Below are 72,089 nucleotides of genomic sequence, written 5' to 3' on the forward strand. Positions count from 1 at the left end.
ATTCGAACCCGGTACTTGGCTTTCTCTGCGCAAGCACCCAATGCTTCCTCTAGGACCCTGGGTCGTCCAGCATCCCTGAGTCTCTTCCTGTTTGTCCCCAAAGCCGTGCCGGTCTTTTTCCCATCCCAGCTCTTACCCCCCCCCCCCAAACACACACACACCAAGTATCCGTGGGGGCATGGCCTCTTCAGAAATGGGTGTGGCTTCTGTAGAAGTGGCCATGGCCAAATTTGGGGCTGGCCAACACTCATGCAGCCGCAGGTAGATGAGTCATACCAAGAAATCTAGTGTAACATCTCAGTCCCCATACCTCCACACCAACATGAAGAATCAATGCTAATCCCCACCAGTGGGGAGGATGATAAAAATTGTCCAGAAGGCTCAGTAGGTGCTACTCACCTAAAGGACCTCTCTGAGAAAGAATTTTGATATGAAGTAATGAAGATGTTCGATGAACTCAATGAAATAGTCAGACAGATATTCAGTAACGTGAGAGAAACAATCGAGAAATTACGGGAAGAAATCAGAGCAGAAATTAGAAAGCTACACACAGAAATGTCACCAATCAAAGATTCCATAGCTGAAATAAAATACTCAGTCTGTGCCCTCAACAGTATAATGGCCATAGCTGAAGACAAAATCAGTGAACTGGAAGACCAGATGCACCAAGCCAACAGGCAACACAAACAATGGCAATAGACCTCAAAATAGCTCAAGAGAGAATCAGAGTCCTAGGAGATGATTCCCAAGAGGAAAAACATTAGAATCATTGGAGTACCAGAAGCTCAGGGAAACAATCCCAATGAAACAAAACACGGTTAAACAAATCATTGCTGAAAAGTTCCTAGAGCTGGACAATACAACCATTCAGATTTAAGGAGCCCGAAGGGGGCCAGCTAAAAGAGACCCTAACAAAAACAGTCCAAGACATATCATAGTTAGAATGATGGATGCCTCCAATAGAGACACAATACTGCAAGCAGTAAGGTCAAAGAAAGAAATAGCATACAAAGGAGCACCCCTTAGATTCACAGCAGACCTGTCAGAGGAAACCCTCCACGTCCGAAGGCAATGGTGGGATATAGTGAAAAAAAATCGAAATGAACGCTTCACCAAGAATCCGGCTAAATTCTCACTCAAAGTCGAAGGAACGGTACACTATTTTGTGGATAAACAGCAGTTCAGGAACTTCATGGACTCAAAACCAAACCTAAAAGAAGGGTTAAAGGGGCTACTATAAGACAAGACAAACCCTATAAGCACAACAAACCCTTACAGAAAGATGACACAAAACCCCATAACAATAATCTCTCTCAATGCCAACAGTCTAAATTCACCAATTACGAGACACAGAGTGGCAAAATGGATTCTGAGAAAGAACTCAACATTCTGCTGCCTACAAGAAACTCATCTGAACTGTCAGAGCAAACACAGACTCAAAGTTAAAGGATGAAAAATTTTCCTGCACGCAAAATGTTCCCTCAAAAAAGCTGGGGTGGCCATACTAGTATCCGACAACATAAATTTCAAGTTGAAAAAGATTAAAAGGGACAGTGAAGGCTATTTTCTATTCATCAAGGGATACATACAACAGGAAGAAATCACACTCTTAAATGTATATGCACATAATGAGGGAACAGCTAAATATTTAAAACACTGCTAACAGATCCTAAAGAGGACATCGCTAGCAACACAATAGTACTTGGAGACTTCAACCTTGCCTTATCACATCTGGATAGATCAACAAGAACAAAGCTCAGAAAGGAAACATTGGCTTTGAAGGAAGAAATGAAGAGTAAGGGCTTATAGAACTATACAGGGCTTTACACCCCCAAAAGAAAGATTAAACATTCTTCTAAAGTACACACGAAACATTTTCCAAAATAGATCATGTGCTAGGACATAAAACATACCTCAATAGAATCAGGAAGATAGAAATAGTATCAACAATATTTTCAGACCATGGTACACTGAGAATAGAAGTGAATCATACACAGACACGCAGAACCAAATCAAACACCTGTAAATTAAACAACTCAATGTTGAACAATAACTGGGTCAGGAAGGAAGTCAAGGACGAAATCAAAAGATACCTGGAAACAAATGAGATTGAAGACAAGAGCTATCAGAACTTATGGGATGCAGCTAAAACCGTGTTAAGGGGAAAATTTATAGCTCTACAAGCATTTCTCAGGAAAAGGAAGAAAGGGCCTACATAAATAACTTACTTGAATTCACAGCTCAAGAGCTTAGAAAAGGATCAACAAAAGGAGCCCAAATCAGGCAGAAGGAAAGAGATCATAAAACTTAGAGCAGAAATCAACAACATGGAAACCAAAAAAACAATCTGAAAGATCAATGAAACCAAGAGCTCGTTCTTCGAGAAAATAAATAAGATATATAAACCTCTAGCAATACTAACAAAAAGAGAGAGAGGACCCTAATAAACTGAATGAGCAATGAGAAGGGGAACATCACAACAGAAACCAAAGAAATTCATCAGAGACTACATTGAAAGTCTGTATGCCACGAAACAAGAGAACCTGGAAGAAATGGATAAATTCCTGGATTCCTATAATCTCCCAAAGCTGAATCAAGAAGATCTAGAGTACCTGAATAGACCTAAAAACATCAAGGGAATTGAAACTGTAATCAAAAGTCCTCCCAAAAAACAAAGCCCAGGTCCAGATGGATTCACTAGCATATTTTTTCCAAACATTTAAAGAGGACCTATTGCCAGTTCTTCTCAAGATTTTCCATGAAATTGAAGAAACAGAAACTCTCCCAAACAGTTTCTATGAAGCCCATATCTAATACCAAAAGAAACAAAGACACCACAAGAAAAGAAAACTACAGGCCAATATCCCTGATGAACAAGGATGAGAAGATTCTCAACAAAATGCTAGCAAATACAATTCAACAACTCAACCAAAAGGTCATACACAATGACCAAATGTGTTTCATCCGGGGATGCAAGTATGGTTGAACATATGGAAATCAATCAACATAATCCATCATATCAACAGAAGGAAAGATAAAAATCATATGATCATATCAATAGATGCAGAGAAAGCATTTGACAAGATCCAGCACCTGTTTATGATGAAAACCCTTACCAAAATTAGTATACAGGGTACTTTCCTCAATATTGTTAAAGCCATCTACCACAAGCTTACAGCAAACATCATCCTCAATGGGGAAAAACTGAGACCCGTCCCTCTAAGATCAGGGACGAGACAAGGATGCCCACTCTCTCCACTGCTGTTCACTGTAGTACTGGATGTGCTTGCAATAGCGGTTAGCAACAAAAAGATATTAAGACAATTCAGGTAGGAAAGGAAGAAATCAAGCTCTAACTATTCGCAAACGATATGATACTATACTTAGAGAACACTATAACCTCCACCAAGAAACTCCCAGAAACAATAGACTTGTATAGTAATGTTGCAGGCTATAAAATCAATACCCAAAAGTCCATGGCTTTCCTATACGCAAACAGTGAGAGAGACGTAAGAGACATGAAAAAAAAAATCCTGATCACAATTGTTCCCAGAGAATATCAGGTACCTAGGAATCAGCCTAACTAAGGAAGTAAAGGACGTGTACAAAGAAAACTACAAAAAGTACTTCAGGAAATAAAAGAGGACACGAGAATATGGAAAGATATCCCCTGCTCATGGATCGGGAGAATTAACATTGTAAAAATGGCAATACTCCCCAAAGCATTGTACAAATTCAATGCAATCCCTATAAGGATACCCATGATATTCTTCAAAGAAATGGAGCCTACACTCCTGAAATTCGTATGGAATAATAAGCTCCCACGAATAGCTAAATTAATTCTTGGGAAAAAGAAAATGGGAGGAATCAACCTCCCTAACTTCAAACTCTACTACAAAGCAGTAATAATTGAAACAGAATTTTACTGGAACAAAGGCAGAGCTGCAGACCAATGGAACCGGGATGAATACACTGACATCTTACCCCAAACATATGATCATCTAATCTTTGATAAGGGAGCAATAAATGTGAAGAAGAGCAAGGAAAACCTCTTTCACAAATTGTGCTGCCCAAACTGAACAGCTACATGCAAATAAATGGGCTCAGATCTCTGCCTAATACCATGTACAAAAGATCAAAATGCATTCAAGACCTCAATATCAGACCAGAATCCAGAACATACATTGAAGACAAGGTAGTCAAAACTCTCCATGACATTGAAGCTAATGGTATCTTCTGAGATGTCACGCCACTGGTCAAGCAAGTGAAAACAGAGATAGTCAAATGGGACTATCTTAAACTAAGAAGTTTCTGCACCTCAAAAGAAATGGTGACCAAAATACAAAGACAGTCTACATAATGGGAAAGGATATTCACCCAATACCCATCTGACAAAGAGTTGATTTTAATGATATACAAAGTACTGGTTGAACTCCACAAGAAGAAAACATGCAACCCATTCAAAATACGGGATGATTAAAAGAACTGAAACTTTCTCAAAGAAGTAATCTGAATGGCAAAAAGGCACATGAGGCTCTACATTATTAATCATCAGGGAGATCCAGATCAAAACATCAATGAGATATCATTCACACCATAGAGACTTGTCCACATCTAAAAGAACAAAAGCAACTGGTGTTGGCGCAGATATGGTGTGAAAGGGACCCTCTTTCACTGCTGATGGGAATGCAGGCTTGTTCAGCCCTTTTGGAAAACAGTATGGACTATTTTCAAAAACTTAGAAATTGAACTCCCATTTGACCCAGCAATACCACTCTTGGGAATACATCTCAGAGAGGCAAAAAAGTATACTAAGTGACATCTGCACTTGTTTATTCATTGCTGCACTCTTTACAATAGCCAGAATATGGAAAAAACCTGAGTGCTCAAGAAAAAATGACTGGTTAAAGAAACGTTGGCACATCTACACAATGGAGTACTATGTAGCTGTTGGAAAAGATAAAGTCATAAAATTTACATACAAGTGTTACTTCATGGAAAGTATCATGCTAAGTGAAATTAATCAGAAAGAGAGGGACAGATGTGGAAATATTGCATTTATCTGGGGAACATAAAGAAACAAAATAGAAGACTAACACCCAAGAATAGCCAAGATAATTACCAGGAGGTTCACTCCATGGCTTGGAGGCCAGCTGCACATGCTAGGGAAAAAGGAAGCTCAGCTAGAGCACCAAATAAAGGGTGTTGGGAGGATCCTCCCAGGATGGGAGATGCATGCTGAAAGTAGACTATAGACTGAACATGACTGCCACTCAATATCTCTTTTGCAGGCAACAGCACCCAAAACAAGAGAGAGAACAAAAGGGAGTGCCATGCCACAGAGGTAGGGTGGGATGGGGAGGATGGGGGGTTGGAGGGATACTGGAATAAGTGGTGGTGGAAAATGGGCACTGGTAGAGGGATGGGTACTCAATCATTGTATAATTGAAACCTAAGCACAAAAATTTGTAAGTTTACAACTGTACCTCATGGTGTTTCACTAATAAAAATTTGTTAAAAAAGGAAAAAATATTTAGGTGAAGATATAATTGGCTGGAGCAATAGCAGAGTGGGTAAGGCATTTGCCTTGCACATGGCCAACATGGCTCACCTGGGTTCAATACCTCCGCCCCTCTCGGAGAGCCCGGCAAGCTACAGAGAATATCTCGAATGCATGGCAAAGCCTGGCAAGCTACCTGTGATGTATTCAATATGCCAAAAACACTAACAACAAGTCTCACAATTTGTTCTGAGATGTCACTGGTGCTTGCTCAAGCAAATCGATGAACAACGGGAGGACAGTGCTATAGTAGATACAATTAATGAGCTACTACTACAAATTACCTTGGGTCAGAATACTGTCATTCTACCTGGTTAGCTGTTGTGGTAGTTATTGTTTTTTTGATTTTGATATCAAATGCTTCCACTAATGTCTGCTGCTCTACAATTCCATCATTCTTATCAGAGCATGGTTAGCATTTAAGTGATGCCCTCCCACCTGCCATCTTTATTCCACAGAAGAGTGATACCTCATAAGTTTTCAAAGTTCCTCATAGCATTTACGCTAATACCTTAATTGCTTGAAGAAAATTTCTTTTGGGACCTCTTCAATGGTGTGACTATGACATTGTTGTGTGGATTGTACATTATTAATCTACTGCAACGTTATTATTTTAAGCATGTAGATTCCTTCCACTCTATTTGGTAGGAGTGGGCCACATCTCTGGTACTTAAGGGTTACTCCCAGATTTGTGCTCCAGAGTCACTTCTTGTGGTATAGGGGGGACTAGTGATGCTGCTAGGTCTTAAACCTGGGCATCCCATGTTTAAACCATGTACTTCAGTCTGTTGAGCTATCTCTCTGGACTTCTTTCCTACTCATCTTGTGAGAGAAATTGCAATATCTTGCTCTCATTGAATATTGTGGATTTTGAATCACGAATCATGAATCACAACCATCCTGTTATTCGTCGATTGCCTCAAGCAGGCCCCAGTAACGTCTCCTTCATCCTACCCCTGAGATTATATTCAAGGCTCTTTAGGAGAATGAGACTCATCAATGTTACTGGTATTTGGCATATTGGGTATGCCACGGGGAGTTTGCCAGACTCTGCCGTGTGGGCGGGCTACATTCGTTAGCCTGCCAGTTTGTGCAAAGTAGGAATGAGATAATAAGATGTTATAATAAGATGTTGCCCTACCGCGCAGTTTCGGGAGCTGGTTTTTATAGTCTCTGGGTCTTGGCCATTGATGGGATTTCACGGCGCTAGGGGGCCAGTTGGTGGGTGTGACCCCCGCCTACTGGAATTTGGAGGATCTGGGTGGAGGATGCCCGGCCCCAAACCGTGTAGGCTTGGAGATATCGGCCCCGGAACCCACGTGGCTTTGTCCCTCTGCCAGTACCTTCATGTGTTCGGAGAGTTGTCTCAGCATGGTGGTGGCTGGTCCTGGAGGTCTTTGGCTGCCGGAGCCCTGGTCGGGGCAGGGAGGAAAGCTCAACACGCTCCCCTCCAAGGGGCCCCGGCGAGGGCAGCCAGGTGCGGGGGCAGGAGACTGCACTGTTCTCTTCCGGATTTTGTTCTCTTGTGGATTTTGAAGCCTTCAATAATCCCAGCAAGCCATCAATCAGAGCAAATTCCATTTGCTTGATCCAATATTTTAAATCTGAAATTTTGGTATGTTGTCCATAATAAATTAATCCACATTTTAGTCTTATATTGTATCTTCCTCAGTGTAATATTATAAAACATATTCAATATTCTTTCTATGGCCTGGAGCAATAGCACAGCTGTAGGGCGTTTGCCTTGCATGCAGCCAACATGGCCGACCCGAGTTCGATTCCTCCGCCCCTCTCAGAGAGTCTGGCAGGCTACCCAGAGTATCTCGCCCACATGGCAGAGCCTGGCAAGCTCCCCTTACGTATTCGATATGCCAAACACAGTAACAACAAAGTCTCCAATGGAGACGTTACTGGGCCCACTCGAGCAAATCGATGAACAACGGGAGGGCCTTTACCTTTCTATGGCCTGGAGCGATATCACAGTGGGTAGAACATTTGCCTTGCATGAGCCAACCTGGATTCGATTCCTCCATCTCTCTCGGAGAGCCCAGCAAGCTACCAAGAGTATCCTGCCTGCTCGGTAGAACCTGGCAAGCTCTCCATGGCGTATTCTATACGCCAAAAACATTAACAACAAGTCTCACAATGGAGACATTACTGGTGCCCGTTCAAGCAAATAGATGAACAACAGGATGATAGTGCTACAGTGCGTCATTGTATTTTCCTCTTGGGGTCTGCTAGAACCTGCCTATAGTTAGGATGCATTGAATTCTGATATGAGTGAGTCTTGAGGAAAATAAAATTTCTTTAAAATAAGTTACTTCATTTAGATGTTTATTAAGAAAGGGAAGATTGGTTTTGTTAGATAAGGAGAAAGAGGGTTGACTTCCACTCACCAGGAAGCCATTGGTAGACCCTGGGTTAAAAGATTTTATATTTTTGTGGTACGTTCCTCATGTTGCTCTCTTCTGAGAGATTTATTTCTGATTCTCTGAATCATGGCTGTTAATTAGCTTATATGGCAACAGTTTATATGGCAGTTCATGGGTGTGACTGTCAGGCTCCCAGAAGCACAGGGACATGAGCGTATATCACTCTTTCCTGAATCTGTGCCAGGCTGTCTCATCTGGGGCAACTTGGAGGGGGGTGGGTGAGTCCTCCCACACACCCCAATTGAGCCCTTGCAGCCGAAAACTTCCAGAACTTAATCACCGCCATGCTCACATATAGTTTCCTAGAGTGACATCTTATACTCTACACCACTGATGTACCAAGATAAGAGCTTATAGGGTGAAATATAACAATCTTCATACACTTTCCCCTAAGGAAACTATTGGATCATTTTTAGTTGATTATTAATAACAAAAAATAAAAATAAATTTATTTAGATCTGACTTTGAGGGCAGATTTCTGAGGGCAGGGTGGAAATATTCAAAATATGGTGGTAGTAAAGTATAATGGTGGTGGGATTGGAGTTGGAATATTAAATATGATAAATTATTGTGAACAACTTTATAAAAACAAAGTTTTCATATTAAAGACATTCAATTTATCTTAAATTTCAGATTACTTCTCATCAGTTTCCTGTGTTAATCTTTGAAACTGAGTACAGATGTGCACTCTATTTGCATTTAAATTATTCAACCTGCACTTACAGGTTTGAGGCTTATCCTTTAGTCATATGAAACTGGTACTGGGATATAGCTCAACAGTATAGCACCTGCCTTGTGTGTGTGAGACCCTGGTTTGATCTTGGCAATGCAAATATAAGAAACCCTTAAGGCCTTACAGTATCTCTCTCTCTTCTCTTGCCTTGGTATGATAGTGAAGATCTGACAACATTTTTATTTTATTAACTCTCTGGTGCAATCAGAAGCTGTTAGTGAGCCCATAGTTTTCTATAATTATTACCATAATAGACAAAAAACAGTGCGCTCTTGATCTCTAAAAGTATTGTCTTCAACTGGCAATTTATGCAAAACCAACATTTGTGGTAATTCAAATAATCACATTGCTACTGCTTAGAAGAAACACTTGTCTTCTTAAGAGTAGCAATGAAGTCACTAGTGCATTCATGTTTGAGCAAATGAACAACTTAATTCCAGATTCCCATCTTGAGATCCTGTTTCCTTGGATTGCTCAGTCTGAGTTCAAACAGGAAAGAAAGTCTGGTTCAGGAAGTTAGCAAATCGAGTTTAATACAAGGATCTTGTCTCAAAAGTCAGAAGATAGAGGATGGAAGATGTAGCTCACTGGTTAAGTACTTGCCTTGCATTGTGATGCCCTGAGTTCAAACCTTAACATTACACAAATAAACACAACAGTAACAAAATTCCACCAAAGTTAGAAAAAAATGTAATAGGAAGAGAAAGTAGAGTTTGGCAAGTGCAGAACTGGAGCAAATACAGAGGCTGCTGGTAGGCATAGAGAGCAAAAATGAAAAAGCTCTCTAGCAGGAATTGGGCCCATGAAGGAGACAAAGTATTAGTTGCGTATGGTACTCTTAAGTGTGAGCAAATCGATGACTAACGGGAGCAAGTAAAGTGATTAAGTGGTACTCTTAACGGGAAGTTAAGTGATTAAGTGGTACTCTTAAGAAAGAGGATATTCTATGTTCTCCTATATATCCTTCCTTTATTTCACCAGCTCTTTCTTTGCCCAATCTTTAGGAGAAACTAGTTTTCAATGGATACAGGTAAATAAATTTCCAGGAATCAGACCCTTACAATAAAGATCAACACAGGAGAAAAATGGGGATGTGAATAGTCTTGTCAAACAACAGTATCAAACGACACTATTCTGTTCCTCTTAGAAAATCTTTACCGTAAGTATATCATCCTTCTAAAATAATTTTTCTCATTCTAGTTTGTTTGCTCAAATACTCCACCACCATAATTGAACTTTGATGCTGCTTCTCCTGTTTTCTAATTATATATGTTGTGACCCTGCTTATTCTCTGAAATTCCAAAGTTCATTATCTGTGTGTCCATACCCCAATTTCTCTTGCTCGAGTGTCTTTCAATTATAATTAATCTTGAATGAACCCAAATCACTGCTTTCTATTTGTTTCTAACTTTCAAAGAATATTACATGATTTTTCAGTTCTTGATCACTGACCTTCAATATTGTCCTCTAATCCTGCTATATAATTCTGAGCCAATAATTCTCCTACTCTTTACAACATTTTCTATTCTTTTGCAGTATATTTAAATGGCCCGTTTCCACCATTTGCTGTAATATCAGGAGATAATCTCTTCTAATTCACAGAAAAGAAAATAAAAGACATTAGAGGGGGAAATTTCCCCTTAATGAGCATAATAGAGTTACTACATCTGCTTCCATCTTAATCTCCTTTGGTGTTTTAACAGAACAAAAGTCCCATTCCTGCTAAAGACAATTTCCTAAATCTTGCTTTGGATTAAATCACCTTCCAGCTTCTATGAACCCTTTTGTTGTTGATTACCTTCTCTCATCTGGATCTTTTCTATTAGCTTTTAAGCATTCTAACAACTTCCAAATTAGAAACAAAATAATAAAGAAAAAAGGAGAAAAAAATTCAAACTCACCATTTCTCCATTCAACCTTTAATTACCATTATATCTCTTCTTCAAGTCACAGAGTTTTTAGGGGATATTTTTTGTTTGATTTCTGCATTACTCCAACAGTGATCAGATCTTACCCCTGACACTTTATTCAGGGATCACTACTTGCAGTATTTCAGTACTTAAAGGACCATACTTGCTAGGGATTGAATCAGGGTCTACCACCCGCAAAGCAAATGCCCTCCCTGTTGTACAATTTCCCTGACTCTCACAGGTTTCTTTTTGTTAAAGTGTATTGGCATAGAATTACCCTAATATTCTTTAAATTTATATATTTTGAAACTGTCTTTGAAAAACATCTTCATTTATAATTTTGTGAAATTTCCTGCCAGAATAATTCCTGAGTGCAGAGCAAGGAATAACCCTTGAACATTGCGAGATGTGAATCAAAAAACAAATTATAATTGTGGAATTTCAGGAGATTAGCTCTATTCTCTTGTATGTTTTTATATGTTTTTAAGAGGAAAGGAGGGAGGGACAGAGGGAGAGAGGGAGAGAGAGAGAGAGAGAGAGAGAGAGAGAGGGACAGAGATAGAGAAACAGAGACAGAGACAGACAGAGACAGAGAGAACAATTGGACAAAGTCATCAGAACTAAAGTGGGGTTGGGAGAAGATCTTGGGACACTAGTGGAGAAAAATGGGTTCTTTTGTGATGGTTGTGATATTGGAATGATACATAGATGGAAGGTGTGATTAATTGTATTATAAATCTCAGTACCTAAATAAAAATGGTTTAAAAATGATCCTGAGGTATGAAATGATAATCTCCTTGTGATTCTGATTTTTACTTTTTCTATTATTAGTGATGATTACATTTTCATTCCTTTTGGCCATTTGTGTATATTGTAAAAAATATCTATGTAAGTCCTTTGCCCATTTTAACTGAGATGTTACTGGTGTTTGCTAATAGGTTATGGGAGTTCTTATATAATTTGGGAATTAACCCCCTCTTACATATATAATTCTCCCATTTTACAGGTTGCCTTTAGAGATTATTGGCTGTTACTTTGGCTATGTAAAGCTGTTTTAGTTTAGTTCTTTTTGTCTAGTTTTTCTTTTTTGGCATATTTTTTTGCTGTCCTATGCCAAAATTATTGAAATGTCAATGTTAAGAAGCCTTTTCTCAAATGTTTATGCAAATGAGTGGGGGAAATGTAGTGTATACTTATAATGGAATGTAACTCAGCCTTGAAAACTATAAAATCATGCAATTTCTGTCAATATGGATAAACCTGATGGACAAGATGCTAATTAATTTAAAGACAGTCACAGAATGACAAATACTACATGATTTCACTTACATGAAGCTTCTCTTAGGCTCATAGCAGCAGAGTAGAGATGTAGGATTTGCTTCAGTCTTTGAAACTTGATTTCTCTTCACCCTAAACTCCTCTGGTTTTACTGACTTTAGTGCATGTTCTTTCTCCACATTCTTTATAGGTACTCTTATTTCCCCCGTGACATTATTAAAATTTTTCAAAATTAATTAATTGAAAACATGCTTCAAATACCAGCTACATGAAGGTTGGGCATGTATGTATCTTAGCCCTCTAATTTTAAATCTGTATATCTAATTGCTTGTTTAACTTCTTAGTCTGGCCATTGAAAATATATATATATATATATATATATATATATAGAGAGAGAGAGAGAGAGAGAGAGAGAGAGAGAGGAGAGGAGTTGAAGCAATAGTAATTGCATGCAGCCTACCTTGGCTTAATCCCTGACATCCCTTGATACCTTGAGTCCACAAGGAGTGATTTCTGAGCACTTCTTGGTGTGACCACCCCAAACTAAACAAAATAAAGAAAAGATATGATACTTAACATATTTGTGGTGTTTCTAAACTTCTCTTTCTGTCTTCGTGGTAACACATATCCAGTTACTGATGATAACCACCTAGCAAAAATCTTTGGTTTCACTCTGTTATCTTATCTACCATATTCTCCATAATTGCTTCTAATTTACCACTAAATACTTCATTAGTCTTTTCACTGTTTAAGTGTATCAGAACAAATTGTAATTTAAAATGTGAACCAAAGTTTTCCTTCTTGCTTTATCTGGTGTCAATAGTTTTGAGGCAGTAAAATTTACGAAAAAGTTTTGTTATCTTCCCATATACTCTTCTCTTCCTCCAGCCTCCTCTTCCCATTTCAGTTAAATATATAGAACTCCCTAAAATTATTTTCCTAGAGAACTATACTGTCAGTTACTGTCAAGGTACGAAGAAAGAGATTAGAAGGCAATTGGAGGGTTAAAGGTCAATAAGTAAGATGAGCAGTGCTTGCCATTATTCATAGAAACCTTGAAGTGTCCAAAGTCATGGAAGGATATTACACGAGGAAGAGATGTGAAATCCATGAATTAAGCATATCTATCTTACCAAACACTTCAGGAAACATTTATGGGACATGAGCTTCTGATGACCTGGTCTCAGAAGACCAGAGAGAACTCCATAACATCATCCATCATATTACAAAAGTTTTTTTTACAAGTCTGGTTGTAGAATCTACCTCAAGCAATGACAACCTGCTCCATTATTAAATCAAATAATTAATTTTTATTGAAATAAAGTTAAAAAACTATGGGTTTATAACATCAACTCTGTTAACTTTATGAAGATGATTCATAGCTAAATCATGGCAGCTGCCACCAATACTGCCACAAACATTTGATTTGGATAATTTTTATTCACTGAAATAATATGTCTGGAGCGATAGCACAGCGGTAGGGCATTTGCCTTGCGCGCAACCAGCCTGGCTGAGCTGGATTCGATTCCTCTGCCCCTCTCAGAGAGCCCAGCAAGCTACCGAGAGTATCTCACCCGCACGGCAAAGTTACCCGTGACATATTCAATATGCCAAACACAGTAACAACAAGTTTCAAAAACATGCAGACGTTACTGGGCCCGCTCAAGCGAATTGATGAACAACGGGAGAACAGACAGAAATAATATGTGTTTTACAGAAAGATAAAAAATTAGGTTGCAGGCAGATTATTTTATTCTTCAAAGCTTTATATTTTAAAATTAAAGATTCTCATAAGCTTTGACATTTTGTCTCTGGGAGAAAGAAAATATTAGCCTTTTGTTTTTCCCCTCTTTTGATCAAAGACAACAAAGTTGGAGGAATGATCTATAAGGCTGATCTGCCATAGTGGAGGGTGGAGTATAGAGGTTGGTGAGGTAGGGATGGTAGATTGAGGTGGGTGGACACTAATAAATAGTGTGATGTGGGATCATTCTGTGTATGAGACACTGTCATTAGCAGTATTGTAAACCATGGTGCCTAAAGTAAAAAAATGATAAGAGTAAAATTGGTATGAGAAAAGAATGCATACTTGTAGGTATGTGAAAAATTAAAACCTAGAAATTTAGAGATCAATTTCTTTACTCAAAATGAAAGATCTTGGTACTGAGTATACTATTACATCATAGTATAATAGTTAATGTATAATTTATATATGCTTAATTGCCCTCCAAGGAAATTAGTCCAAACATAGATACTTTAGGAGTATAAAATTATGAGCATCTCCATATACAATAAGAGGACAAGTTACTAAAAGTATGTTATGCGGTAACATGTTAAATAAAATATTTTCTAACAATTAGAACATTTTTAATCTTAGTGTTATTTTGTCTGTTACTTTTGGGGTTATACCCACTCAGTATTTTTTGTCTGTTCCATTTGGGGCCACACCTAGCAATATTCCTGGCTTATTCCTGGCTCTGTGCTCAGGAATCACTCTTGATGTGCTTGGGAGGCTCATATAGGGTTTGGGGGAATGGAACCAGGGTCAGCCATGTGTAAAGCAAGTGCCCTCAACCCACTATACGATCTCCCATCTCTGAAATTAGCATTTTAATTAAAAAGTTTAAATTAAAAAAACTATAATATGTGTTAAATTTCTCCACATTTAAAAGGAGTTAAATGGTTAATATTTTTCACAAAAGTATGCTATGCTAGTCAGATCTGAGAATGGCCTCCAGAGGGCGGCCAAGTTGCATCACTGGAAACAACTGCATCAAATTTTAACATGGCCTTCAAATAAAGCATAGACTTTCTGAAGTTAAAATTTTAAACGGCGTAGTAATAATTTACCCATTAAACTAGTCTACCACTCCCAACGCAAAGTTAAATAACTCTGCAAATAATGAGGGAGACCACTATAATATGATGTTGTAAGCAGAGCATGGGTCCTTGATTTGTTTGCCTTGTTGCAACTCCTAAGGGTACTTGAAGGCTACTCTCAGCACTGTCCTCAGAGGTCACTCCAACAGTGCACCAGAGGCCATGTGGTACTGGCCTCAAACCTGAATGCAAATCATAATCTGTTTTTCCTTCCTTAGCAGGCCAAGAGAGATATCACAAAAGTACTAAATTTGAAAGAGTTGTCATTAGTTCATGTATATTCCCATTTTCCTGTTCACAAAAATCTACCTATTCAGAGACCTTTATATTTGCAAATAAGAGCTTGCCATTTTATTACAATATTATCTTAGAAACAGTTTCCTATGAAAAATGGGGTAATGTCTTCCTCAAGTCATATGGTTTTCTGAGAATTTAATGAGATAAACAGATTAAAGCAGTTACAACAGTGACTAGTTGGCATGTTACCTTCTGTCCATTTCTCTTGTGCTTTCTTTTTCCTTTAGACTGAGAAAAAAACATGACCTATATTATTCTCTAAAGGTTTTTATCTTTTTGATTTTGGGCCACAATTGGCAATGCTCAGGGCTTGTTTCTGGTTCTGAGCTCAAGAATCACTCCTGGTGATCCTTGGAGCATCATATGAGTTGTGGGGGATTGAACCTGGGTCAGCTCTTCACTATGCAAACCACCCTACTTGCTATATTATCTCTGTGACCCACACTTTAATATTTTTATTACATATTACTATTAAAAACTCAGTTCACAGAATGTGTTTTTGTTAAATTATCACAGAGATAAAATAGCACTGCATTGTAGACCTGTCCTCCCGTTGTTCATTGATTTGCTCGAGCAGGCACCAGTAACGTCTCCATTGTGAGATTTGTTGTTACTGTTTTTGGCGTTTTTGGCATATCGAATACACCACGGGGAGTTTGCCAGGCTCTGCCATGCAGGTGGGATACTCTTGGTAGCTTGGAATCGAACCCGAGTTGACCACATGCAAGGCCAATGCCCTACCCACTGTGCTATCACTCCAGCCCATCACAGAGATAAAATAGTGATAAAATTGAAGTACTTGATATTTTGCAATTCTCAGTCAGAAATACTTCTAACAAATGTTATTGGTTTGTTAATTCTTGATTAAAAAATGGTTAATGTCAATTTAAAACTTATGTCTGGGCTGTCGAAATTGTATAGTAGTTAGGGCACTTGCCTTGCATGTGGCCAAACTGGATTCTGTCCCTGACACACTTGACCACAGCTAGGTGTGTCCCCAAAACAGCAACAAAGAAGATTAAAAAGTGTTTCTGATTGAATAATTCATGAAGTTGGCACTCAATTTGTGCCTGTGGATTGTAAGTTATCCTTACTTTTATTAAAGCAGCGTCCTCTGAGTTTTAGGGGACTTTATATTGTGAATGCCATTTTTGATTATTCATGATTAGTAAATAATTCAGAAAATTTCTTTTGATTCTTCTAATAAAATATCTTCAGATTTCAGGTCTTTTATTTTGTTTGTTTTAGGGAGTCATACCTGTTTATTATGCTCAATAGCTATTCCTGATATTTTTCTATGGGTGTCAAACCTGGACTTTCTTTATAAAAAGCATTTCTCTGGTCCTTTGAGCTAGCTACACAGTTCATCAAAAACCACTTTTCTTTTTCTCCCATGGATTATGCCTTTTTAAATAATATTTATGATTATATCCTTCAGTTTTAAATATTTTCCTAAATTATGTGTCCAACTTTTGTGTTTAACATTTTTTGGTTATTGAATGGAGAGGATGGATTGGTAAGAGGTACCAGTGTTAGATTCACTTGGTTTCTACAATTTGTGTTATCCTTTCTACATCAGCAATTTAGTTAACAAGATGACCTTAATGTGTCCTTCAACTTGATTAAGCTTTAGACAGATTTTCCCCACCTTGACTTTGAGCCTCTTGCATCACTTTTCTGAAAGCATTTACTCCCCCACCTCAACTCTAGTTGAGGTAATATTGTTAGAGTAATGTTGACATTCATGATTTTAAAGTACAAACTTACTATACACCTACCACCACTAAAGTGCTCAAGGTTCTCTACCACTGTCTTGTCACTTCTAGTTCACCTATTCATTCCTGACCCCAAACTCCTTTTCATTGCCCCTTCACCCCTCCAACCTCCACTGCCTCATTAGGAACCTCAGTTCTGTAGTCTAAGATCAAGGGTCTGTTACTCAAAAAATAAATACTGTCCCTTTCCTTGTTCTGTTTCTTTATAAACCACATGAATCAGATCATCTAGCATTTGTCCTTTTTCCTCTGACTATTTTTGCCTAACACAGCACTCTTAGTTCCATCCAAATTGTAGCAAAAGGCAAGATATGAAAGCATTTACTTTAAAAAAAACTTGAAACTGTGCATTCTTTTTCTCTCTGTTTGATATGTAAATTTTCCTTGCAAATCTGATACTTTTATAACCCAGTAATGTCTTTTCAAGGACCTGGGATTCATCTCTTTGAAATATAATCTTCAGGAAGATAAGCCCCTTATTTCTAGGCTCTGTAGGAGTGTAGGGTCCTAACTTTGATAAGCCAATTACTAATCAAAGATGCTCTAATCATACTGAACAACCCCTTCCTCAACATCTTAAAGTACTTTCCTTATAGCTCAACCCGGTACTTAAAATGTCTCCACACTCATCAAACCTCAGTTCTTTCTTATGCTTTTGCAATAGTATTGACTACTAGTATAATAGTTTTAAATAAAGTCTTCTTAGCCTAATTAACCATTTGATGCAATTTTCTTTTATGTAATTCCACTACCCCTTCCAAACTCTTACCACTTTCACCCCCAAAAAAGCAAAAAAAGGGGGGCTGGAGTAATAGCACAGCGGGTAGGGTGTTTGCCTTGAACGCAGCCGACCTGGGCTCGATTCCCAACATCCCATATGGTCCCCTGAGCACTGCCAGGGATAATTCCTGAGTGCGGAGCCAGGAGTAACCCCTGTGCATCGCTAGGTGTGACCCATTTAAAAAAACCTCTCACTACTTTCAGACTTATTTTTATAGAATGTTGAATCACTTCATAATTCCTCTGATATAAAGGCCACTGTTGAAACTATCCCATAATCTCACACATTCCCAGCTCATTCTTCTTCTAATTCCTGAAATCTCCCCATTTAATAAAATTAGTGTGTGACCTTTCTAAATATGGTTAATATTTCCCCAATTTTAAATCTTTGTTTATATCTTTTCTAACATACAAATATATGCTTTATTCAGGCTATGTGCTCTGGGATAGTGGGGTTTGGGGGACCCTATTAGTTGCCAAGGATTGAACCTAGGTTGGATGTGTGCAAAGTAAACACCATATTCTCTGTACTATCTCTCTGATGCCATCAAAAATATTTTATCTTGCCATGTACAGCAAATAAAGTATAAATTATTTAGAGTCTTTAAATTCAATATAGTTGTTAGCATCAGTGATAATACTCTTGAGAAATAAAGAGCCAAGATTTAGTTATTCCCATATACTAGGAAGGCAAGGTTGGAGAACAGATTGTAAAGGAGCACAGGGCTAGGTTACATACTCAAAGTTAGAAAATACCAGTTCAAATTCTTTAATTTTTAAAAAATTTTTATTAGTGAAACATCATGAGTTACAGTTGTAGACTAACAAATTTTTCTGCTTGGGTTTCAGTTATACAATGATCAAGTACTCATCCCTCCACCAGTGGCCATTTTCCACCACCAGGGGTCCCAGTATCCCTCCCACCCCCAATCCACCACATCCCACCCGGCCTCTGTGGCAGGGCATTCCCTTTTGTTCTCTCTCTCTCTCTCTCTCTCTCTCTCTCTCTCTCTCTCTCTCTCTCTCTCTTTCTATTTGGGTACTGTGGTTTGCAAAAGAGGCATTGAGTGGCAATCATGTTTGGTCTATAGTCTGCTTTCAGCATGCTTCTCCCATCCTGGGAGGATCCTCCCAACATCCTTTCATTGGTGTTCCCTTCTCTATCTGAGCTCCCTTTTCCCCTAGCATGTGTGGCTGGCTCCAAGCCATGGAGCAAAATTCCTGGTACTAATCTCAGGCACTCTTGGGTGTTAGTCTCCTATTTTGTTACTTTATGTTCCCCAAATGAATGCAATCTTTCTATGTCTATCCCTCTCTTTCTCACTCGTTTAGCCTAACATGATACTTTCCATGTAGTACCACTTGTATGTAAATTTAATGACTTCATCTTTTCTAACAGCTACATAGTACTCCATTGTGTAAATGTACCAAAGTTTCTTTAACCAGTCATCTGTTCTTGGGCACTAAGGTTTTTTTCCATATTCTGGCTATTGTAAAGAGTGCTGCAATGAAGAAACAAGTGCAGATGTCACTTCGACTATACATTTTTGCCTCTCTGGGATATATTCCCAGGAGTGGTATTGCTGGGTCAAATGGGAGCTCAATTTCTAATTTTTTGAGAATCGTTCATACTGTTTTCCAAAAGGGCTGAACCAGTCGGCATTCCCACCAACAGTGAAGGAGTGTCCCTTTCTCGTCACATCCGCACCTGCACCCGTTGCTTTTGTCTTGTGGATGTGGGCCAGTCTCTGTGGTGTGAGATTATATCTCATTGTTGTTTTGATCTGCATCTCCCTAATGATTAATGATGTAGAGCGTTTTCTCATGTGCCTTTTATCCATTCTGATTTCTTCTTTGAGAAAGTTTCTGTTCATTTTGTCTCCCCATTTTTTGAGGCGGTTGGAGGTTTTCTTCTTGTGAAGTTCAACCAGTACCTTGTATAGCATTGATATCAACTCCTTCTCGGATGTGTATTCGGCGAATATCCTTTCCCATTCTGTAGACTGTCTTTGTATTTTGGTCACTGTTCTTTTGAGGTGTAGAAGTTTCTTAGTTTAAGATAGTCCCATGTGTCTATCTCTGTTCTCACTTGCTTGGCCAGTGGCGTGACATTTTGAAGATACCATTAGCTTCAATGTCATGGAGGGTTTTGCCAACTTTGTCTTCAATGAACCTTATGGATTCCGATCCGATGTTGAGGTCTTTAATCCCTTTTGATCTTACTTTTTTACATGGCGTTAGGCAGAGATCTGAGCCCACTTTTTTGCATGTAGCCATCCAGTTTAGTCATCACAATTTGTTAAAGAGGCTTTCCCTGCTCCACTTTAATTTTCTTGCCCCCTTATCTAAGATTAGATAATCATATTCTTGGGGGGAGATGTCAGTACATTCAACCCTGTTCCATTGGTTTACAGCTCTGCCTCTGTTCCAGTACCATGCTGTTTTCATTATTAATGCTTTGTAGTAGAGTTTGAAGTTAAGGAGGTTGATTCCTCCCACTTTCTTTTTCCCAAGAATTGCTTTAGCTATTCGTGGGGGCTTATTTCAGTAGTGTTTGCTCCATTTCTTTGAAGAATGTCATGGGTATCATAATAGGGATCACATTGAATTTCTACAATGCTTTGGGTAGTATTGCCATTTTGACAATGTTAGTTCTCCCAATCCATGAGCAGGGGATGACTTTTCGTGTCTTTCCACCTCCTTGTGTCCTCTTTTATTTCCTGAAGTAGCGTTTTGTAGTTTTCTTTGTCCAAGACCTTTACTTCCTTAGGTAAGCTGATTCCTAGGTTCTTGATTTTCTGGGGCACAATTGTGAAAGGGATTGCTTTCTTCATGTCACTTTCTTGTCTCTCACTGAGTATAGGAAAGCCATGGACTTTTGGGTATTGATTTTATAGCCTGCAACTTGACTATGCAAGTCTACTGTTTCTAGGAGTTACTTGGTAGAGGTTTTAGGGTTCTCTAAGTATAGTATCATATCATCTGCGAATAGTGAGAGCTTGATTTCTTCCTTTCCTACCTGAATTCCCTTAAAAACTTTTTCTTGCAAATAGCTATTGCAAGTACTTCCAGTACTATATTGAATAGTAGTGGAGAGAGTGGTCATCCTTGTCTCGTTCTTGATCTTAGGGGGAAGGCTCTCAGTTTTTCCCCATTGAGGATGATGCTTGCTGTAGGCTTGTGGTAGATGGCTTTAACTATATTGAGGAAGGTCCCCTCTATCCCCATTTTGGCAAGAGTTTTCATCATCAACGGGTGCTGGATCTTGTCAAATGCTTTCTCTGCATCTATTGATATGATCATATGATTTTCAACTTTTCTTTTGTTGTTATGAAGGATTATGTTGATTGATTTTTGAATGTTAAACCATCCTTGCATCCCTGGGATGAATCTCACTTGGTAATGCTGTATGATCTTTTTGATGATTTGTTGAATTATATTTGCTAGTATTGTGTTGAGAATCTTTGCATCCATGTTCATCAGGGATATCAGTCTGTACTTTCCTTTTCTTGTGGTATCTTTTTTTCCTTTTCATATTAGAGAAATATGGGCTTCATAGAAACTGTTTGGGAGAGTTTCTGTTTTTTCAATTTACTGGAAAAGCTTGAGAAGAACTGGCAATATGTCCTCTTTAAATGTTTGGAAAAATTCGCCAGTGAATCCATCTGGACGTGGGCATTTGTTTTTGGGAAGAATTTTGATTACAGTTTCAATTTCCTTTATGTTAATACGTCTACTCAGGTACTCTATATCTTCTTGATTCAGCTTTGGGAGATTATAGGAATCCAGGAATTTATCCATTTCTTCTAGGTTGTCTTGTTTTGTGGCAAACAGACTTTCAAGGTAGTCTCTGATGAATTCCTTTAGTTTCTGTGGGGATATCCCCATTCTTATTTCTAATTCGATTTATTAGGGTTCTCTCTCTCTGTTTCTTTGTGAGTGTTGCTAGTGGTTTATCTATCTTATTTATTTTCTTGAAGAACCAGTTCTTGGTTTCATTGATTTTTCAGATTGTTTCTTTGGTTTCCATGTCATTGATTTTTGCTCTAACTTTTTTTTATAATATCCCCCCCCACCCCCATCCCCCCATCCCCCCTGCCTCTGTGGCAGGGCAATCCCCTGTGTTCTCTCTCTCCTTTTGGGTGTTGTGGTCTGCAAAAGAGGCATTGAGTGGCAAACATGTTCAGTCCATAGTCTACTTTCGACAAGCATCTCCCCTCCTGGGAGGATCCTCCAAACACCCTTTATTTGGTGCTCCCTTCTCTATCTGAACTGCCCTTTCCTCTAGGATACCCGGCTGGCCTCTAAGTTATGGAGTAATACTCCTGCTGCTGATCTCAGCTATTCTTGGGTATTAATGTCATATTTTGATACTTTATATCCCCAAGATGAATGCAATCTTTATATGTCTATCCCTCTCTTTCTGACTCATTTCGCTTAGCATGACACTTTCCATATTGTACCACTTGTATGTAAATTTCATGACTTCATCTTTTCTAACAGCTGCATAGTACTCCATTGTGTAGATGTACCAAAGTTTCTTTAACCAGTCATCTGTTCATGGGCACTCAGGTTTCTTCCAGTTTCTTGCTATTGTAAAGAGTGCTGCAATGAACAAACAAGTGCAGATGTCACTTCGACTATACATTTTTGCCTCTCTGGGTTATATTCCCAGGAGTGGTATTGCTGGGTCAAATGGGAGCTCAATTTCTAATTTTTTGAGAATCGTCCATACTGTTTTCCAGAAGGGATGAACCGGTGGACATTCCCACCAACAGTGAAGGAGTGTCCCTTTCTCGCCACATCCACGCCAGCATCGGTTGCTTTTGCTCTGTTGAATGTGGGCCAGTCTCTGAGGTGTGAGATGGTATCTCATTGTGGTTTTGATCTGCATCTCCCTGATGATTAAAGATGTAGAGTATTTTCTCATGTGCTTTTTTGCCATTCGGATTTCTTCTTTGAGAAAGTTTCTGTTCATTTCATTGCCCCATTTTTGGATGGGGTTGGATGTTTTCTTCTTGTGGAGTTTAACCAGTATTTTGTATATCCTGGATATCAACCCCTTGTCAGATGTGTATTCAGTGAATATCCTTTCCCATTCTGTAGACTGTCTTTGTATTTTGGTCACTGTTTCTTTGGAGGTGCAGAAGCTTCTTAGTTTAAGATAGTCCCATTTATCTATCTCTGTTTTCACTTGCTTGGCCAGTGGCGTGGCATCTTTGAAGATACCATTAGCTTCAATGTCATGGAGGGTTTTGCCAACTTTATCTTCAATGTACTTTATGGTTTCTGGTCTGATGTTGAGGTCTTTAATCCATTTTGATCTTACTTTTGTACATGGTGTTAGGCAGAGTTCTGAGCCCATTTTTTGCATGTAGCCATCCAGTGATGCCAGCACAATATATTAAAGAGGCTTTCCTTACTCCACTTCACATTACTTGCACGTTTATCAAAGTTTAGATGAACATATGATTGAGGGGCGATGTCAGTGTATTAAACCCTGTTCCATTGGTCTGCAGTTCTGCCTTTGTTCCAGTACCATGCTGTTTTAATTATGACTGCTTTGTAAGTAGAGTTTGAAGTTCGGGAGGTTGATTCCTCCCATTTTCTTTTTCCCAAGAATTGCTTTAACTATTCGTGGGGGCTTATTGTTCCATATAAATTTCAGGAGTGTTTGCTCCATTTCTTCGAAGAATGCCATGGGTATCCTTAAAGGAATTGCATTGAATTTATACAATGCTTTCGGTAGTATTGCCATTTTGACAATGTTAAGTCTCCCGACCCATGAGCAGGGGATATCTTTCCATTTCCTCATGTCCTCTTTTATTTCCTGAAGTAGCTTTTTGTAGTTTTCTTTGTACAAGTCCTTTATTTCCTTACTTAAGCTGATTCCTAGGTACTTGATTTTCTGGGGCACAATTGTGAACGGGATTGTTTATTTCATGTTGCTTTCTTCTCTCTCACTGTTTGCATATAGGAAAGCCATGGACTTTTGGGTATTGATTTTATAGCCTGCAACTTTACTATACGAGTCTATTGTTTCTAGGAGTTTTTTGGTGGAAGTTATTGGGTTCTCTAAGTAGAGTATCATATCATCTGCGAATAGTGAGAGCTTGATTGCTTCCTTTCCTACCTGAATGCCCTTAATATCTTTTTCCTGCCTAATCGCTATTGCAAGTATTTCCAGTACTATATTGAACAGCAGTGGAGAGAGTGGGCATCCCTGTCTCGTCCCTGATCTTAGAGGGAAGGCTCTCAGTTTTTCCCCATTGAGGATGATGCTTGCTGTAGGCTTGTGATATATGGCTTTAATTATGTTGAGGAAGGTCCCCTCTATACCCATTTTGGCTAGGGTTTTCATCATAAAGGGGTGCTTGATCTTGTCAAATGCTTTCTCTGCATCTATTGATATAACCATATGCTTTTTATCTTTTCTTTTGTTGATATGATGGATTATGTTGATAGATTTTCGAATGTTAAACCATCCTTGCATCCCTGGGATGAATCCTACTTGGTCATGGTGTATGATCTTTTTGATGAGTAGTTGGATTCTATTTGCTAGTAGTTTGTTGAGGATCTTTGCATCTGTGTTCATCAGGGATATCGGTCTGTAATTCTCTTTCTTTGTGGTATCTCTGTCTGCTTTTGATATCACTGTGATATTTGCTTCGTAGAAACTGTTCGGAAGTGTTTTTGATATTTCAATTTCGTGGAAAAGCTTAAAGAGCATTGGGAGTAAGTCCTCTTTAAAGATTTGGAAGAATTCACTAGTGAATCCATCTGGGCCAGGACTTTTGTGCTTGGGGAGACTTTTTATTACCATTTCAATTTCCTTGATGGTGATAGGTCTGTTCAGGTATTCCAGGTCTTCTTGGGTCAGCCTTGGGAGTCTGTAGGAGTCTACGAATTTATCCATTTCCTCGAGGTTTTGATGTTCCTTGGCATAAAGCTTCTCAAAGTACTCCTTGAGGATCCTTTGAATTTCTGTAGTTTCTGTTGTAATGGCCCCCTTTTCATTTCTGTTTCGGTTTATTAGGGTTTTCTCTCTCCCTTTCTTTGTGAGTTTTGCTAGAGGCTTATCGATCTTGTTAATTTTCTCAAAGAACCATCTCTTGATTTCATTGATCTTTCGGATTGTTTTTTTGGGTTTCCATCTCGTTAATCTCTGCTCTGAGTTTTATTATGTCCTTTCTCCTGTTCGGGTTGTGCTGCTATTTTTGGTCCTTCTCCAAGCTCTTAAGCTGTGAGGTTAGGTTACTTATGTGTGCTCGCTCCTCCTTCCTGAGGAATGCTTGTAGAGCTATAAACTTTCCCCTTAACACAGCTTTTGCTGTGTCCCATAAGTTTTGGTAACTCGTGTTCTCATTTTCATTCGTTTCTAGGAATCTTTTGATTTCCTCTTTGATTTCCTGTCTAATCCACTCGTTGTTCAATAGTGCACTGTTTAATTTCCAGGTGTTTGATTTAGTTTTCTGTTTTTGTGTGTGATTTACTTCTAATTTCAGCGCATTATGGTCTGAGAAGATTGTTGATACAATCTCTATCTTCTTAATTTTATGGAGGCATGTTTTGTGGCTCAACATGTGGTCTATCTTGGAGAATGTTCCATGTACGCTTGAGAAGAATGTGTATTCAGCTTTTTGTGGATGAAGTGTCCTGTATATATCTACTAAGTCCCTTTCTTCCATTGTTTCCCTCAAATGAAGTATGTCCTTGCTAAGCTTGAGTCTGGTTGATCTATCAAGAGGTGACAAAGCGGTGTTGAAGTCTCCCACTAGTATTGTGTTGCTATTGATGTCTTTTTCCAAATCTATGAGTAGTTGTTTTAAGTACTTTGCTGGTCTCTCATTAGGTGCATATACATTTATTATTGTAAGTTCTTCCTGTTGTACAGATCCTTTGATCAATAAGAAATGGCCTTCACTGTCTCTTATGACCTTCTTCACTCTGAAATCGATGTGGTCTGATATAAGGATGGCTACCCCAGCTTTTGTATGGGAGCTGTTTGCCTGTAGGATTGTTTCCAGCCTTTGACTCTGAGTCTGTGTTTGCTTTGACTATTGAGATGTGTTTCTTGCAGGCAGCAGAAAGTTGGGTTCAATTTTCGAATCCATCCTGCCACTCAATGTCTTTTAATTGGTGCGTTTAGCCCATTGACATTGAGAGAGATTATTGTTATGGCATTTTGTCCCATTGTTCTGTTGAAATTTGGTGTATTTGAGGGGCCTTTCGTGCTTTAAAGTAGCCCATTTAGTTGTTCTTATAACCATGGCTTTGAGTCTATGAAGTTCCTGAGCTGTTGTTTGTCTGTGAAACTGTGTGTTGTTCCTTCTATTATGAATGAGAGTCTTGCTGGGAAAAGTATTTTTGGGGAGTCATTTATTTCATTGAGTTTTTTCACTATGTCCCACCACTGTTTTCGGGCCATGAGGGTTTCATCAGAAAAATCAGCTGTGAATTTTAAGGATGCTCCTTTGTAAGAGATTTCTTTCTTCGATCTTGCTGCTTTCAGAATTTTGTCTCTGTCTAAGGTTTTGGTCATTTTGATCAGAATGTGTCTTGGGGTATTTTTATTCGGATTTCTTCTAGCTGGTACCCTTCGGGCCTCCTGAATGTGGTCACAAGTTTTCTTCAGCTCTGGAAACGTTGTAGCAATGATGTCTTTAACAGTTTCTTCTTCATCAAGGTTTTCTTCCTGTACGTCTGGGACTCCAATAATTCTTATGTTACCCCTCTTGGCTTCATCACGATCTTCTCTTGCCATCTGTTCCCGAATTGTGAGTCTCTTTTCCATTTTCTGCTCTTTTTTGGAGAGTCTCTGAACTTCATCTTCGAGCTCACTAATTCTGTTCTCAGCAGCTGTTACTCTGCTGCTGAGGCCTTCCACTGAGCTTTACAATTCGCCTACGAGATTTTTCAGGTCTGACATTTCTGATTGCATTTTCCTCATTTCTGCCTTCAAATCCTCTTGTCTTCTATTGGCATTGCTTTCCATTGTTTCTTTTAGTTCCCTAAGCATCCTAAGTAGTTCCCTCTGAATTCCTTGTCAGAGAGGTTGTCTAACACTACAGTACTGTTGGTGTCATCTGGGCTAGACTATTCAATATGAAAATTTGGTGGGCTTTTGCATTGCTTTACCATTGTGAGAGGTGTGGTTTAGTCCTTCACATTCACTGTTACTATTCTGCTTGATATGCAGTGTGAGTTAAGATAGCCTTATGAGTTATTGGCTACTGTGTTTCTAGTGGCTGAGCTAAACTAGAGAAGTTTCCATCTAAGAAGGTAGCTTATGGTTCCTATGGCATACGTAGTGAGAAAATATTTCGCGGCCGCGTTAGCGGCCGTGGCTCCGGAAAGAGTCCCTGGCACTGGGTGAGGAGTTGGGAACGTCTCCTGCTTGGAATGAGGAGCCGTTCAGCTTTTTTGCCCAGAGCTGGGCCTCCGTCCCCGTCCCGTGCAGATCAGGGGAGAAAAGCGGCTTTCTAGGAGCTGGATCTAGCTGCGCATGCCCAGAGAGGGTCCCAGGCCCTTGGGGGCGGGCTGTACCTGTTTGGAATTGGAGCCGTTCACTTTGTTGCCCAGAGCTGGGCCTCCGTGCCCGTCCCCTGTTCTAACTTTTATGATCTCTTTCCTTCTGCCTGATTTGGGCTCCTTCTCTTAATCTTTTTCTAAGATCTTGAGCTGTGAAGTCAAGTTGTTTATGTGCATCCTTTCTTCTGTCCTGAGATGTGCTTGCAGAGCTATAAATTTTCCTATAAATATGGCTTTAGCTGCATCCCATAAGTTCTGGTAGCTTGTGTCTTCATTCTCATTTGTTTCCAAGTATCTTTTGATTTCGTCCTTGACTTCCTTCCTGATCCACTCGTTCCGCATTGAGTTGTTTAATTTCTAGGTGTTTGATTTGGTCCTCCGTGTCTGTGTGTGATTCACTTATATTCTCAGTGCATCATGGTTCTGAAAAGATTGTTGATACTATTTATATCTTCCTGACTCTATTGAGGTACATTTTGTGGCCAGGACAAGGTCTATTTTGGAATATTTATTGTGCACACTGGAGAAGAAGGTGTATTCTTTCTTTTTGGGGTGTAAAGCCCTGTATAGGTCTATAAACCCTTTCTCTTCTATTTCTTCTTTCAAAGCTAATGTTTCCTTACTGAGTTTTGTTCTTGTTGTTTTATCCAGAGGTGATAAGGCAATGTTGAAATCTTCAGCTACTATTGTGTTGCTAGCAATATTCTCCTTAAAATCTTTTAGCAGTTGTTTTAAAAGTTTACCTGTTCCCTCATTAGGTGCGTATAGATTTAAGAGTGTGATTTCTTCCTATTGTACGTATCCCTTGATGAAGAGAAAAATAGTCTTCGCTGTCCCTTCCAATCTTTTTCAACCTGAAGTTAATGTTGTCGGATACTAGTCTGGCCAACCCAGCTTTTTTGAAAGAGCTGTTTACTTGCAGGATTGTTTTCCATCCTTTCACTTTGAGTCTCTATTTGCTCTGACTATTGAGATGAGTTTCTTGTAGGCAGCAGAATGTTGGGTTCTGTCTCTGAATGCATTTTTCCACTCTGTGTCTCTTAATTGGTGAATTTAGACTGTTGGCGTTGAGAGAGATTATTGTTATGGGTTTTTTTTGTCATCTTTCTGTAAGGGTCTGTTGTGCTTGTAGGGTTTGTCTTATCTTATAGTAGCCCCTTTAGTCCTTCTATTAGGTTTGGTTTTGAGTGTAGGAAGTTCCTGAGCTGCTGTTTATCTAGAAAATAGTGTACTGTTCCTTTGATTTTGAGTGAGAGATTAGCTGGACACATTATTCTTGGTGAAGCATTTATTTCAGTGAGTCTTTTCACTATATCCCGCCATTGCCTTCGGGCTTGGAGAGTTTCCTCTGATAGGTCTGCTGTGAATCTAAGGGGTGCTCCTTTGTATGTGATTTCCTTCTTTGACTTTGCTCCTTGCAGTATTGTATCTCTATAGGCAGCATCGATCATTCTAACTATGATATGTCTTGGAGTGTTTTTGTTAGGGATTCTTTTAGCTTGGACCCTTTGGGCTCCTTGAACCTGAATGGCTGCAGTGTTGCGCTCTGGGAATTTTTCAGCAATGATTTGTTTAACCGTGTTTTTTTCATTGGGATTGTTTCCCTGAGCTTCTGGTACTCCAATGATTCTAATGTTGTTCCTCTTGGTATCATCTCCAGTGACTCTGATTCCCTCTAGAGCTATTTTGAGGTCCCTTGCCACTGTTTGTTGTTGCCTGTTGGCTTGGTGCAGCTGATCTTCCAGCTCACTGATTCTCTCTTGAGTTGCGTTCATTCTACTGTTGAGGGCACAGACTGAGTTTTTCTTTTTATCCACGGAATCTTTTATTTGTGACATTTCTGCTTTCACTTCTTCACGTAATTTGTCGATTTTTTTCTGTCATGTTACTGGATATCTGTCTGACTGTCATTGAGTTGATTGAACATCTTCATGACTTCCTATCTGAATTCTTTGTCAGAGAGGTCCCTTAGGTGAGCTGTATCTACAGAGTCTTCTGGATTCTTTTCGTTGTCCTCCCCATGTGGTGGGGATTTGCGTTGTTTCTTCATGTTGGTGTGTAGGTATGGGGACTAGGTTCCTTGGTATGGCTAAACTGCCTGAGGCCACATGAGCGTTGGCCCGCTGAAAATTAGGCTACGCCCACTTCCACAGAAGCCACTCCCACTTTTGAAAAGGCCACGCCCCCACAGGTACCTGGTGTGTGTGGGGGGAGTAAAGACTGGGTACGGGAGACCAGCACAGCTTGGGGGACGAAGAATAAGAGGCAGAGGCTCAGGGCTGCTTTTCTTCCAGTGTCCAAGAGGATGCCTGGGGGGCTTGCAGGGAGAAATACAAGTCCAAGGTTCGAGTACTGGTGGATGAACTGACCTGGGTTTGGGAGATCAGCACAGCTGGGTTTGGGGGAAGATCAGCACAGCTTTGGGGACGAAAAGGAAGAGGCAGAGGCTCAGGGAAGCTTTTCTCCCAGCATTCAAGAGGACATCTGTGAGGCTTGCAGCGAGAAATCCAAGTCCCGGGTTTGAGTACCGGTCGATGAACTGACCTGGGTTTGGGAGAAGATCAACACAGCTTGGGTGACAAAGAGGAAGAGGCATAGGCTCAGGGCTGCCTTTCTCCCAGCGTCCAAGAGGACGCCTGGGGGGCAGGGAGAAATCCAAGTCCCGGGTTCGAGTACCAGCAGATTACCAGTTCTATTTCTTAGAAGTTAGAATCATGGAGAGCTCCCCAAACTAGCTAGAATTTCCTTAAATTCTTATGTATTACTGGTACCTATTATTGGCTGCACCAAAGCCGAGATACTTGTATGTGTCGGCTATCATATGATACAAAACAGAAGCTGTGAAGAAGTAATGAGTGGCTAAAAGCGAAAGTAGGGCAGAGAAAATAAATTTGCTTAAATATTGAACAAAAATTTGTTTTATTTTTCTAGTTTTATTTTATTTGTTGGGTGGAGGTTTGAGGGGCCACACCTGGTGGTGCTCAGGAGTGCACCCAGGTGATACTTCAGGGACCATATTTACTGCCAGGGTTGGAATAGGGCTTGTAGTGTGCAATACAAGTGCCTTACCTCCAACACCTTCTTTTCTAGTTTTATTGAGATATACTTAACTACAAAGCTGGAACAATAGCACAGCGGGTGGGCGTTTGCCTTGCATGTGACAGACCTGGGCCAACCCCGGTTCAATTCCTCCTCCCTTCTCAGAGAGCTTGGCAAGCTACCAAGAGTATCGCGACCGCAAGGCAAAGCCTGGCAAGCTACACGTGACATATTCGATATGCCAAAAACAGTAACAACAAGTATCACAATAGAGACATTACTGGTGCCTGCTCGAGCAAATCGATGAACAATGGGAGGACAGTGCTACAGTGCTACTTAACTACAAAATACTATGTAATTTTAGGGTGTACTATATGCTAATATTATATGCTCTGAGATGATAGCCAGAGTAGGGATAGTTAATGTCACCACCCCCTGACACAATTGTATTTTCTCTTTTTGTGGCTGGAGCGATAGCACAGCGGGTAGGGTGTTTGCCTTACACGCGGCCAGCATGGCCGACCTGAGTTCGATTCCTCCGCCCCTCTCGGAGAGCCCAGCAAGCTACCGAGAGTATTCGATATGCCAGACACAGTAACAACAAAGTCTCCAATGGAGACGTTACTGGGCCCGCTCGAGCAAATCGACGATCAACGGGAGGGCCTTTACCTTTACCTTTACCTTTTTGTGGTAAGAACATTTAAGATTTACTGTCTCAGCAAATATCCCTTTGAATCTTAGCTACATTCTTGTCTTTTATTATAAAGTCCTTTCTATATGAAATTTTAATAGTTTTATTATAAAAATGTGCAACTCTTTAAAATGCTTTTAATAGATTAATATTATCATACAATTTTTTCCTTTCTATTTATGTGGTATATCATGTTTACTTTTTTGCTTGTGGAGAGTGGTATATCAGTGGTATATGTGGTATATCATGTTTACTTTTTGGCATGGTGGCCACCACCATGCTGAGACCACTCTCCACACGCATGAAGACACTGGCAGAGGAACAAAGGGATGCGGGTCCCGGGGCTGAGATCTCCAAGCCTGCTCGGATCAGGGCTGAGCATCCTCCACCCAGATCCTCCATATTCCAGTAGGCAGGAGTCACACCCACCAACTGTCCCCCTGGCGCCGTGTAATCCCATAAACGGCCAAGACCCAGAGACTATAAAACCCAGCTCCCAGAAGCCCGCAGCCGCATTTGCGGCTGGGCAACATCTTATTATCTCATTCATACTTCGGACAAACTGGAAGGCTACTGAATGTAATCTGCCTACACGGCAGAGTCTGGCAAACTTCCCGTGGCATACCCAATATGCCAAATACCAGTAACAATGATGGGTCTCATTCTTCTAACCCTGAAAGAGCCTTGAATATGGCACTTTTTAAAAAATCTCAAGGCTAGGACAAAGGAGACGTTACTGGGGCCTGCTTGAGGCAATCAACGAACAACAGGATGGTCGTGATCGTGACTTTTATGCATATATTGAACTATCCTTGAATCCCAGGAATATGTCGTACTTGATCATGGTATATGATTCCTGGTGGGTTTTTTCTTTTGGCTTTTTGGGTCACACCCATTGATGCTCAGGGGTTTCTCCGGACTCTGCACTCAGGAATCACTCCTGGCAGTGCTCCAGAGACCATATGGGATACTGGGGATCGAACCCAATTCACTGTACTATCCCTGCAGCCCCAATATATGATTCCTTAAAGGTGCTGTCTAATAGTAATTTAGTGTACTAGTATTCTGTAGAGGATTTTTGCATCTTATATTTATTAGGGATATTAGCTTTTATTTTTTGTATATCACAATGTGTTCTTATTTTCCTTTCATAAAAACATATGATACTTTCTTCTTTAAATGAATTTAGGAATGTCCTCTCCAGTTTCTAAAAAGTACTTGGAAAATTTTGGTATTATTTATTTAAATGTTTGATAGGAGTTAAGGAGATGGCTCAAAGCATGTGGCTTGCACGTGAGAGGCCCAGGTTCTATTTTCAGCACCAGTTGGTCCTCTGAAGTATTGCCAGGAGTGACCCCTAATCACAGAACCTGAAGTAGCTCCTGAACACACTGGATGTGATGAAAAAATAGAATTAACTAGGAAATCAGATGGCCCTGTTAGTAGAATTCTCTAGGAAGCCATATGGTCCTATTGGGAGTTTTGGTTTTTTTTTTTTAAATAAATGATTTTTTCTATAAATATTTTATTACGTTCAAAATATTTTCTTCATCATTAAATCTTTATGTCATGTGTTTCTAGAAATTCCATCTATGTGATCCAGTTTATTAATCTATAATTGTTCACATAATCTCTTATAATCTTTTGTTTTTCTCTGTTGTCTGTTGCAAGCTTTTGTCTTTTATTTCTTTTCTTCCAGTTTATTTAGTTAGAATGTTGTAACATTGAAAAGAAAACTGTGTTTTGTTGATTATTTTTCCTTCTGTCTGTTCTGTTTATTTTTTATATTTCCTATTTCCTTCCTGGTGAAAACTTTGAGTTTAATTTTCTTTTTTCTTGTCACTTGTGACTATTTTTGATTGCTATAAATAGAGATATCCATGCTTTAAGTATTTTTAATTTTGTATATATTTTGGCCATACTCAGCTGTATTCCTGACTGTAAATTCAGGGATCACTCCTGTTGTATTCAAGAGACCATATGGGGTGCGAAGGACTGAACCTAGATGTATATCCTGTCAATACTATTGAGAAATCAGCTTATAATTTATGAAGTTCTCATAGTTTATAAGCCATTTCTTGGCTTGCTTGTTCTAAATTTTTCTCTTTGCTTTTGATTTTTGGCAGTTTTATTTTTACTTATTAAAAATAAGTAAAAGCTCTTATTAAAGAGCTATTATTTGATCTGCATCTCCCTGATGATTAATGATGCAGAGCATTTTCTAATGTGCCTTTTAGCCATTCGGATTTCTTCTTTGAGAAACTTTCTGTTCGTTTTGTCGCCCCATATTTTGATGGGGTTGGATGTTTTCTTCTTGTGGAGTTCAACCAGTACATTATATATCCTTGATATCAACCCCTTGTCAGATGTGTATTCGGTGAATATCCTTTCCCACTATGTAGACTGTCTTTGTATTTTTGTCACTGTTTCTTTTAAGGTACAGAAGCTTCTTACTTTAGGATAGTCCCATTTGTCTATCTCTGTTTTCACTTGCGTGGAGAATGGTATGACATCTTTGAAGATACCATTAGCTTCAATGTCAGGGAGGGTTTTTCCAACTTTGTCTTCAATGAACCTTATGGATTCCGGTCTGATGTTGAGGTCTTTAATCCATTTTGATCTTACTTTTGTACATGGTGTTAGGCAGAGATCTGAGCCCATTTTTTTGCACGTAGGCGTCCAGTTTTACCAGCACAGTTTGGTAAAGAGGCTTTCCTTGCACCACTTCACATTTCTTGCTTCTCTATCAAAGATTAGATGATCATATGTTTTGGGGAAGATGACAGTATATTCCACCCTGTTGCATTTGTCTGCAGCTCTGCCTTTGTTCCAGTAAAATTCAGTTTTAATTATTACTGCTTTGTAGTAGAGTTTGATGTTAGGGAGGTTGATTCCTCCCATTTTCTTTTTCCCAAGAATTAATTTAGCTATTCGTGGGGGCTCATTGTTCCATATGATTTCAGGAGTGTTTGCTCCATTTCTTTGAAGAATGTCATGGGTATCGTTATAGGGATCGCATTCAATTTGTACAATGCTTTGGGAAGTATTGCCATTTGACAATGTTAATACTCCCGATCCATGATCAGGGGATATCTTGCCATTTCTTGTGTCCTCTTTTATTTCCTGAGGTACCGTTTTGTAGTTTACTTTCTACAGGTCCTTTACTTCCTTAGTTAAGCTGATTCCTAGGTACTTGATTTTCCGGGGCACAATTGTGAACGGGATTGTTTTTTCATGTCACTTTCTTCTCTCTCACTATTTGCATAAAGGAAAGCCATAGACTTTTGGGTATTGACTTTATGGCCTGCAACGTTTTGTTTCTAGGAGTTTTTTTGGTAGAGGCTTTAGGGTTCTCTAAAAATAGTATCATATCATCTGCGAATAGAGTTTGATTTCTTCCTTTCCTACATGGAGGCCCTTAATATATTTTTCTTACCGAATTGCTATTGCAAGTACTTCTAGTATTATATTGCACAGCAGTGGAAGGAGTGGATGCACAGCAGTGGAAGGAGTGGACAACAATGAGATATCATTTTACACCACATAGACTGGCCCACATCCAAAAGAACAAAAGCAACTGGTGTTGGCGTGGATATGGCAAGAAAGTGACCCTCTTTCATTGATGTTGGGAATGCCGAATTGTTTAGCCCTTTTGGAAAACAGTATGGTTGATTCTAAAAAAATTAGAAATTGACCTCCCATTTACCCCAGCAAAACCACTCCTGGGGATAAATCCCAGAGAGGCAAAAAGGTATAGTCGAAGTGATGTCTGCAATTTTTGTTCATTGCAGCACTGTTTACAACAGCTAGAATCTGGAAAAAACCCGAGAGCCCGAGAACAGGTGACTGGTTAAAGAAACTCTGACATCTACACAGTAGAGTACTATACAGCTGTTAGAAAAGATGAAGTCATGAAATTTACATACAAGTGGTACTACATGAAAAGTATCATGCTAAGCGAAATGAGTCAGAAAGAAAGGGACAGACATAGAAAGATTGAATTCATCTGGGGAACATAAAGTAATGAAATAGGAAGCTAACACACAAGAATAGCCGAGATGAGTACCAGGAGGTTCGTTCCATGGCTTGGAAGCCAGCCGCACATGCTAGGGGAAAAGGCAGCTCAGCTCAGATAGTGAAGGAGCACAAAATAAAGGGTGTTGGGAGGATCCTTCCAGGATGGTAGATGCATGATGAAAGTAGACTATAGATCGAATATGATTGTCACTCAATGTCTCTTTTGCAAACCACAACACCCAAAAGGAGAGAGAGAGAGAACAAAAGGGAATGCCCTTACACACAGGCAGGTTTGCATGGAGGGGATGGGGATTGAGGGAGATACTGGGATCGGTAGTGGTGGAGAATGGGCAGTGGTTGTGGGATGGGTAATCGATCATTGTATAACTGAAACCCATGCACAAAAATTTGTAAGTCTATAATATTACCTCATCATGTTTCACTCATAAAATATTTAAAAAAAGAGCCATGATTTACACAAAGTTACTGGTAGTTTAGATTTAGGCATACAATGATTTAACACCAATCCATCTAAAACTGTTCCCATATTCCCTCCCTATACCAACCTTCGCTCCACCCTTCAGCTCCCAACCATTCCCCATCAACTTGACAGGAAATTACAAAAGTTGAAGTGATTGCCGCTTATATCTCATGTTTTCAGTTTTGTTGAATCTGTGTTTTGGATATGTAACTATACCTGTCAATTACATCACTGGTATAATTGAAGCCTAGATCTTGTTATTCTCATTCTCTTCTTTCACCCCCTCCCCCACTATGATATCTCATTTATTATTAAATTTTATTAGTGAAACACCATGAGGTACAGTTGTAGATTTACAAATTTGTATGCTTGGGTTCCAATTATACAATTTTCAAATACCCATCCCCCCTACAGTGCTCATTTTCCACCACCATGGATCCCAGTATCCCTCCCACAGCCATCCCCCCATCCCACCCTGCCTCTGTGGCAGGGCATTCCCTTTTATTCTCTCTCCTTTTGGGTGTTGTGGTCTGCAAAAGAGGCATTGAGAGGCAATCATGTTCGGTCCATAGTCTACTTTCAACATGCATCTCCTATCCTGGGACGATCCTCCAAACACCCTTTATTTGGTGCTCCCTTCTCTATCTGAGCTTCCCTTTCCCCTAGAATGCCCGGCTGGCCTCTAAATCATGGAGTAATCCTCCTGGTACTGATCTCGGCTATTCTTGGTTATTAATCTCCTATTTTGTTACTTTATGTCCCCCAGATGAATGCAATCTTTCTATGTCTATCCCTCTCTTTCTGACTCATTTCACTTAGCATGATACTTTCCATGTAATACCACTTGTATGTAAATTTAATGATTTCATCTTTTCTAACAGCTACATAGTACTCCATTGTGAAGATGTACCAAAGTTTCTTTAACCAGTAATCTGTTCATGGGCACACAGGTTATTTCCAGATTCTGTCTATTGTAAAGAGTGCTGCAATGAACAAACAAGTGCAGATATCATTTAGACTATACATTTTTGCCTCTCTGGGATATATTCCAGGGAGTGGTACAACTGGGTCAAATGGGAGCTCAATTTATAATATTTTGAGAATCATCCATACTGTTTTCCAAAAGGGCTGAACCAGTCAGTGAAGGAGTGTCCTTTCTCGCCACATCCACGCCAGCATCGGTTGATTTTGTTCTTTTGGATGGTGGCCAGTCTCTGTGGTGTGAGATGTTATCTCATTATGGTTTTGATCTGCATCTCCCTGATGATTAATAATGTAGAGCATTTTCGCAGGTGCTTTATTGCCATTAGGATTTCTTCTTTGAGAAAGTTTCTGTTCATTTCATTGCCCCTTATTTTATGGGATTGGATGTTTTCTTCTTGTGGAGTTCAACTAGCAATTTATATATCCTTGATATCAACCCCTTGTCAGATTTGTATTCGGTGAATATCCTTTCCCATTCTATAGACTGTCTTTGTATTTTGGTCACTGTTTCTATTGAGGTGCAGAAATTCTTAGTTTAAGATAGTCCCATTTATCTATCTCTGTTTTCAATTGCTCGGCCAGTGGCGTGGCATCTTTGAAGATACCGTTAGCTTCAATGTCATGGAGGGTTTGGCCAACATTGTCTTCAATGAACTTTATAGATTCCGGTCTTATGTTGAGTTCTTTAATCCATTTTGATCTTACTTTTGTACATGGTGTTAGGCAGAGTTCTGAGACCATTTTTTGCATGTAGCCGTCCAGTTTTCCCAGCACAATTTGTTAAAGAGGCTTTCCTTACTCCACTTCACATTTCTTGCATATTTATCAAAGATTAGATGATCATATGATTGAGGAGAGATGTCAGTGTATTCAACCCTGTTCCATTGGTCTGCAGCTCTGCCTTTGTTCCAGTACAATACTGTTTTAATTATTACTGCTTTGTAGTAGAGTTTGAAGTAAGGGCGGTTGATTCCTCCCATTTTCTTTTTTCCCAAGAATTGCTTTAGCTAGTCTTGGGGGCTTATTGTTCCATATGAATTTCAGGAGTGTTTGCTCCATTTCGTTGAAAAAGGTCATGGGTATCCTTATAGGGATTGCATTGAATTTGTACAATGCTTTGGGAAGTTTGCGATTTTGACAAAGTTAACTCTCCTGACCCCTGAGCAGAGGATATCTTCTCATTTTCTCATGTCCTCTTTTATTTCCTGAAGTAGCGTTTTGTAGTTTACTTTGTACACGTCCTTTACTTCCATAGTTAGGCTGATTCCTAGGTACCTGATATTCTCTGGGCACAATTGTGATCAGGATTTTTTTTTTCATATCGCTTACGTCTCTCTCACTGTTTGTGTATAGGAAAGCCATGGACTTTTGGGTATTGATTTTATAGCCTGCAACATTGCTATACAAGTCTATTGTTTCTGGGAGTTTCTTGGTGGAGGTTATAGTGTTCTCTAAGTATAGTATCATATCATTTGTGAATAGTGAGAGCTTGATTGCTTCCTTTCCTACCTGAATCACCTTAATATCTTTTTCTTGCTAACCGTTATTGCTAGCACTTCCAGTACTATAGTGAACAGCAGTGGAGAGAATGGGCATCCTTGTCTCCTCCCTGATCTTAGAGGGAAGGCGCTCAATTTTTCCCCATTGAGGATGATGCTTGCTGTAGGCTTGTGGTAGATGGCTTTAACTATGTTGAGGAAAGTCCCCTCTATACCCATTTTGGCTAGGGTTTTCATCATAAAGGGGTGCTGGATCTTGTTAAATGCTTTCTCTGCAACTATTCATATGATCATTTGGTTTTTATCTTTTCTTCTGTTGATATGATGGATTATGTTGATTGATTTTCGAACGGTAAACTATCCTTGCATCCCTGGGATGAATCCTACTTGGTCATGGTGTATGATCTTTTTGATGAGTAATTGGATTCTATTTGCTAGTAGTTTGTTGAGGATCTTTGCATCTGTGTTCATCAGGGATATCGGCCTGTAATTCTCTTTCTTTGTGGTATCTCTGTCTGCTTTTGGTATCAGGGTAATATTTCCTTCATAGAAACTGTTGGAACGTGTTTTTTATATTTCAGTTTCGTGGAAAAGCTTAAAAGAGGACTGGGAGTAAGTCCTCTTTAAAGATTTGGAAGAATTCACTAGTGAATCCATCCGGGCCAGGACTTTTGTTCTTAGGGAGACTTTTTTTATTACCATTTCAATTTCCTTAATGTTGATAGGTCTGTTCAGGTATTCCAGGTCTTATGGGGAGTCTGTACGAGTCTAGGAATTTATCCATTTCCTTGAGGTTTTCATGTTTCATGGCATAAAGCTTCTCAAAGTATTCCCTGAGAATCCTTTGAATTTCTGTATTTCTCTTGTAATGACCCCCTTTACATTTCTGATTCTGTTTATTAGGGTTTTCTCTCTCCCTTTCTTTGTGAATTTTGCTAGAGGCTTAACTATCTTGTTAATTTTCTCGAAGAACCGGCTCTTGGTTTCATTGATATTTCGGATTGTTTTTTGGGTTTCCATCTCGTTAATCTCTGCTCTGAGTTTTATTATTTCCTTCCTCCTGGTCTAGTTGTTCTACTTTTGTTGGTCCTTCTCCAAGCTCTTAATCTGTGAGGTTTGGTTATTTATGTGGGCTAGCTCCTCCTTCCTGAGCAATGCTTGTATAGCTATAAACTTTCCTCTTAACACAACATTTGCTGTGTCCCATAAGTTTTGGTAACTCATGTTCTCATTTTCATTCATTTCTAGGAATCTTTTGATTTATTCTTTGATTTACTTTCTAAGCCACTCGTTGTTCAATAGTACACTGTTTAATTTCCAGGTGTTTGATTTAGGTTTCTGTTTATGTGTGTGATTTATTTCTAATTTCAGAGAATTATGGTATGAGAAGATTGTTGATACAATCTCTATCTTCTTAATTTTATGGAGGTATGTTTTGTAGCTCAGCATGTGGTCTATCTTGGAGAATGTGCCATGTATGCTTGAGAAGAATTTGTATTCAGCTTTTTGAGGGTGAAATGTCCTGTATATATCTACTAAGTCCCTTTCTTCCATTGTTTCCCTCAGATGAAGTATGTCTTTGCTATGCTTGACTCTGGTTGATCTATCAAGAGGTGATAAAGTGATGTTGAAGTCTCCCGCTAGTATTGTGTTGCTATTGATGTCTTTCTCCAAATCTATGAGTAGTTGTTTTAAGTACTTTGCTGGTCCCTCATAAGTTGCATATACATTTGTTATTGTAAGTTCTTCCTGTAGTACAGATCCTTTGATCAATAAGAAATGGCCTTCACTGTCTCTGTGACCTTCTTCACTCTGAAATCGACGTGGTCTGATATTAGCATGGCTACCCCAGCTTTTTTATGGGAGCTGTTCGCCTGTAGGATTGTTTTCCAGCCTTTGACTCTGAGCCTGTTTTTGCTTTGACTATTGAGATGTGTTTCTTGCAGGCAGCAGAATGTTGGGTTCAATTTTCTAATACATTCTGCCACTCTGCTTTTTAATAGGTGCGTTTAGCCCATTGACATTGAGAGAGATTATTGTTATGGGGTTTTGTCCCATTTTCTGTTGAAATTTGGTGTATTTGAGGGACCTGTATTGTCTTAAAGTAGCCCATTTAGTTGTTCTTGTAACCATGGTTTTGAGTCTATGAAGTTCCTGAGCTGTTGTTTGTCTGTGAAACTGTGTGATGTTCCTTCTGTTATGAATGAGAGTCTCACTCGGTAAAGCATTTTTGGAGAGGCATTTATTTCATTGAGTTTTTTTCACTATGTCCCACCACTATTTTCAGGCCATGAGGATTTCATCAGACAAATAAGCTCTGAGTTTTAAGGATTGTGCTTTTTAGGAAATTTCTTTCTTTGATCTTGCTGCTTTCAGAATTTTGTCTCTATCTAAGGCTTTGGTCATTTTGATCAGGATGTGTCTTGGGTATTTTTATTTGGATTTCTTCTAGCTGGTACCCTTCGGGCCTCCTGAATGTGGTCACAAGTTTTCTTCAGCTCTGGAAACATTGTAGCAATGATGTCTTTGACAGTTTCTTCTTCATCAGGGTTTTCTTCCTGTCCCTCTGGGATTCCAGTAATTCTTATGTTACCCCTTTTGGCTTCATCATGATCTTCTCTTGCCATCTGTTCCCAAATTGTGAGTCTGTTTTCCATTTTCTGCTCTTTTCTGGAAAATCTCTGAACTTCATCTCGAGCTCACTGATTCCGTTCTCAGCAGCTGTTACTCTGCTGCTGAGGCCTTCCACTGAGTTTTTTCAATTCACCTAGAAGGTTTTTCAGGTCTGATATTTCCGTTTGCATTTTCCTCATTTCTGCCTTCAAATCCTCTTGTCTTTTATTGGCATTGCTTTCCATTGTTTGTTTTAGCTCCTTAATCATCCTAAAAAATAGCTCCCTTCTGAATTCCTTGTCAGAGAGGTTGTCTAACACTATTGGTGTTTTCTGGGCTAGCCTCTTCAATAAGAAAGTTTGGTGGGCTTTTGCGTTGCTTTACCATTGTGACCAGTGTGGTTTATACCTTCATGTTCACTGTTACTATTCTGCTTGATATGCAGAATGAATTGAGATTGGTTTAACGAGTTTTTGGCTAATGTGTTTCTAGTGGTTGAGCTAACCTAGAGAAGGTTCCATCTCAGAGGATAACTTATGATTCCTATGGGATATGTAGTGGGAGAATAATTCGCGGCCACTAATGCGGCCACGGCTCCGGAAAGGGTCCCTGTTGCTGGGCGCCGGGTGGTACTTGTTTGAATGAGGAGAGAATGCCCAGAGCCGTTCAGCTTTGTTTCCTTGAGATGTGCCTCAGTTCCTGTACCGCACAGATAAAGGGGAAAAACCGCTGTTCTAGGGGCTCAAGCTAGCTGCGCATGCCCAGAAAGAGTCTCTGGCCCTGGGCACGGGGCGGTACCTGTTTGAATGAGGAGAGAATGCCCGGAGCCATTCAGCTATCTTGCTTCAAGTTGTGCCTCAGTTCCCATCCCGCATAGATTAAGGGGGAAAACCGTCTGTTCTAGGGGATCAAGCTAGCTGCGCATCCCACTATATCTTTCGTTCTCTGTCTCCTCTCTAAACACTGGGATCAAGGTTGACTTAAGGAACCCACTTTACTATAATATATTTCTTTATGCAAGTAGGTAAACCTCAGATAACTTGCACCTTAAACTCAAATTTTAGCACCCAGAACTTTTTTTTAATAATGTAGGAAAACTGCAATTTCTTCAGCTAGTGATTAAGCTGATTGATTGGATTAGGAAATAACTCCACATCACTTTTTTATTTTTTATTTTTTTCAAAGTACTTTTTATTTATTTTTTTTACAAAAGTCCTTTTTTTTTCTTTTTTTATTAGTGAAAAACCATGAGGTACAGTTATAGGCTTACAAATTTTGTGCTTGGGTTTCAGTTATACAATGATCAAGTAGGGTTGGAGGTCTCGGCCCCGGAACCCACGTGGCTTTGTCCCTCTGCCAGTACCTTCATGTGTGCGGAGAGTGGTCTCAGCATGGTGGTGGCTGGTCCTGGAGACCTCCAAGCCTACTCGAATTGGAGTTGAGCATCTTCCACCCAGATCCTCCAAATTCCAGTAGGCGGGGGTCACACCCACCACCTGGCCCCCTGGCGCCGTGTAATCCCATCAGCGGCCAAGACTCAGAGACTATAAAATCCAGATCCCGGAACCGCGCGGCAGCATTAGCGGCCGCGCGACATCTTTACAGAGCTTTTTTTTTTTTTATGACATCTTATTGTCTTATTCCTACTTTGGACAAACTTGAAGGCTATCGAATGTAGCCTGCCCACAGGGCAGAGTCTGGCAAACTCCCCGTGGCGTACCAAATATGCCAGATACCAGTAACAATGATGGGGCTCATTCTCCTAAATAGCCTTGAATATAATCTCAGGGCTAGGATGAAAGAGACGTTACTGGGGCCTGCTCGAGGCAATCGACGAATAACAGGATGATGAAATGAAATGAAAAAAAAATGATCAAGTGCCCATCCCTCCACCAGTGCCCATCATCCATCCCCACGGGTCCCAGCATCCCCCCCCAACCCTTATCCCCCCCCTCCCATCCTGCCTCTGTGGCAGGGTATTCCCCCTTGTTCTCTCTCTCTTCTTTTGGGTACTGTGTTTTGCAAGAGAGGCTTTGAGTGGCAATCATGTTTGGTCTATCGACTACTTTTAGCATGCTTCTCCCACCCTGGGAGGGCCCTCACAACACCCTTCATTTGGTACTCTCTTCTCTATCTGAGCTTCCTTTTCACCTAGAGCCTGTGGCTGGCCTTCCATTCATGGAGCAAAATTCCTGGTACTAATCTCAGCCATTCCTGGGTGTTACTCTCCCTTTTTGTTGCTTTATGTTCCCCAGATGAATGCAATCTTTCTGTGTCTATCCCGCTCTTTCTGACTCATTTCGCTTAACATGATACTTTCCATGTAGTACCACTTGTATGTAAATTTCATAACTTCATCTTTTCTAACAGCTACATAGTACTCCATTGTGTAAATGTACCAAAGTTTCTTTAACCAGTCATCTGTTCTTGGGCACTCAGGTTTTTTCCAGATTCTGGCTATTGTAAAGAGTGCTGCAATGAACAAACAATTGCAGATGTCACTTCGACTATACCTTTTTGCCTCTCTGGGATATATTCCCAGGAGTGCTATAGCTGGGTCAAATGGCAGATCAAATTCTAATTTTTTGAGAGTCGTCCATACTGTTTTCCAAAAGGGTTGGACCAGCCGGCATTCCCACCAGCAGTGAAGGAGGGTCCCTTTCTCGCCACATCCACACCAGCACCGGTTGCTTTTGTTCTTGTGGTCCACATCACTTTTTTAAATAATTTAAAAAAATTTTTTAAAAAGCTGCTCACAGCAGCGCAGGAGACCTCCATTACCTCCACTACCTTCACTACCCAGCCACAGACGCCTTCCAGGATGCTGTCCGGACATTTAGGCCAGGATTCACTTGGAGTGAAGACCCAGAGAGCCAGGGAAGTGTAATTCTGTGACTTCAGACTCCAGACTCAATGGAGCTGGAAGGAGAGATAATCTGCCTCCTCCAGGAAGCCCGGCAGACCTCCATTACCTCCAAAAACTCCAGTATCTAGCCCAGACGCCCTCCAGAAAGGTTTCAGTAAATGTCGGCCAGTATTGTCCCAGGGACGAAGCCGAGAGAGCCAGGGAAGTGGCACTCTGTGACCTCGAACTCCAAGCTCAACGGACCCCGGAGCAGAGATAATATGCCTGCTCGCAGCAGCCGGGCAGACCACCATTAACTCCACAACCAAAACTACCCACGTGCGGACATCATCCAGGACGCTTTCCAGACACTTTGGCCCGGATTCACACAGGATTAAAGCCCCAGAGAGCCAGGAAAGTGGAATTATTTACCTTGGACTCCATGTTAAATGGAACTGAGAGCAGATATACTCTTCCTGAGCCCAGCAGCCCGGTAGACCTCCATTACCACCACTACCTCCACTACCCAGTCGCGATGCCCTCCAGTAGGCTTTGCGGACACTTAGGCTGGGATTCACGTAGAAGTGAAGCCACAGAGAGTCATGGAAGTGGAACTCTGTGACCTCAGACTCCAGGCTCAATTGACACAGGATCCCAGATCCACTGACTACTCCCAGCACCCTGGATGACCTCCATAACCTCCATTACCCCAACTACCCAGCTGTGGACGCCCTCCAGGACACTTTCCAGACAATTGGGCCAGGATTCTTATAGGAGTGAAGCCCCAGAGATCCAGGGAAGTGGAACTCTCTAACGTCAGACTCCAGGCCCAATGGACCCGGGAGCAGAGATCCTCTGCCTGCTCCCAGCAGCACGGCAGACCTCCATTACCTCCACTACATCTACAACCTAGCCGCGGATGCTCTCTAGGACACATTCCAGACACTTGGGCTGTGATTCACTTGGAGTGAAGCCCCATAGAGCCAGGAAAATGGAACCCTGTGACCTAGAACTCCAGGCTCAATGGACCCGGGAGCAGAGATCCTCTGTCAGCTCCCAGCAGCCCAGCTGACCTCCATTACTTCCACTACCTCCACTACCCAGCCGCAGACGCCCTCCAGGTCCCTTTCCAATTAGGCAGGTATTAACGCAGGAGTGAAGCCCCAGAGAGCAAGGGAAGTGGAATTCTGTGACCTTGGACTCCACGATCAATGGACCCAGGAGCAGAGATCCTCTGCCTACTCCCAGCAGACCAGCTGACCTCCATTACCTCCATATCTACACTACCCAGTCGTGGAGTCCTCCAGGACACTTTCCTGACAATTAGGCCAGGAATCACGCAGGAATGAAGCCCCAGAGAGCCAGGGAGGCGTAAATCTGTAACCTCAAACTCTAGTCTCAACAAACCCGGGAGCACAGATCTTCTGCCTGCTCCCAGCAGACCGGTGGAACTCCATTACCTCCACTACCTCCATTACGAAGCCGCGGACGACGATTGGATGCTTTCTGGACACTTAGGCCGGGATTTACACAGGAGTGAAGCCCCAGAGAGCCAGGGAATTGGAATTCTGTGACCTCAGACTCCAGGCTCAATGAACTCAGGAGCAGAGATCCTCTGCCTGCTCCCAGCAGCCTGGCTGACCTCCATTACCTCCAGTACCTCCACTACCCAATAGCGGACGCCCTCCAGGATGCTTTGCGGACACTTTGGATGGGATTCACGCAGGACTGAAGGCCCACATAGCCAGGGAATTGGAACTCTGTGACCTCAGACTCCAGGCTCAATGGACCCAGGATAAGAGATTCTCTGCCTGCTCCCAGCAGACCGGCCTACGTCCATTATCCATACAAACTCAACTATGCAGCCTTGGACACCTTCCAGGACACTCTGCACACACTTAGGCCGGGATTCTTGCAGGAGTGATGACTCAGAGAGCCAGGATATTGGAACTATATAACCACGGACTCCTGGCTCAATGGACCCGGGAGCAGAGATCCTCTGCCTACTGCTAGCAGCACGAGAGACCTTCATTATCTCCACTACATACACAACCGAGCCATGGACGCCCTCCAGGATGCATTCTGGACACCTCGGCCGGGATTAACGCAAGAGTGAAGCCCCAGAGAAACAGAAAATCGGAACTCTGTGACTTCGGACTCGAGGCTCAACAGACCCGGGAGCAGAGATCCTCTGCCTGCTCCCAGTACCCCGGCTGACTTCCATTACCTCCACTACCTGCACTACCCAGCCGCGGACGTCCTCCAGGTCACTTCCAAGACACTTAGACCAAGATTCACGCAGGAGTGAAGCCCAGCGAGCCAGGAAATTAGAATTCTGTGACCTCAGACACCAGGCTCAACAAACCCAGGAGCAGATATACTCTTCCTGCTCCCAACTCACTGGCAGAACTCCATTACCTACAATACCTCCACTACCCAGCCTCGGACGCCCTGCAAGCCGCTTTCCGGACACGTAAGCCAGGGATCACGCAGGAGTGATGCCCCAGAGAGCCAGGGAAGCGAAACCCTTTAACCTCGGACTCCAGACTCAAAGGAAACAGGAGAAGAGATACTCTGCCTGCTCCCGGAGCCCAGAAGACCTCCATTACCTCCACTATCCCCCACTACCCAGCAGTGGACGCCCTACAGGACGCTTTCCGGACACTTATTCCGGGATTCACGCAGGAGTGAAGCCCCAGAGTGCCAGGGAAGTGGATCTTTGTGAACTCGAACTCCAGGGTCAACGGACCCGGCATCAGACATACTCTGCCTGCTCCCTGGAGCCAAGCAGACCTCCATTACTTCCACTAGCTCCAGTGCAAGCCGCAGATGCTCTCCATGACGCTTTCCGGACACGTAGGATGGGATTCACTCAGGAGTGAAGCCCCAGAGAGCCAGGAAACTGGAATATTTAGTTCTCAGACTCCAGGTTCAATGGACCCGGGAGCTGGGATCCTCTGCCTGCTCCCAGCAGCACAGCAGACGTCCATTACCACCACTACCTCCACTGCCCAAATGCGAATGCCTTCCAGGACACATTCTGGACACTTAAGCCGGGATTCACTTTGAGTAAAGCCCCAGAGAGCCAGGGAAGTGGAACTCTGTGATGTCGGACTCCAGGTTCAATGGACCGAGAGCAGAGATCCTCTGCCGGCACCCAGCTGCCCGGCAGACCTACATTATATCCACTACCTCCACTACTCAGTCACGGACTCCCTCCAGGATGCTTTCCGTAAACTTAGGCTGGGATACACGCAGGAGTGAAGCCCCAGAGTGCCAGGCAAGTGGAACTCTGTGACCTAGAACTCCAGGCTCAAAGGACCCGGGAGCAGTGATCCTCTGCCTGCTCTCAGCAGCCCAGAAGACATTGATCATGTCCACTATCTCCACTATGAAGCGGCAGACGCCCTCCAGCACGCTTTCCATACACTTAGTCCTAAATTCATGCAGGAGTGAAGCCATAGTGATCCAGGGTAGTGGAATTCTGTGACCTCGGACTCCAAGCTCAATGGACCCGGCAGCAGAGACACTCTGCCTGCTACCTGCATCCTGGCAGACCTCTAATACCTCCACTACCTCCACTACCTAGCCACGGAAACCCTCCAGGACACATTCTGGACACTTATGCTGGGATTCACTTGGAGTGAAGCCCCAGAGAGCCAGGAAAGTGGAACTCTGTGACTTCAGACTCCACGCTCAAGGAACCCGGGAACAGTGATACTCTGCCTGCTCCCAGCAGCACGGAAGACCTCAATCATGTCCACTACTTCCACTACGAAGTGGCAGACGCCCTCCAGCACACTTTCCGGACACTTAGTCCGGGATTCACACAGAAGTGAAGCCACAGAGTGCCAGGGAAGCGGAACTCTGTGACCTATGACTCCAGGCTCAACGGACCTGGGAGCAGACATCCTCTGCCTGCTCCCAGGAGCCCGGCAGACCTACATTACCTCCACTTACTCCAATACCAGCCACCGATGCCCTCTGGGACGCTTTCCGGACACGTACAATGGATTCATTCGGAGTGAATATCTTCAGAGCAAGGGAAGTGGAATTCTTAGATCTTGAACTCCAGGCTTAACGCACCTGGGAGCAGAGAACTTTTGCCTGCTCCCCGTGGCCCGGCAGACCTCCATTACTCTACTACAACCACTACCCAGGAGAGGAGGCCCTCCAGTACGCTTTCCAGAAACTTAGGCCGGGAGTCACGCAGGACTGAAGACCGAGAGAGACAGGGAAGCGGAAGTCTGTGACCTTGGATTCCAGTCTCAATGGACCCTAGAGAAGAGATCCTCTGCCAGCTCCCAGCAGCCTGGCAGAACTCTATTACCTCCACTACGTCCACTACACAGCCGCGGATGCCTTTCAAGACACATTCCAGACACTTACGCTGGGATTTACACAGGAGTGAAGCCCCAGAGAGCCAGAGAAGCGGAAATCTGTTATTTCGGACTCCAGGCTCAATGGACCTAGAGCAGAGATCCTCTGCCTGCACCCAGCTGCCCGGCAGACCTCCATTACCTCCACTACCTCCACTACTCAGTCGCGGACTCCCACCAAGAGGCTTTCCCTAAACTTAGGCCGGGATACATGCAGGAGTGAAGCCCCAGAGTTCCAGGGAAGTGGAACTCTGTGACTTAGGACTCCAGGCTCAACAGACCCGGGAATAGAGATACTCTGCCTACTCCCAGCAGCCGGGCTGACCTCCATTATCTCCACTACCTCCACTACCCAGCCGAGGACGCCCTCCAGGACACTTTCCAGACACTTAGACTGGGATTTACGCAGGAGTGAAGCCCTAGTGAGCCACGGTAGTGGGATTATGTGACCTCGGACTCCAGGCTCAGTGGACCCGGGAGCAGAGATCCTTTGCCTGCTCCCTGCAGCCTGGCAGACCTCCATTACCTCCACTACCTCCACTACCCAGCGGCAGACGCGCTCCAGGTCCCTTTCCGGACACTTAGGCCGGGATTCACGCAGAAGTGAAGCCCAGAGAGCAAGGGAGATGGAATTCTGTGATCGTGGACTCCAGGATCAAAGGACCTGGGATCATTGATCCTCTGCCTGCTCTCAGCAGCCCGGCAGACCTCGATTATTTCCACTAACTCCACGACCCAGTGGCAGACACCCTCCAGGTCCCTTTCCAGACACTTACGCAGGGATTCATGCAGAAGTGAAGCCCCAGAGTGCTAAGGAAGCGAAACGTTGTGATCTCAGACTCCAGGCTCAACGGGCGCGGGAGCAGACATACTCTGCCTGCTCCCAGGAGCCCAGCAGAACTCCATTACCTCCACTAACTTCAATACCAGCCGCAGATGCACTCCAGTATGCTTTCCGGACATGTAGGATGGGATCAACTCAGGAATGAATACCCAGAGAGCCGGGGAGGTGGAATTCTTAGATTTCGGACTCCAAGCTCAACAGACTCGGGAGCAGAGATAATCTGCCTCCTCCCTTCAGCCCGGCTGACCTCCATTACCTCCAGTACCTCCACTACGCAGCTGCGGACACCCTCCAGGAAGCTTTCTGAACACTAAGGCCTGGATTCACGCAGGAGTGAAGCTCTATAGAGCCAGGGAAGCAGAACTCTGTGACCTCGCCATCGAAGCTCAAGGGACAGGGAGCAGAGATACTATGCCTGCTCCCCGCAGCCTGGCAGACGTCTATTACCTTCACTACCTCCACTAACCAGCTGCAGACGCCCTCCAGAATGCTTTCCGGACACTTAGACCAGGGATCACATAGGAGTGAAGACCCAGAGTGCCAGGGAAGTGGAACTTTCTGACCTCGAAATTCAGGCTCAACGGACCCGGGAGCAGAGATCCCCTGCCTGCTCCCAGCAGCCTGGCACACCTCCATTACCATGACTACCTCCATTACAGAGCTGCGGACGCCCTCCAGGATGCTGTCCCGACACATTGGCCCAGATTAACGCAGGAGTGAAGCCCCAGAGAGTCAGGGAAGTGGAACTCAGTAACCTCGAACTCCAGGCTCAACGGACCCGGGAGCAGATATTGTGCCTCCTCTCAGAAGCCCGGCAGACCTCCAATACCTCCACTAACTACATTACCCAGCTGAAGACGCCTTTCCGGACACATTCCTGACACTTAGGCCGGGATTTACCAGGAGTGAATCCCCAGAGAGCCAAAGAAGCGGAAATCTGTTATTTGGGACTCCAGGCTCGATGGACCAGGAGCAGAGAACCTCTGCCTGCTGCAGGCAGCCTGGCATAACTCCATTACTTACACTAACTCCACTATCCAGCCATAGATGCCCTCCAGAACACTTTCCAGAAACATCGGCCGGATCCACACAGCGGTGAATCCCCAAAGAGCCAGGGAAGTTGAACTCTATGACCTCAAAATCCAGGCTCAATGGTCCCGAGAGCAGAGAAACGCTGCCTGCTCCCTACAGCCCGAGAGACCTCTATGACGTCCACTACCTCACTACCCATCCACAGAAGCCGTCCAGGACGCATTTCGGATACTTAGGCCGGGATTCACTTGGAGTGAAGCCCCAAAGATACAGGGAAGTGTAACTCTGTGACCTAGGACTCCAGGCTCAATGGACCCAGGAGCAGAGATCCTCTGCCTGCTCCTAGCAGCCAGGCAGACGTCCATGATCTACAAAACCACCACTACCCACTTGAGCATGCCCTCCAGGATGCTTTCGGGCACATTAGCCTGGATTCACGAGGAGTGAAACCCCAGAGAGACAGGGAAGCAGAACTCTGTGACCTCGGACTCCAGGCTCAAAGGACCCGGGAGCAAAGATCCTCTGCCTGCTCCCCAAGCCCGGCACACCTCAATTACCTCCACTACTGCCACTACCCAGCCGATGACGCCCTCCAGTACGCATTCCAGTAACTTAGGCAGGGATTCATGCAGCGATGAAGCACCAGAGATCCAGGGAAGCGGAACTCTGTGACCTCGAACACCAGACTCAACGGACCCAGGAGGAGAGATGCTCTGCCTGCTCCCTGCATCCGGCCGACCTCTATTACTACCACTACCTCCACTACTCTGCCACGGAAGCCCTCCAGGACGCATTCCGGACACTTATGCTGGGATTCACTTGGAGTGAAGCCCCAGAGAGCCAGGAAAGTGGATCTCTGTGACTTCGGACTCCAGGCTCAACAAACCCGGGAGCAGTGATACTCTGCCTGCTCCCAGCAGCTCGGCAGAACTCGATTATGTCCACTATCTCCACGATGCAGTGGCAAACCCTCTCCAGGATGCTTTCTGGACACTTAGTCTGGGATTCACGTAGAAGTGAAGCCCCAGAGTGCCAGGGATGCGGAACTTTGTGATCTCAGACTCCAGGCTCAATGGTCTTGGGAGCAGACATCCTCTACTTGCTCCCAGGAGCCCGGCAGACCTCCATTATCTCCACTAGCTCCAATACCAGCCACAGATGCCCTCCAGGACGCTTTGTGAACAATTAGGCCAGGATTGACACAGGAGTGAAGCCCCAGAGATCCAGGGAAGCAAAACTCTGTGACTGCGGACTCAAGCTCAACGAACCCTTTGAGTAAAGATCCTCTGCTTGCTCCCTTCATCCTGGCTGACTTCCATTACCTCCAATACCTCCACTAAGCAGCCGCAGATGCTCTCCAGGAAGCTTTGCGGAAAAATAGGCCGGGATTCACGGAGAAATGAAGCCCTATAGAGCCAGGGAAGCAGAACTCTGTGACCTCGCTGCAGGCTCAATGGACCCAGGAGCAGAGATCCTCTGCCTGCTCCCCGCGGCCCGGCAGACCTCCATTACCTACACTATCTTCACTCCACAGCCACGTACGTCCTCCAGGATGCTTTCTGGACACTTAGAACCGGATTCACGTAGGAGGGAAGCTCCAGAGCGCCAGGGACGCGGAACTCTCTGACCTCGAACTCCAGGCTCAACGAACCCGGGAGCAGAAATCCTCTGCCTGCTCCCAGGAGCCCTGGAGACCTCCATTACCTCCACTAACTCCACTACCTTCCATATATGTCCTCCAGGACCCTTTCCGGACACTTTGGATGGGATTCACGCAGGAGTCAAGCCCCAGAGAGCAAGGGAAGTGGAATTCTGTGACCTCAGAGTCCAGGCTCAACGGACCTGAGAGCACAGATACTCTGCCTGCTCCCAGCAGCCCGGGAGAACTCCATTACCTAAAGTAACTCCACAACCCAGCTGAGAACGCCTTCCAAGACACATTCTGGACACGTAGGAAGGAGTGAAGCCACAGAGAGCCAGAGAATCGGAAATTTCTTATTTCGAATTCCAAGCTCAATGGACCGGGAGCAGAGATCCTCTGCCTGCTCCCAGCTTTCAGGAAGACCTCCCTTACCTCCAGTAACTCCACTACCCAGACGCAGACGCTTTCCAGAACGCTTTCCGGAAACTTTGTACAGGATTCAGGCAGCAGGGAAGCCCCAGAGATCCAGGGAAGCTGAACTCTGTGACCTCAAGCTCCAGGCTCAACGGGCCTGGGAGCAGGGAACCGCTGCCTGCTCCCTAGAGCCCAGGAGACCTCTATGACCTCCACTACTTCCACTACCCAGCCTCATAAGTCCTCCAGGACGCATTTCAGAGACTTATGCCGGTATTCACTTGGAGTGAAGCTGCAGAGAGCCAGGGACGTGGAAATCTGTCACCTCAGACTCCAGGCTCAATGAACCCGGGAGCAGACATACTCTGCCTGCACCCAGCAGCCCGGCAGACCTCCATTATCTCCACTACCTCCACTATCCAGTCGTGGACGCCCTCCAGGAGGCTTTCCGGACACTTCGGCCTGGATTCATGCAGGAGTGAAGCCCCAGTGAGCCAGGGAAGTGGAATTCTCTGACTTCGGACTCCAGGCTCAACGAACCCAGAAGCAGAGATACTCTGCCTGCTCCCCGCAGCCCAGCAGACCTCCATTACCTCCACTACTCCACTATCCAGCCGCGGACGCCCTCCTGATTTCCTTTAAAGACATGTACGCCGGGATTCACGCAGGAGTGAAGCCCCAGAGAGCCAGTGAAGCAGAAATCTGTTATTTCTAACTCCAGGCTCAATGGACTGGGAGCAGAGATCCTCTGCCTGCTCCTAGCATTCCTGCAAACCTTCGTTACCTCCACTAACTCGACTACCCAGACGCAGACGCTTTCCAGAACGCTTTCCGGAAACCTCGGACTGGATTCAGGCAGTGTAGACACCCCAGAGATCCAGGGAAGCTGAACTCTGTGACCTCAAGCTCCAGGCTTAACAGACCCAGGAGCAGAGAACAGCTGCCTGCTCTCTACAGCCCGGAAGACCTCTATTACCTCCAGTACCTCCACTACCCAGCCACGGAAGCCCTCCAGGACGCATTCCGGACACTTATGCCAGGATTCACTTGAAGTGTAGTCCCAGAGAGCCAGGGAAGTGTAAATCTGTGACCTCGGAATCCAGGTTCAATGGACCCAGGAGCAGAGATCCTCTGCATGCACCCAGTGGCCCTGCAGACCTCCATTACCTCCACTACCTCCACTACACAGCCTCGGGCGCCCTTCAGGACGCTTCCAAGACACTTAGGCCAAGACTCAAGGAGGAGTGAAGCCCCAGCGAGCCAGGGAAATAGAATTCTGTGACCTCAGACACCAGGCTCAAAGGACCCAGGAGCACAAATACTCTACCTCCTTCCAGCAGTCTGGCAGACCTCCATTACCTCAAGTACCTCCACTACCCAGCCGAGGACGCCTTCCAAGACACATTCCAGATACTTAGGCTGGGATTTACGCAGGAGTGAAGCCCCAGAGAGCCAGGGAAGCGGAAATCTGTTATTTCGGACTACAGGCTCAGTGGACCGGGAGCAGAGATCCAATGCATTCTCCCAGCATTCTGGCAGACCTCCATTACCTCCAGTAATTCAACCACCCAGCCACAGACAATTTCCAGAACACTTTCTGGAAACCTTGGACGGGATTCAGGCAGTGGTGAAGCCTCAGAGATCCAGGGAAGCTGAACTCTGTGACCTCGAACTCAAACTCAACGGACCCGGGAGCAGAGAACCCCTGCCTGCTCCCTACAACCCGGCAGACCTCTATTACCTACACTACCTCCACTACCCAGCCACGGAAGCCCTCCAGGACACAATCTGGACACTTTTGCCAGGATTCACTTGAAGTGTAGAGCCAGAGAACCAGGGAAGTGTAAATCTGTGACCTCGGAATCCAGGTTCACTGGACCCGGGAGCAGAGATCCTCTGCATGCACCCAGCGGCCCTGCATACCTCCATAACCTCCACTACCTCCACTACACAGCCGCAGACGCCCTTCAGGTTGCTTCCAAGACACTTAGGTCAAGATTCACAGAGGAGTGAAGCCCCAGCAAGCCAGGGAAGTAGAATTAATTCTGTGACCTCAGACGCCAGGATCAACGGACCCCGGAGCAGAGGTCCTCTGCCTGCTCCCAGCACCTCGTGTGACCTCCATTACCTCCACTACCCAGCCGCGGATGCCCTGCAAGCTGCTTTCCAGATACTTAGGCCAGGATTCAGGCAGGAGTGAAGCCCCAGAGAGCCGGGGAAGCGAAACTCTGTAACCTCGGACTCCAGGCTCAAAGGACCCGGGAGAAGAGACACTCTGTCTTCTCCTAGCATCCCGGAAGACCTCCATTACCTCCACTAACTCCAGTACCCAGCCGTGGATACACTCCAAGACACTTTCCGGACACTTATGCTGGGATTCACTCAGGGGTCAAGCCCCAGAGAGACAGGGAATCAGAACTCTGTGACCTCGAACTCCAAGCTCAACAGACCCGGGAACAGAGATCCTCTGCCTTCTCCCAGCAGCCCATGAAGACCTCCATTACCTCCACTAACTCCAGTACCAGCGGCAGATGCCCTCCAGGAAGCTTTCAGGACATTTAGGCAGGGATTCACACAGGGGTGAAACCCCAGAGAGTCAGGGAAGTAGAACTCTGTGACCTCTAACTCCAGGCTCAATGGACCCAGGAGCAGAGATCCTCTGCCTGCTCCTAGTCGACCGGCAGACCTACATTGCCTCCACTACCTCTACTACCCAACCACACATGCCCTCTAGGATGCTTTCAGGACACTTAGCCCGGGAATCATGTGGAGGTAAGCCCCAGAGAGCCAGGGAAGTGGAACTCTGTTACCTTGAACTCCAGGCTCAATGGACCCGGGAGCAGAGATCCTCCGCCTGCTCCGAGCAGCCTGACTGACCTCCATTACCTCCACTACCTACACTATGCAGCCCCGGATGCCCTTCAGGACTCTTCCCGGACATTTAGACTGAGATTCATGAAGGAGTGAAGCCCCATAGGGCCTGGGAAGCAGAACTCTGTGACCTCGGTCTCCAGGCTCAACAGACCCTGGAGCAGAGATCCTCTGCCTACTCGCAGCAGCCTGACCGACCTCCATTATCTCCACTACCTCAACTACCCAGCGCTGGACGCCATGTGTGCGCTTTTCGGACACTTATTCTGGGATTGATGCAGGAGTGAAGCCCTAGAGAGCCAAGGAAGAGGAACTCTGTGACCTCGGAATGCAGGCTCAACGGACCCGGGAGTAGAGATACTCTGCCTGCTCCCAGCGGCTCGCAGACCTCCATTACCTCCACTACCTCCATTATGCAGTTGCGGATGCCCTTTGGGATGCTTTCCGGACACCTAGGCCAAAATTCACACAGGATTGCTTCCGCAGAGACCCAGGAAGTGGAACTCTGTGACCTCGGACTCCAGGCTCAACAGACCCGGGAGCAGAGATCCTCTGTCTGCTCTCAGCAGCCAGGAAGACCTCCATTACCTTCACTAATTCCACTACCCACCCGTGGATGTCTACAGGACTCCTTCTGGACACTTAGGCCGGATTCACGCAGGGATGAAGCCACAGAAAGTCTGACCAGCGGAACTCTGTTACCTCGTATTCCAGGCTTAATGGAACAGGGAGCAGAGATCCTCACAGAGATCCTCTGCCAGATCCCAGCGGCCTGCAGACCTCCATTACCTCCAGTACCTACATTATGCAGCCGCGGACGCCCTTCGGGATGCTTTCCAGTCATCTAGGCCGAAATTCAAGCAGGATTAAAACCGCAGAGACCAGGGAAGTGGAACTTTGTGACCTCAGACTCCATGCTCAATGGACCCAGGAGCAGAGTTCCTCTGCCTGCTCCCAGCAGCCCTGCAGACGTCCATTACCTCCACTGCCTCCACTGCTCAGTCACGCACGGCCTCCAGGAGGCTTCTGGACACTTAGGCCGGAATTCATGCAGGAGTGAAGCCCCAGAGTGCCAGGGAAACGGAACTCTGTGACTTTGGACTCCAAGCACAAAGGACCCGGGAAAAGAGATGCTCTGCCTTCTCCCAGGAGCCCAACAGACCTCCATTACCTGCACTAAATCCACTACCCCGCGGGGATGCCCTCCAGGATGCCTTCTCCACAATTAGGCTGTGATTCTTGCGAAGGTGAAGCCCCAGAGAGCCTGGAAAGCAGAACTCTTTGACTTCGTATTCCAGGCTTAACAGACCCAGGAGCAGAGATACTCTGCCTGCTCCCAGCAGCCAGGCAGAACTCACAATTATCTCCACAATTATCTCCACAACCACCACTACCCACTCCCGGACTCCCTCCAGGACGTTTTCTGGACAAATTCGCCTGGATTCAAGCAAGAGTGAAGCCCCAGAGTGCTAGAGAAGCAGAACTCTGTGACCTCGGGCTCCAGGCTCAACACACCCTGGAGCAGAGAGCCTCTGTCTATCCCAGCAGCTCAGCAGAACGCCATTACCTCCATTACTGCCACTACCCAGCCTACGATGACCTACAGTACACTTTCCAGAATCTTAGGCCAGGATTCACGCAGGATTGAAGCCCTAGAGAGCCAGGGAAGCGGAAGTCTGTGACCTTGGACTCCAGGCTCAAGGGACCCGGGAGCAGAGATCCTCTGCCTGCTCCCAGAAGCCTGGCAGACGTCCATTACCTCCACTACCTCGACTACCCAGCAGTGGACGCCCTGTGGATGCTTTCCGGACACTTAGTCCCAGATTCATGCAGGAGTGAAGCACCAGAGAGCCAGAGAATTGGAACTCTCTGACCTCGAACTCCAGGCTCAACAGACCTGGGAGCAGAGATACTCTGCCTCCTCCCAGGAACCCAACAGACCTTCATTACCTCTACTACCTCCACTATGCATCCGCGGACGCCCTCCAGCACGCTTTCTGGACACTTAGTATGGGATTCACACAGGAATTAAGGGCCACAGAGCCAGGGAAGCGGAACTCTGTGACCTTAGACTCCAGGCTCAACGTAACCTGGGATAAGAGATACTCTGCCTGCTCCCAGCAGCCTTGCAGACATCCATTACCTCCACTATCACCATGACCCAGCAACGGACGCCCTCCAGGATGCTTTCTGGACACTTCGGCCAGGATTCACATGTGAGTGAAGCCCCAGAGATCCATGGAAGCGGAAATTTGTGAGCTCGGACTCCAGGCTCAAGGGACGCGGGAGCATGGATCCTCTGCCGGCTACCAGCAGCCTGGCGGACCTTCATTACCTCAAATACCTCCACTATCCAGCTGCGGATGCCCCCTAGGATGCTTTCTCGACACTTAGGCTTGGATTCACAAAGAATGGAAACCCTAGAGTGCCAAGGATGTGGAACTCGCTGACCTCGGACTCCACAGTCAACAAACCCGGAAGCAGAGATACTCACCTACTACCAGCAGCCTGGCTGACCTCCATTACCTCCACTAGCCACCAGCGGATGCCCTCCAGGACGCTTTCTGGACACTTAGGGTGGGATTCACGCAGGAGTGAAGGGCCAGAGAGCCAGGGAAGCAGAACTCTGTGACCTCAGACTCCAGGCTCAATGGACCCAGGATAAGAGATCCTCTGCCTACTCCCAGTAGCCTGGCAGACCTCCATTACCTCCACTACCCAGCTTAGGAAACCTTCCAGGACACTTTCAGAACACTTAGGATGGGATTCTCACAGTAGTGAAGCCCCAGAAATCCAGGGAATTGGAACTCTGTGACCTCGAACTCCCGGCTCAACGGACCCAGGAGCAGATATCCACTGTCTGCTCCCAGGAGCCCGGCAGACCTCCATTACCTCCACTATCTCCACAACTGAACCGCCGATGCCCTCCGGGATGCTTTCGGACACATAGGCTGGGATTCACGCAGGAGTGGAGCCCCAGAGGTCCAGAGAATTTGAACTCTGTGACCTCAGACTCCTGGTTCAAGGTACCCGGGAGCAGAGATCCTCTACCTACTCCCAGCAGACCGGTTGACCTCCTTCATTACCTCCACTACCCACCCTCAGAAGGCCTCCAGGACGTTTTCCAGAAACGTAGGCTGGGATTTACGCAGGAGTAAAGACCCAGCAAAAAGGGAAGTGGAATTCTATGACCTCAGACACCAGGGTCAACGGACCCGGGAGCAGAGATTCTCTGCCTGCTCCCAGAGGCCTGGCAGATCTCCATTACCTCCACTATCTCCACTACCTCCACTATGCAACCACAGACGCCCTTCAGGAAGCTTTCCGGACTATTAGGCTGAGATTTACGCAGGAGTGAAGCCCCTAAGTGCCAGAAAATTGGAACTCTGTGCTCCACTATCTCCACTACCTCCACTATGCAACCACAGACGCCCTTCAGGAAGCTTTCCGGACTATTAGGCTGAGATTTACGCAGGAGTGAAGCCCCTAAGTGCCAGAAAATTGGAACTCTGTGACCTTGCACTCCAGCTTCAACGGACCCGGGAGTACAGATACTCTGCCTGATCCTAGAAGCCCGGCAGACCTATATTACCTCCATTAACTCCACTCCCAGCCGCAGATTTCATCCAGAACGCCTTCGGGGCACTTAGGACAGGAATCACGAAGGGCTGAAGCTCCAGAGAGCCTGCCCAGAGGAACTCTGTGACCTCGTATTCCAGGCTTAAAGGAACTGGGAGCAGAGATCCTCTGCTTGCTCCCAGCAGCCCGGCAGACCTCCGTTACCTCCACTACCTCTATTACCCAGCTGCAGAAGCCCTCCAGTATGCTTCCCAGACACTTAGGCTGGGATTAACGCAGGAGCGAAGCCCCAGAGTTCCAGAAAATTGGAACTCTTTGATCTCGGAATCTAGGCTCAATGGACCCAGGAGCAGAGATACTCGCCTACTAGTAGCAGCCTGGCTGACCTCCATTACCTCCACTAACTCTAGTATACACCAGCAGACGCCCTACAGGACGCTTTCCAGACACTTTGGCCGAGATTCACACAGGAGTGAAGGGCCAGCAAACAGGGAAGTGGAATTCTGTGACCTCGGACTCCAGACTCAACGGACCCGGGAGCAGAGATCCTCTGCCTTCTCCCAGGAGCCGGGAAAACCTCCATTACCTCCATTACCTCCACAACACAGTCGCAGACGCCCTCCAGGAGGCTTTTTGGACAAGTAAGATAGGATTCACGCAGGAGTGAAGCCCCCGAGAGTCAGGGAAGTGGAATTCTGTGACCTCGGATTCCAGACTCAACTGACCTGGGAGCAGAGTTCCCCTGCCTGCTCCCAGCACCCCTGCAGACCTCCATTACCTCCAATAACTCCACTATCCCGCCACCTACGCCCAGAAGAATGATTTCTGGAAACGTCGGCCAGGATTCATGCACGGGTGAAGCCCCAGAGAGCCAGGGTAGCCGAACTCTGTAACCGCAAACTCCAGGCTCAATGGAACCGGGAGCAGAGATCCTATGCCTGCTCCCAGCAGCCCGACTGACCTCCATTATCTACACTCCCTCCACTAGTCAGTCGTGGACGCCCTCCCTGACCCTTTGCAGACATTTAGGCCTGGATTAACGTGGTATTGAAGCCCCAGAGAGCCAGGGAAGCAGAACTCTGTGACCTCAGACTACAGGCTCAAGGGACCTGGGAGAAGAGATCCTCTACCTGCTCCCAGCAGCCCGGCTGACCTCCATTACCTCCACTGCCTCCTCTACCCAGTCGCAGACGAGCTCCAGGACCCTTTCTGGACACTTAAGATGGGATTCACGCAGGAGTGAAACTACCGAGAGCCAGGGAAGCGGAAATATGTGACCTCGGAGTCCAGGCTCAAGGGACCTGGGAGAAGAGATCCTCTGCCTGCACCCAGAAGCCTGATAGAACTCCATTACCTCCACTACCCAGCCGGGGACGCCCTTTCATACGATTTCCGTAGACTTAGGCCAGAATTCATGCACGGGGGAAGACCCAGAGAGCCAGGGATGCAGAACTCTGTGACCTCAGACACCAGGCTCAACGCACTCGGGAGCAGAGATCCCCTGCCTGCTCCCAGCAGCCCGGCAAACCCCATTACCTCCACGACCTCCACTACCCAGCCGTGGACGCCATCCAGGACACTTTCTGGACACTTAGGCCGGGAATTACGTAGGAGTGAAGCCCCAGAGAGCCATGAAAGTGGAACTCTGTGACCTCGGGTCAACAGACCCGGGAGCAGAGATCCTACGCCTGCTCCCCGCAGCCCAGCAGACCACCATTACCTCCATTTCCACCACCACCCAGCGAAGGACGCCCTCCAGTACACTTTCTGGATACTTCGGTTGTATTTTACACAGGAGTGAAGATCCAGAGAGCCAGGGAAGCAGAACTCTGTGACCTCGAACTCCAGGCTCAATGGACCCGGGAGCAGAGATGCTCTGCCTGCTCCCAGCAGACTCGAAGACCTCTTTACCTCCAATACCACCACTACCCAGCGGCGGACGCTCTCCAGGACACTTTCTGGACACTTAAGCCGGGATTCACTCAGAGGTGAAAACCCAAAGAATCAGGGAAGTGGAATTCTGTGACCTTGGACTCCAGACTTAACAGACCCAGACCCAGGAGTAGATATACTCTGCCTGCTTCCAGGATACCAGCAGACCTCCATTTCCTAAACTACCTCCACTACCCAGCCGCAGACGCCCTCCAGGACTCTTTCCGCACACTTAGGCTGAGATTCACGGAGGAGTGAATCCCAGAGAGCCAGGGAAGCAGAAATCTGTGACCTCGGACACAAGGCTCAATGGACCCGGGAGTAGAGATCGCCTGCTCCCAGCAGTATGGCAGACCTCCATTATATCCACTACTTCCACTACTCAGCCGCAGTTGCCCTCCAGGACAATTTCCCAACACTCAGGCCGAGTTTCAAGGAGGAGTGAAGCCCCAGAGTGCCATGGAAACAAAACCGTGTGACCTCGGACTCCAGGATCAAGGGACCAGGGAGCAGAGATCCTCTGCCTGCTCCCAACAACCGGCAGACCTCCATTACCTCTACTACCTCCACTCCCCAGCCGCAGATGCCCTCCAGGACGCTTTCCCAACTCTTATCCTGGGTTTAAAGCAGGAGTGAAGCCCCAGAGTGTCACGGAAGCAGACCTCTGTGACGTTGGACTCTAGGCTCAACGGACCCAGGAGCAGAGATCCTCTGCCTGCTCCCAACAGCTGGCTGACCTCCATTACCTCCACTACCTCCACTCCCCAGCCACGGACGCCCTCCAGGATGCCTTCCCGACTTTTAGTCCGGGGTTCACACGGGAGTGAAAACCCAGGGAATCAGGGAATTGGAATTCTATGACCCCGGACTCGACGCTCAATGGACGCTCAAGCAGAGATATTCTCCTGCTCCTAAGATACCGGAAGACCTCCATTACCTAAACTACTTCTACTATCCAGCCGCACACGCCCTCCAGGATGCTTTGCGGACACTTAGGCTGGGATTCACCAGGAGTGAAGAGCCAGAGAATCAGGGGAGTATTCTCTGACCAGGGATGCCAGGCTCAATGAACCAGGGAGCAGAGATCATTTACCTGCTTCCAGCACACCGGCAGACCGTCATTACCTATACTATCTCCACTACCCAGAGGGGGAGGCCCTCCAGGACACTTTTCGGAAACTTAGGCCGAGATTCACACAGGAGTGAAGTTCCAGAGAGCCAGAGAATCAGAAATCTGTGACCTCGTACAGCAGGCTCAATGGACCCGGGAGCAGAGATTATGTTCCATCACCCAGCACACGGGCAGACGTCCATTACCTACACTACCTCCACTAACAAGCTGCGGACGCCCTCCAGGATGCTTTCCGGACACGTGGGCCGGCATTCTCGTGAGGGTGAAGCCCCAGAGAGCCAGGGAAGTGGAACACTGTGACCTCAAACTCCAGAATCAAAGGAGCCGGGAGCAGAGATCCTCTGCCTGCTCCCAGCAGCCATGCAGACATCCATAACCTGTACTATCTCCAATACCCAGCCATGTATGCCATTTAGGACGCTTTATGACACTTAGGCTGGGATTTACACCGGATTGAAGGCCCAGAGAACCAGGGAAGTGGAACTCTGTGATCTCTAACTCCAGGCTCAACGGACTCAGGAGCAGAGATCCTCTGCTGCTCCTAGCAGCCCGGCAGACCTCCATTAACTCCACTACCACCACTACTCAGCCTTGGACGCCCTCCAGGACGCTTTCTGGACACTTAGGCCGGGATTCACGCAGGAGTGAAGCCAGAGAGCCAGGAAAGCGGAAATCTGTGACCTTGAACACCAGGCTCAAGGGATGTTTGAGCATAGATCCTCTGCCTGCTACCAGCAGCCTGGCAGAACTTCATAATCTCCAATACCTCCAGTACCCAGCCATGTACACCCTCACGGATGCTTTCCGGACACATAGACTGGGATTCACACAGGACTGAAGCCCCAGAGAACCAGGGAAGTGGAAATCTGTGACCTTGGACTCCAGGCTCAACAGACCCAGAAGCAGAGATGCTCAGCCTGCTCCCAGCAGTCCAGCAAACCTCCATTTCCTACACTAACTCCACTAACCAGCCACAAACGCCCTCCAAAACGCTTTCCGCAAATGTTGGGCGGGATTACCACAAGGGTGAAACCCCTGAGAGCCAGGGAAGCAGAATTTTGTGACCTAGGATTCCAGCCTCAATGGCCCTGGGAGCAGAGATCCTCTGCATGCTCCCAGCAAGCCCGGCAAACCTCCATTACCTTGACTGCCTCCACTGCCCAGCAGCGCATGCCCTCCAGGACACTCTCTGCACACATATGCCTGGATTCACGCAGGGGTGAATCCCCAGAGAGCCAGGCAAACGGAACTCTGTGACCTCGGACTCCAGGCTCAACGGACCCGGGAGCACAGATCCTCTGCCTGCTCCTAGCAGCCCGGCAGACCTCCATTACCTCGACCACCTGCACTACCCAGCAGTGGACACCCTCCAGGATGCTTTCTGGACACCTAGGCAGTGATTCACGCAGGAGTGAAGCCCCACAGAGCCAGGGAAATGAAACTCTGTGACCTCGGACTTTAGGCTCAACGGACCCGGGAGTAGAGATCCTCTGCCTTTTCCCAGCAGCTCTGCAGACCTCCGTAACCTCCACTACCTCCACTGCAAAGCAGCGGACGCCCTCCAGGATGATTTCCTGAAATATCTGCCAGAATTCACGCAGGGTTGAAAACAGAGAGAACCAGGGAAGCAGAATTCTGTGACCTCGGACTCCAGCCTCAACGACCCGGGAGAAGAGATCCTCTGCCTTCACCCAGCAGCCCTGCAGACCTCCATAACCTCCACAACCTCCACTACCCAGCCGTGGACGCCCTCTCAGATGCTTTCTGGACACTTAGGCTGGGATTCACGCAGGAGTGAAGCCCCAGAGAGCCAGGGAAGTGGAAATATGTGACCTCGGACTTCAGGCTCAACAGACCTGGTAGCAGAGATTCTCTACCTGCTCCCAGCAGCTCTGCAGCCATCTAGACCTCTGCTACCTCCACTACTCAGCTGCGGACTCCTCCATGAAGCATTCCAGACCCTTGTCCGGGACTAACGCAGGAGTGAAGCCCGGTAGAGCCAGGGAAGTGGAAATCTGTGACCTTGGACTCCAAGGCTCAGAGAATATGGTAGCAGAGATCCTCTGCCTGCTTCCAGCAGCTATGCAGACCTCCATAACCTCTGCTACCTCCAATACCAAGCTCCTATGCCCTCCAGGACGCTTTCCAGCACTTAGACTGGAATTCTCGCACGGGTGAAGCCCCAGAGAGATAGGGAAGCAGAAGACTGTGACCTCAAACTTCATCTCAATGGAACCGGGAGCAGAGAACCTCTGCCTGCTCCCAGCAGCTATACAGACCTTAATAATCCCTATTATCTCCACTATCCAGTAGTGGACGCCCCGTAGGACGCTTTTCGGACACTTAGGCTGGGATTAACGCAGGAGTGAAGCCCCAGAGAGCCAGGTAATTGAAACTCTGTAAACTCAGACCCCAGGCTCAACGGACCAGGGAGTAGAGATCCTTTGCTGCACCCCGCAGCCCAGCAGACCTCCATTACCTCCACTACCACCAATACCCAGCCGCAGACGCCCTCCAGGACGCTTTCTGGACACTGAGGCTGGGATTCACACAGGAGTGAAGGCCCAGTGAACCAGGGAAGTGAAACTCTGTGACCTCGGACTTCAGGCTCAACAGATCCGGTAGCAGAGATCCTCTGCTGCTCCCAGCAGCTCCGCAGACATCCAGACCTCCGCTACCTCCACTACCCAGTCACTGACTCCTCCGTGAAGCATTCTGGACTCTTAGGCCAGGATTAACACAGGAGTGAAGCCATGTAGAGCCAGGGAAGTGGAAATCTGTGACCTCAGACTCCAGGCTCAAGGGACGCAGAAGCATAGATCCTCTGCTTGCTACCAGCAGCCCGGCAGACCATTATTACCTCAACTACCTCAAGTACCCAGCCGTGGACACCCTCTAGGATGCTTTCCGTACACTTAGGCTGGGATTCCCGCAGGAGTAAAATCCCAGAGAGCCAGGGAAGTTGAACTCACTGACCTCGGACTCCAGGCTCAAAGGACCCGGGAGCAGAGTTCCTCTGCCTGCTCCCAGCAGTACGGAAGACCTCAATTACCTCCACTACCTCCACTGCCCACCTGCTGACACCCTCCAGGACACTTTATGGACACATATGTCTAGATTAATGCAGTGGAGAATCCCCAGAGAGCCAGGGAAGCGGAACTCTGTGACCTCGAAATCCAGGCTCAACAGACCCAGGAGCAGATATCCTCTGTCTTCTCCCAGAAGCTCGGCAGACCTCCATTCCTCGACTACCCAGCCATGGACGCCCACCGGGACAATTTCCGGACACTTAGGCTCGGATTCAAGCAAGAGTGAAGCCCCAGAGCGCCAGAGAAGTGTATGTTTGTGACCTCGGAATCCAGGCTCAACGGAACCAGGAGCAGAGATGCTGGGCCTGCTCCCAAGAGCCCGGCAGACCTCCATTAACTCCTCTACCTCCACTACCCTGTCACGGATGACCTCCAGGATGGTTTCTGGACACTTAGACCAGGATTCACGCAGGAGTGAAGCCCCAGAGAACAAGTGAAGCGGAACTCTGTTACCTGGACTCTAGGATCAAAGGAACCAGGAGCAGAGATACTTTGCCTGCTCCCAGCAGCCCGGCAGACCTCCATTACCTCCACTACATCCTGTCCCCAGCCGCACATGCCCTCCAGGACGCTTTCTGGTCACATAGGCTGCTGTTCATGCAGGAGTGGAACCCGAGAGATCCAAGGAAGTGGAACTCTGTGACCTTGGACTCCAGGCTCAATGGACCCGGGAGCAGGGATCCTCTGCCTGCTCCCAGCTGTCCCGCAGAACTCCATTACCTCCAATACCTCCACGACCCATCTGCGGACTCTCTCCAGGACGCTTTCTGGACACTTAGGCTGGCATTCACACAGGGGTGAATTCCCAGAGGGTCAGGGAGGCAGAACTCTGTGAGCTCAGACTCCAGGCTCAACAGACGCGGGAACAGAGAACCTCTGCCTGTTCCAAGCAGCCCAGCAGACCTCCATTACCTCCAATAAATCCAATACCCAGCCGCAGATGCCCTCCAGAACACTTTCTGGAAATGTTGGCCTGGATTTATGCAGGGGTGAAATCCCAGAAAGCCAGGTAAGTGGAAATCTGTGACCTCCGACTCCAGGTTCAATGGCCCCAGGAGCAGAAATCCTCCCCCAGCAGCTCTGCAGATCTCCGTACCTCCACTACCTCCACTACCCAGCCGCGGATGCACTCCAGGATGCGTTCTGCACACTTAGGCTGAAATTCATGCAGGAGTGAAGCCCAAGAGTGCCAGGGAAGCGGACAACTGTGACCTCAAAATCCAGGCTCAACAAAACCCGGAGCAGAGAACCTCTGCCTGCTCCAGGCCAATATGCAGACCTCCATAACCTCTGCTATCTCCACTACCAAGCTTCGGACGCCCTGCAGAATGCTTTCCAGCACTTAGGCCGGGATTCACGCAAGGGTGAAGCTCCAGAGAGACAGGGAAGCAGAACACTGTGACCTCAAACTCCAGCTTCAACGGAACCTGGAGCAGAGATCCTCTGCCTGCTCCCAGCAGCCATGCAGACCTCCATAATATCTACTATCTCCACTACCCAGCAGTGGAAGCCCTCTAGAACGATTTTTGACACTTAGGCTGGGATTAACGCAGGAGTGAAGTCCCAGAAAGCCAGGTAGGTGGAAATCTGTGACCTCGGACTCCAGGCTCAACGGACGGAGGAGCAGAGATCCTCTGCTGCACCCAGCAGCCCGGCAGACCTCCATTAACTCCACTACCACCACTACCCAGCTGCGGGCGCCCTCCAGGACGATTTCTGGACACTGAAGCCGGGATTCACACAGGAGTGAAGCCCCAGAGAGCCAAGGAATCGGAAACCTGTGACCTCGGACTCCAGGCTCAATCGACCCGGGAGCTTAGATCCTCTGCCTGCTCCCAGCAGCTCGGTAGACCTCCATTACCTCCACTCCTGCCAGTACCCAACCGTGCACGCCTTCCTGGATGCTTTCTGGACGCACTCTGGGACACTTTCCGGTCACTTAGGTTGGGATTCACGCAGGAGTGAAGCCCCAGAGAGCCAAAGAAGCAGAACTCTATGACTTCGGATTCCAGGCTCAAGGGACCTGGGAGCAGGGATCCTCTGCCTGTTCCCAGCAGTCTCGCAGAACTCCATTCCCTCCAATATCTCCACTATCCACCTGTGGATGCCCTCCAGGATGCTTTCCGGGCACTTAGGCTGGCATTCACGCAGGGGTGAAGTCCCAGAGGGCCAGGGAAGCAGAACTCTGTAACCTCGGTCTTCAGGCTCAACGGACCCGGGAGCAGAGACACTCTGCCTGCTCCCAGCAGCCCGGTAGACCTCCATTACCTCCACTACCTCAATTACCCAGTCGCGGATGCCTTCCGGACACTTTGCCCATGTTTTATGTAGGAGTGAAGCCCCAGAGAACCAAGGAAGTGGAACTCTGTGACCTTGGACTCCAGGCTCACCGGAACTGAGAGCAGAGATCCTCTGCTGCTCCCAGCAGCCCGGCAGACCTCCATTACACCACTATCCAGCCGCGGATGCCCTCCAGGACACTTTCTGGACACTTATTCTGGAATTCACCCAGGATGAAGCCCCAGTGTGTCAGGGAAGCGGAATTCTGTTCAATGGACCCCGGAGAAGACATCCTCTGCCTGCTCCCAGAACCCTGGCAGACCTCCATTTCCTCCACTAACTCCACTGCCCAGCCATTGATGATCTCCAGGATGCTTTCTGGATATCATAAAACACTTAATACCAGATTACCTTACCATATTTGAATGCTTTGAAATATGGTTTGAAGTATGGAAACACCTGTAAGGGTGATTAGAGGCCACCCTATAAGCATCTATCTCTCTCGGAGAGCCTGGAAAGCTACCATGAGTGTTCCGCCCACATGGCAGATCCTGGCAAGCTACCTCTGGTGTATTCGATATGCCAAAACCAGTCAATACAATGGGTCCTATTCTCTTTACCCTGGAATAGCCATCAATATGGCAGCGTTAAGAAAGATGAAGAAGGGGAGGCTCATAAAACCTCAGGCCCGACCTAGGCTACCAGAATGAAGGCCCTCCCATTGATCGTCGATTTGCTCGAGCGGGCCCAGTAACGTCTCCATTGGAGACTTTGTTGTTACTGTGTCTGGCATATCAAATACTCTCGGTAGCTTGCCGGGCTCTCCGAGAGGGGCGGAGGAATCGAACTCGGGTCGGCCATGTTGGCCGCTCGTAAGGCGAACGCCCTACCGCTGTCCAAAAACCAGAATGAAGAAGGAAAAAAAATTACTGTCTGTACTTTCAACGCAGGTACACTGGCATTGGATGAATCCATTGACGACTTGATGGTGCAAGCGCGAAAGATCAAGTATGACATCATTGGTCTGACTGAGAGAAGGCGTCAATCACATCATGCCATTTTTGACACTGGGGAAGAACTGTTCCTCAGAATCTGTGACAAAAGGGGTGTCAGTGGTGTTGGTGTCTGTCTCAACACGAACTTAGCCATAAACATTGATTCATTTGAATGCCTAACAACGGGAATCGGACAATTATACTAGAATAGATGTTGCTCCCTGCAGGCAGTATCTATCTTCGTTGTCTACGCACCAACAACCAATTATGATGAAGGAGAAGTTCTGCGTGGAGTAGGAGAAGTTCTATAAAGAAGACCACACTTTCTACAAGATCATTGTCGGTAATTTTAATGCCAAGATAGGATCAAGATGATCAGCCGAAGAACTCCACATTGGGACCCGTGGCCTAGAATGGAATGAACAGGGTGAGAGACTGTCTGAGTTCATCATGTTGACCAAGACCATCCATGGTAACTCACAATTCCAGAAGGCCGAATCTAAACGTTGAACATGGGAGTCTCCCGTTGGACGGTTCCACAACGAAATTTACCACATCATATTCAATCGACAGTTTTACTTGACTGATGGCGCTGTTGTCCCAAAATTCCAAACGGGATCAGACCACCATCTCCTTCGTGCAAACTTCTGCTTCACAGACTGGGAAGAAAGGGCTGCAAAGTTTAAGAAGAGAACTCCCAGAACATCCACCAACTGAGAGCTCTTTGGAACTATTGCAGAAACATGGGAAGATGCCATTGTTGACAACATTGACAAGGAATACGTTCGACTGTTTCAGCACCTCCATGATTGTGAGAGGAATGCTGAGAAAGTATAGCCACAAAGAGATACCTGTCTTCAAAAACTCTCGAGCTCATTCGCCAACGTGGCTTGGCACAAGCCTCAGGCAACCGCGAGCGAACATCCGAGGTCACAAAGCAGTGCAGAGAAGCAATAAAGGAAGACCTCAAAGAGAGAAGAGCAGAAGTGCTGGCAGATGTGGCAGAAGCTGGGAAAAGCATTCACGATGCCCGCGTGTCTTTTGCCAACTACAAGACCAAGATGACTGCCCTCTGACATCCTGATGGATCTATCACATCTTCCAGAAAAGCAATGGAGATGATTATCCATGACTTCTACTCGGATTTCTTTGATAGCCACGTCCACCTGCCCACATACCAAATTCCGCAGGATGGATACGTCATTCCCAAAGTTCTCTCTTCTGAAATCCAATATGCCATTTCATTGGTAAAGAATCGAACAGCACCTGGCCCAGACAAGGTCAGACCCGAACACTTGAAGAACCTGCCATCAGTACTCATCAATACACTGACTCGGCTCTTCACATACAACCAGTCTGAATGCAAGGTTCCGACCCAGAGGAAAACCAGCAGGACTGTACTATTGTACAAGAAGGGAGACATCCATGACATTGGCAACTATCACCCAATCTGCCTGTTGTCTGTTGTCTGTAAGCTGTTCACTCAAGTCATCCTGAACAGGATTAGTAGAACACTAGATGAAGAACAACCATGCAAGCAAGCCGGTTTCCGAAAAGGATTCAACACAATCGACCATATCCACACCCTAACCAAGCTCATTGAGGTTTCGCGGGAGTTCAAGATGCCACTCCGTCTAACATTCATTGATTTAAAGAAGTCCTTTGATTCTATTGAGACTGAAGCAGTCATCGAGGCCTTAGCCAAATAGGGCGTTCAATGTCAATACATCAGGATCCTCCGTGAGCTGTATTGTGGATTTACTACCATGATCTCACCATTCTACAGCGAGGTGATCATTGATGTCAAGAGAGGGGTTCGGCAGGGTGATACTATTTCACGGAAAATCTTCAGTGCCACCCTTGAGAATGTCATGCGATGACTGGAATGGAAAGGAGTGGGAGTGAAGATAGATAGTCGGAATCTACACCACCTCCCCTTCACTGATGACATCGTTCTTATAACATCAAACATCAGCCAAGAGGCACAAATGCCAGCCAACTTCAGCCATGTGTGTGGAAGGGTCGGACTACAGCTGAATCTAACAAAGGCAATGTTTATGATAAATGGTCTCATTCCTGATGTTCCATTCACTCTCAATGGGATGATCATCTCCGAATGCAACAGTTATGTGTACCTAGGTCGAGAAGTCAACATGATGATTGATCTGGCACCTGAGTTGTCCAGTAGAAAGTGAGCAGCTTGGAATGCCTTCAAGAACGTCGAAGAAATAGCTAAGAGGACAAAGAACCTTCGGCTCTGGCCGGGCACATCTCTTCAATTCCAGTGTTCTTCCTGCTTTAACATACTCCTCAGAGACCTGGGCCCTATGCAAACATGATGAGAATGCTATTCGGGTTTCCCAAAGAGGAATCAAAAGAGCTATGCTTGGAGTATCACGCTTCACTCAGATGAGAGAAAGAATCCGAAGTTCCGACCTTCGTTGATGGTCAAGAATCAGGGACACTGTCTCATTTGTCAAGGCATCGAAAATCAGATGGGCTGGACATGTAAGAGATTTGGAGATGACTGCTGGACTAGAGCTATTTCCTACTGGATTCCACGGGACCTCAAAAGATTGCGTGGCCGCCCACCTATGAGATGGTCAGACTTCTTCATTAAGACTCTGAACAATCGATTTGAGGCTCTTCGTTTTCCTTGCTATTGGGCTACATTAGCATGTGACAGAGATGAATGGAGACGTTGTTGGCACCCACTCTAGCGAATCGATGAATAACAAGATGTCAAGTGTCAAGTGATCAAGTGATCACAATATTTGATTATGTTCGATATTCAAACACCAATCCCACCACCATTACAACTTCAGCCATGTGTGTGGAAGGGTCGGACTACAGCTGAATCTAACAAAGGCAATGTTTATGATAAATGGTCTCATTCCTGATGTTCCATTCACTCTCAATGGGATGATCATCTCCGAATGCAACAGTTATGTGTACCTAGGTCGAGAAGTCAACATGATGATTGATCTGGCACCTGAGTTGTCCAGTAGAAAGTGAGCAGCCATCATATTCCCACCATCATATTCGGGATGTTTCCATCCCGAACCCCAATTTTAGTCCCAAAACACAACCAAAACGATATATTTAATATTGTATGTTATGAAAAACTGCTGAACATGCGTACAAAAAGTGTTCATATAGGAAATAGTGTGAATATTATTCTATTTTGGCAGGAGCCATTAAAACATTCTATAGGATATCAGTAACATGTTATGGTTTGGGTGATGTAAGTTTTGGTATATATATCCGAAAATATGCATATATTTACCTCTATGATTTGTTGCCTACTATGTGAAGCCCATCAAATATGGTGTGGTAATTATGGAGAATGGGTAGGGAGTGTTTTATGATGTGTCCAGGAATATGTTCACACATATGTGAGGCTTGGGGAGGGGCCTTGGGAGTGGCAGCAGTTGGGTTGTGGAGGTTTTTGGCTTCCAGAGCTGGGTCCCTTGGGGTGGGGAGGACTTTCACCCACCCCTCTCTGGGGGCCCCATGTGAAACATCGTGGCACGGAGTCCGGTGGCATGAATATGGGGGCTTCATGTTATGCTTCTTTTCAGGTGAAGCAGTAATGTGATCTGGACAGTGGCCAGGGATTAGCTGGCACCATCAGGAGGTGGCTTATGGGAGTAAAGCCTGGGTTGCCAGAGACTGGGGAGAGCAGGCAAAGGATCTCCACTCCTGGCCCCATTGAGCCCAGACTCCAAGATCACGAAGCTCTGCATGACCTGGGTTCCTTGGGACTTTATTCATGCAGGAGACTCGGTCTGAGCACAAAGGAACTGGCCTTGAGCATGGGGGCAGTTAGTTTGTGGAGGTTTTTGGCTGCCAGAGAGGGGTCCCTTGGGTTTGGAATGGCTCTCACCCGCTTCCCTCTGTAGCACCCAGAACTCTTTAGGAACAATGGTGAAACAAAATATTTCACATGCCTGTCAGACAGAGACAGAAGTCCTGTCAAAACACAAAGCTCAAATAAACCCTCAGGCCTCATTGATGAGGAACTCAAATTAATGTTCCACACAATGGCCATGGAACTAAGGCAAACACTTGAAGAAAAATTTAACCAACATAAAGAGGAATTGATCCAGAGTATCAAAGAGTCCATGCAAATGGAATTGAGGGAGTTAATATAATAGGAAGTCACAGAAATAGAGTTCATCATGTAGAGGACCATATCAGTGATATTGAAGACAAAATATTAGCCATCACTAATAACGAAGTTGGGCTGGAGTGATAGCACAGTGGGTAGAATGTTTGCATTGCATGCAGCGGACCCGGGTTTGATTCCTCCATCCCTCTCAGAGAGCCTGGCAAGCTACCAAGAGTATCTCGCCCTCATGGCAAATCCTGGCAAGATCCTTGTGGCGTATTTGATATGCCAAAAACAGTAACAACAAGTCTCATAATGGAGACGTTACTGGTGCCCGCTTGAGCAAATTGATGAACAACGGAATGACAGCACTACAGTCCACTGCTAATAATGAAGTGAAATAAGAAAAGTAAACAAATGGAAGAGAATGTAAGATGCTTGCTA

The sequence above is a fragment of the Sorex fumeus genome, unplaced genomic scaffold (genome assembly GCF_029834395.1).
Source record: "Sorex fumeus unplaced genomic scaffold, SorFum_2.1 ptg000086l, whole genome shotgun sequence".
Classification (NCBI taxonomy): domain Eukaryota; kingdom Metazoa; phylum Chordata; class Mammalia; order Eulipotyphla; family Soricidae; genus Sorex; species Sorex fumeus.